Genomic DNA, 65,107 nt, shown 5'->3' with positions numbered 1-65,107 from the left:
ACGCACCCTTTCGAGAAAAGGCCCCCCTCTTTTATCGAATGGGTGCGTTGAGCACACCACACCGCACCGCACCGCACCCTTTCGATGAAAGCCCATATTTGTTGTATTGACCTACAGCGTATTATATTGGAGTAGGCCCTAGATTAAAAAGAAAAAAACCTCGAGGACGCCCTCTGTTGTCCTTTGAGGGTCACTTCGTAGCTGAGCTGATGTCCTTTTGAGTTTGTCCTTTCTCGTTTTCGTGCTTGATGTCTATTTGCTTACCGTAAACCAAAACGCCCTCTGTTGTCCTTTGAGGGTCACTTCGTAGCTGAGCTGATGTCCTTTTGAGTTTGTCCTTTCTCGTTTTCGTGCTTGATGTCTATTTGCTTACCGTAAACCAAAACGCCCTCTGTTGTCCTTTGAGGGTCACTTCGTAGCTGAGCTGATGTCCTTTTGAGTTTGTCCTTTCTCGTTTTCGTGCTTGATGTCTATTTGCTTACCGTAAACCAAAACGCCCTCTGTTTCTTCTGACCTGTACTTTGTCTATTTTGCTCTGACCTTTGATTTATTCTTTGTTAATTGGTCCTTTCTTCTGGGTACTTTGTCTATTTTGCTCTGTCCTTTGTTTGTTTGTATGCTTCTTTGTTTGTTTGTATGCATCTTTGTTTGTTTTTGTGACTGTTGATATTGGCCCGTTTGGCCGCCCATAGATGAGCGGCTATATATGAGCATGGCAGGCGCGGATCCAGGGGGGGGGAGGCCCCCCCCCCCGCAAAAAAGAGAGAAAAGAAAGGAAAGAAGGGAAAGGGAAAGATGAGAGAAAGGGAAAGAAAGAAGAGGAGGAAGAAAAGGGGGAAGAAGGAGATCGGGGGACGAAAGGGCCTTGCCTCCCAGGCTGTTGCCCCCCCCCCCCATACAAAACAAATAAGAGAGAAGGAAGGAAAGGGAAAGAAAAAGGAAAAAAGATACTGGCTTACTTGATAGGGGGGGGGGGTGGGGGGAAATCAACTTCAAACGTAGTTTATTTCTAATTCCATAACGGTAGATAACAAATAATCCTGAAATGACATAATTTCCGAGATTTTTCCTCACTTCTTAGTAGATTATACTTTTTTATGCATCGGGAATCTCGAGCTCCCCCGGCCCCCCCCCCACTTAAAAAAAAGTATATTTAAGAGAAATAAAAAAGAAAGAGAGCAAGAAAGAAAAAATAGTTAACTGCCAGTTTCAACAAAATAATGAGGCAACAAAATATACTCATCCGACCGTGATCAAATGCCTAAAAACCCTTAAAGCTTCTCTGCCCCTGGATTCCACCTAGGGCCCTAAGGTGGGCCCGTAGATGCTCATCTGATAGTAATTTAATGCCTAAAACCCCTGATTTAGGGGTTCTCCGCCCCCTGGACCCCACGCCTAATAGTGTCCTGCCAGTGTCACAAAATAATAAGGTATACAAAAAATGCTCATCTGACCGTAATTAAACGCCTAAAACCCCTGAGCTTCCGGGGGCTCCACCGACTCTAAGGCGGGCCCCTGAATGCTTTTCTGACCGTAATTTATTGCCTTAAACCCCTGAGCTTCGGGGGGGGGGGGCGGACAAGGTATCAGAATGTGTTAATCTGACCGCAGGCGCGTAGCCAGGGGGGCGGTGGGGGCGGTCCCCCAAAAATCACCTGCAAAAAAAAAAAAAAAGAGGAGAGAAAAGGACGGGGACGTAGGAAGAAAAAGGAGCAGACAAAGAACATCTTTGAAATTCAGACAAGGATTAAGAGTACTAGAGAACGGTACAACGCATCGTCTTCTTTTTCTAATAATTTAATGAAACGTCAAAGCTTCCGCGCTTCGCGCAGGAGAAGGAGGGAAAGGGGACTGAATTCAGACAAGGATTAAGAGTACTAGAGAACGGTACAACGCATCGTATTCTTTCTCCAATAATTTAATGAAACGTCAAAGCTTCCGCGCTTCGCGCAGGAGGGGAGAAACTGAATTCAGACGAGGATTTATAGTCGAGAATGGAAATACGAATCGTCTTTTTTCTTTAATGAAACGTAAAAAGCTTCCGCGCTTCGAGCGGGAAGGGGGGGGGGGACTGAATTTAGACAAGGATTAATAGTCGAGAACGGTACCACGAATCGTCTTCTTTCTATAATGATTTAATAAAACGTAAAAGCTTCCGCGCTTCGCGCAGGAGGGGGGGGGGGCTGAATAAAGACAAGGATTAATAGTCGAGAACGGTACAACGAATCGTCTTCTTTCTCTAATAATTTCATGAAACATTAAAGCTTCCGCGCTTCGCGCAGGAGGGGGGGGGGGGGCTGAATTTAGACAAGGATTAATAGTCGAGAACGGTACAACGAATCGTCTTCTTTCTCTAATAATTTAATGAAAGGTCAAAGCTTCCGCGCTTCGCGCAAGAGGGGTGGGGGCTGAATTCAGACAAGGATTAAAAGTCGAGAACGGTACAACGAATCGTCTTCTTTCTCTTATGATTTCATAAAACGTTAAAGCTTCCACGCTTCGCGCAGGAGGGGGGGGGGGGTGGGGCTGAATTTAGACAGGGATTAATAGTCGAGAACGGTACGAATCGTCTTCTTTCTCTAATGATTTAATGAAACGTAGAAGTTTCCGCGCTTTGCGCGGGAGGGGGGAAAACTTAATTCAGACGAGGATTAAGAGTCGAGAACTGTACAACGAATCGTCTTGTTTCTCTAATGATTAAATGAAACGTAAAAGCTTCCGCGCTTCGCGCAAGAGGGGGTGGGGGGGGGGGGAGGGGACTGAATTCAGACAAGGATTAAAGTCGAGAACGGTACAACGAATTGTCTTCTTTCTCTAAAAAATTAATGAATAGGTCAAAGCTTCCGCGCTTCGCGCAAGAGGGAGAGGGCTGAATTCAGACGTAAGAGCTTCCGCGCTTTGCGCGGGAGGGGGGAACTAAATTCAGACGTGGATTATTTTCGAGAACGGTACAACGAATCGTCTTCTTTCTCTAATGAGTTAATGAAACTTAAAAGCTTCAGCGCTTCGCGCGGGAGGGGGGGGGGGGGTGCGACACTGGCCCCCACCTGTCATGATAATATTGTCGGTAAAATTGGGCTGCCGTCGCCGGAAAAATGAGAAAAAGGGAAGGGAAAAAATGCGAGGGAAGGGGAAAGAAAAGGAAAACAGAAAAGGAAAAGGAAATAAAATAAAAGAAAGGAAAAAAAGGAAAAGAAAGAAAAAGAGAAAAACGTGAAAACTGTGAAAAATGGATGGTTGTTTTGGTTCGATACAGAGGTTTCTGAAAAATCAGCGCTAGTGGCTGGAATATTAATAAGTAGAGGTGTATTCATGTTTTAAAAGGCTGTGTTAGTTGGGTTAGAGTGGCCCTTTAAGAGAGCTAGGAGAGAGAGAGGGGGGGGGGGGGGGGAGGTAAGAGCCTGAGGAGGAGGGGTGGGAGTATAAGAGAGAGGGGGGGGGGGGGTTAGTGGGTGGTCTCGTCTCGTCGATCGAGGGAGCAAGAAAGATACGCAAAGAAGATTTGCTGTGTCGGTATTCTTGCTCTAGCCTTTTATCCGCTGTGACGACTTTGAGAGAGACCTCATCTTCCTATTGTAACCCCCCCCCCCACTGACCGAATTCCGGCGCGATTTTTAAATATTCGAGAGCAAAAAAAACAACAAATGGAACCCCTCCCCTGCCGCAGGCTAGATCCGCCCCTGCTATATTATACTATAAAACTTGTATTTTCTCAAAGTTTCACCTTCCTTAATATCAGCAAAAGAATTCAGATGTTTCAAATTTTCGGGAAAACTGAATTCAGACAAGGATTAACAGCTCTACAACGGTACAACGAATCGTCTTCTTCCTCTAATAATTAAATGAAACGTCCGCGCTTCGCGCCGGAGGGGGAAACTAACTTCAAACAAGAATTAATTAGAGTCGAGAACGGTACAGTATTAAAGTGAATCGTCTTCTTTCTCTAATAATTAAAGGTAACGTCAAAGCTTCCGCGCGGGAGAGGGGAAACTGAATTCAGACAAGGATTATGAGTGCTATATATAGTACACAGGAAAAATAATTTATCCCTCGGCCCGGGTTTAAAGGGTTAAGTTTGTAGAAATTGGGACATATTTTGTCGGTACTCGGTGGCCTCTACACCCCCCCCTTCCCCCACTGAAAAGGGTTTAGCGACGCCCCTGCATGGAATTTCAAAGCCAAGTGGAATGTTATACGCATTACATTGTTAGGGGCGGAAACGAATAAACGCCTTTCGCCTTTGAGCATCCTTTCACACTGTAATGATGACGAGAGTTATCAAAATTGATATCTCTCTTAATCTTTTCGGCCCGAATTCATAAAGGAGGTTTGTCGACAAACCTAGGTTTATGTGCGTCATAATTATGACGCGTTTCGACGCGTTTTTACAAACCTTGCTCTGTAAAAACGCGTCGAAATGCGTCATAAGACGCACATAAACCTAGGTTTGTCGACAAACCTCCGTTGTGAATTCGGGTCTTCGAGTTTTGTCACTTCGTTGCCAATATGGTCTTCTCCTACACTGACTCTCTCTCTCTCTCCCCCTCTCTCTCTCTCTGGCTTTCCTGTAGCAAAAGGAGGCGGCCCCAAAAAAGGAAGCGGGCGGGGACGCTAAAAAAAAAAAGTTGTTTTGAAAATGGCCTAATTACCCCAACCAATCAAAGTTTTCTGTAACATCTTTTATATTACTTTGATAAATAAACAAAGATCAACATCGTATGCCGGTAATAATTTATTTCAACCATGTCATTTAATGCACATATTTTCATCGTATCGATATATATACATGTATATTCAATATCATTATAACAAAAGTACCGTAGATGTAACATAAATGGAAGACATCTTTCTCTTGGCGAGACTGGAATGGTAGACCAATGGCTAGATCTCATCAACATTAACATTAACATTAAAAGGCAAAGATGGAAAATGTTGGATAATCAATCGAAATGTATAGCAATACAATAAGAATAATTTACACTCATTATAGAGCAATACATGAAGGTACATAAAACTTGCCCTTTACAATGCTATTACCCCAGTCACTGGATTTAAACCCATACACTAATGTGCACCATCTCCACTTCCTGGGATTATTCCTAACGAGCATGCAAGCAGTGCACGCAATAGCAAACATAATCATAATGGCAAAGGCAATCCTCTCATTAAGATTCCCATTTGGCCATTTTCTTAGTGTAAATAAGACCTAAATATATATACGGTATACATCTTGCCAAATACGTTTACTCTGTTTTGGGAATGGAACCCAAAACCCCTGGCTCTTAATTAAGTTTATGTTACAATATATATCAATCTTTTAGGATACTCATGATTGTTTGGTTTCTGAAGTACTTTAATATAATTTTACATAAAACTTTAACATTTTCAGTAAAACCAATCCATCACTTTCCTAAAGATGCCTTTGATTATATATTTGACATATTATTTATAAGATATTTAATCTTTTTGAACTGAACTTCATAGTACTTAGCATGTACTGTCATTTTCATTTTATTTGGAGGTACACGTTGAGGCAGTGGGTGGCTTTTCTCATAAACATAATTTTCTGTGGCAATGATAATCAGCAAGTATTTTACCTTAAAGTTGGAGTGCTAAAGTAAAATGCTCACACGTGATCTGAATATGAGTTAAGACATACCTAAAATACTGACTAAATCAATATACTGAATTGAATGCAACTCTTAATTAAGGTCATATACAATGTACACATTTATATAAATATTTTAAGATTTAAGAGTGCTAAATGCAGATTAATGCCTTGCCAAAGGACAGCACTGTTTTCTCCGGGATTGAACCCACAACCTTCACATCTCGGGCCGTGTGTTCAAAGGACTTGACTTTTACAACTAGGAAACATGTTCATCTGTCTATATGAATGCCAATCACAAAACAACAACAACCCTGTTTTTCCTCCCTAAGCCCTGGGGGTCTTTTGAATTATTGCTGGGCTCTATCAAACAGTTTTTTGTTTCTATTTTCGGTGTCCATTTTATACCTGCTTCTCACAAGTCAATTTGAGAATAACCTTGATATGTTTATGTCTGGACCCGACTAACCGATCACTCATTGCATCGTAGATGCCTTAAACTCTCTGCATAGAGAAGCAAATCGAGCAGGATCTTTTTCAAAGGCCCTTCTGCCAGATTTTTTTCAAAGCCTTTTATCTTGCCCATCATTCGCTCACTAAAAAGAAATTGGTAAGCATCAAAGTAAGTCTTTATATTTGTGCATCTCTTTGCTTATTTTGTTTTATATTGGCCATTTTTTCTCAACATGATTGTAAATCAAATTTTATATCACATTTTATTTTACTCTGTATCTCTATGTACAATGTATACATTCCATGTAATTCAAAGCTTGGGCTGCGATATGGTTTCTTAACCCTTACTGTACTGGGCTATTTGAGAACTCTCTGACTGGGGGGGGGGGGGGCCTCCCAGGACCCCCCCCCCCATGATCTCGGCCGTCGAATGTCCAATGAACGCGAAAATTTGTGTGTTTGTAGATATTTACGTAAGGAACAAGATAGTATAATTAGTTTTTTCCTAATATGCAAATTTCTGTCGTTATAGCCTAATTAAATATGCAAAATGCTAATTTTATGCATTTTACAGAAAACTCTACATATTTGTCTGTAGACATGTGAAGAATGTTGAAAATGTATTGAATAAATGTTTCCTTCATCTCAAATTCATGAGGTTACATTATCTTTATGATATTTGAGAATGCATAGGTTAATTTGCATAAATTATGAATATGCAAATTACGCATTTATGAATATCAATCTGGAAATATACAGGGAACTAGATTCATTACAAAAATTGTCAGACTCCACTTTTTGAATGTTAATTGAAATTCATTATTCATATGAAACTTCTTTTCTAACACAAAATAGTTATTTTGATGTAATTAATAATGATAATTTATGCAAATTTTATGCAATTTTCAAAAATTTATTTTCTTTTGTATTTTATTGTTTTTTATTTCTTATTATATCTATTGTTTTATTTCTAATGTATTCTTTTGTTCTGGAATACATCAAGTTACTTTGAGAAACATATAAAAGCAATTTGATATCAATTCATAGGAAGAAATACATCTAAATCTGTATTCACATTTCTGCTTGTACATTTTACAGCACATTTTTGATGACATGCGCATACTAATTGTTATGTAACACCTTACAGGTATATCCGATTTCGACGAAAATGGTATCGAAATGTGCGTAAGACTCGAGGGAAAAAAGTCATGAAACGACAATTCAAAATTCCAGCGGTTGCGGCGCAATCTCCGAAAATGTCGAGGGGGGGGGGGGCCTCCCAGGCCCCCCCCCCCAGTACAGTAAGGGTTAATACCTTTTCAAAAAATTCAATATGAAAGGAAAAAAATTCATACATGAACAGCACAGATTATTCTTACACATTTGACAATCACAGATCAAAACGTTTGCCACTAGAATATATTCAGACTTTCATTGAATTTACATATATATTATATTTCATTATATATATTTCAAACAAATATTCCTTCAAATATTATTTCCTTCCGAAATCACTAACACACTGGAATTATTTACCACCATCCATAGTTAACATTACAAATCCTGAAATATTCAAGGCTCAAGTGCAAAAGCATTTTCAATAGTGTTATTTTATCATTTTATATGCGCATACCAAGTCCGACTCGTTTTCCTACACTAGGTGTGTTAAATTGAGCAATTCAGATCCAGAGTGTTATGGAATGTTTTTTTACTTGCAGATGTCTCTTGAAACATTATTCCTGAGGAAACATCAGCATGAAGATCAACCTGAAATCTGTACACATTTGAAACTCTTAACTATTTTAAGACAATTATTCTACATTTAAATGGTTTGGCTCAATAACTTTTGGTTCAGGGCCCTAAAAAATATACCAGATACACAAACAGAAAGGGCAAAAAGTTCTATCCTCACTGCATCCATTTTAGTTTCATGATCATATTGCATTTGGTGTTAGGAATTTTAGAAAGGAAAATAAGTTTTAAAATCCTTACATTGGTAACACCTTGAGAGATCAAAAATAATTGTTTCTGATAAAAACTGGCTTTCTGAAACATTTCCAGCAATATTCTCGCCCATGTATATTGTATTAAGAGACATTATATCTTATTCTATCATTGTAGCGATAAAACAAAAATATTATTTTTGCCAATTTGAAGAACATTATGTGATCAATTTAGCCCTAAAAATAAATCCTTTCCCGAGACGATTAATCAAAACAATATTTTCTCAAGCACCCATGATCTGTCTCAAATACAACCTGCGCATTCCTGCACTTGACCTGGACAAATCTTTGGCTGAATGATGTATTTTGTAATATACACCTTCCAGTATCTAGACATTATTCAGACTGTATAGGCATATGAATATAAACATAATAGTAATACTACTAATAATAGTGTCGCGTGGTCACGTTACCCAATCTTTTGTGAAAACATTCCTCTTTATTTATGAAATATCTGGGGTGATGTTTATGAAATAAACCCTTTCATCTACAAATGCGTATCCAGACGCCTACCCCCTGGACATCCACCCGCCAGACAACTACCCCCTCGGACAACTAGGGGGGGGGTAGTTGTCTCTGGGGTGATTGTCCGGGGGGGGGGGGTAGTTGTCCCGGGGTGATTGTCCGGGGGGGGGGGGGTGTAGATGTCCTAGGGGGTAGTTGTCTTAAGGGGTAGATGTCTGGGGGTTGTTTTCCGGGGGGAATTGTCCGAGGGGGGGGGGGGTAGATGTCCTAGGGGGTAGTTGTCCTAGGGGGTAGTTGTCTGGGGGTTGTTGTCCAGGGGGTAGTTGCATGTCCCAGGAGTATTCGTCCTAGAGGGTGGTTAACCTAGGGGATAGTTGTCCTAGAGGGTAGTTGACTGGGGGTGGATGTCCAGGGGGTAGGTGTCCTAGAACCCTACAAATGGCCTTGTCCAGTTTACCAGACGCTTTGTAAAAACCCTACAGCAAATCTACAAAAATTGCATATTCTTCTGCTTTCGTTATATTAAAGGTCGTGTAATGCGACCACACGGCCAGACGCAATAACCCTGTGATTCGAAGTAAGCCCAAGAGGCCTATCCCTGCCATATTTAATTCTTATCAATGCGGCTTCTCGGAAAAACCAGTTTCAAGTTCAAGGAGTTTTCAAGCTGTCCTGTTTTACAATGTCCAATGAATGTGGAATTTAGCTGATTCCTGCGGCTTCTTTGACATCCCCTGCAAGATCTCTCCTATCACAGCTGCTCAAGGCCTTGCAAAGCTCCTCCACCATCTTCCTCTTATCCGTACATGAGGATCGTTTCTTCCATAGTTGCAGCAAAGAAAGGATGCGATCCACTGCTGTTAGTTTGTCCTCTGTGATGTGCTCAATATCTGCTTGGTTCAATCCCAGTCTGATTCCAAGCCGATGCCATTCTGATCCTATCTGCTCTGCAAGATTACTAAAGTAAAGATCGCACAGTACGTTGCTTTCCTTGAAAGCTGTAAGATAAGGATAATACACTAGTGGTGAACTGTGAACTTTGTAATAAATCTGCTCAGATTCTATCTGCTGTGCAAGACCACTAAAGTAACGGTAGCACAATACTTTGCTTTCATTGCAAGCTGTAAGATAAGGATAATAAACTAGTACATGTAGTAAACGTTAAAGTTTATAATAATCTGCTCAGATCCTATCTGTTCTGCAAGATCACTGTAGTGACAGTCACAAAGTGCCTTTCTTGTATTGCACGATGTAAGATATGGATACTGAATTAGTGGTAATCTGTGCAACTAATACTAATAACAACTAACACGACATCATTCTGTCTGTAGAGGATTATACATTCATTGACAGTGTGTATCTAATACCACTCCTGACACCAAATAGAATAACTGATCTCTTGATTGACACAAGACATGATATTTTATACTAACTTAGATAGAATGGTAAGATACTTGTAAGCTTATTGAAAAGACACTCCAGACTCAAACTAAGAAAACTAAATCCTACTCCTTACAAGATTCTAGACGAAAATGATGAGATTAAAGGGAGTGTGTTATGAGGAGACTGTGTCTTTCCCATAGCCCTACCCAGGGCCAATCGAGCAACATAGGTCAACCCGCAGCATGCACGTGCGTGCGAAACCGAAGCGTGAGGAGCACTTCGGTCTGTTTCGCGAACGCTAGCGCACGCTCACCCCGTTAAGCGCTCGCTGACCCAGTTAATCAAGTCCATTCGCTTATGTGCAGTTGTCCAAAAGAAGACGTAGATGGTGTTAACCAGTATTTCCCACGACACACTCCCTTTAAGTTATTGCATACTTACTTGATCTTCTACAAATCATTGGACTCTCGTTCCCTGACTCCACTCCTTCCTCACTCATACCTGCATGAAAATACATGAAGAAATAAATTCAAATTGAAAAGAGTTGAGGTCTGGAGGCGTGCTGTGGTAGAGTAGTGGACTCGTAATTGGGAGTACCCGGGTTCGAAACCAAATATGTGTAAGTGCCCTTCTTGGTAAGGCATTAATCCTTGTTACCAAGTCCCTCAAAGAGGACTTAAAGCCCAGGTTGCTTACTTACAAGCGCACACAAGATAAAACTAACCAACCAAGGTCTAGTGGGTAACTAAGAGGTTTGTGGATCACAAGGTATTGGGTTCAAATCCCTGCCACAGCAATACTATCCACTGGCAAGGTATAAATCTACATTGTGGGGGTTTGTGAGTTTGGAGTTTCTTTTTCACCAATCTAAAGATGTTTGAAAATGTCAAGAACATTATTGTTTATCAATGAACGTTTAAGGTACAATTAGTGTGTACCTAATCCTACTCCTGACAACAAGTAAAACAAAAGTAAGCCCTCTTTTGATTGACACAAGACATAATATTCTATATTATAAGATGATGACATGGATCCTAATCAAATGATTGGTTAAAAGCGTACACATGTTCTGCCATTTATTTTGGCTAACAATGACCAGTCATTATCCAATTCTAATGACCGGTCATTAGTAAAATCATATTTTAAAAAATCATTTTATATTACAAATAAAACATAATCTTATAAAACAAATAATACACGTAATTTTTTTCGGGCATTAGTAAAATTACCCACACTCGGTACCTTCCAAACACCCTTGGCTATCGCCTCGGGCGTGTTCGACTGTTCCAAAGGTACCTTGGTTGGGTAATTTTTTTCTAATGCCCTCACTGCTGTGTATTATTTGTATATTATCTCATATAGAAAGGTAAGACATTTGTGAGCTTATTGAACAGACACTCCAGATTGAAACTAACAAATTTGTATAGACCTACCAAACTTTGACTTGACTGCAGCCGTACGAATCCTATGCAGTCCACACTGGAGTGACTTTCGCTTGAAGCAGTCTTGGAACAGTTTCTTCTTACTGCACTTCGGGCACAGAAAGCAGACATCGTATTGGATCCTTTTAGCCCAGTGCTGCCTAAGGCTATCAAGGGTGCTCGTTACAAAATCCATAACCTGACATAAACACACAAACAACATCAAAATGGATATTTTATTTCAATTTTATTTATTTATTTTATTTTTTTTTTTTTTTGGGGGGGAAGGCTACAAGCTACTAAACTTAAAGTTGCACAAGCTTGGGTATATAGAGGGCAGCATACTGAGCCAACGATTATTACGCTCCTGTGCGTACTAGTGTCCCTAATAAGCGTACGTCCATACAGAGCGTAAAACCTGTTAGCTCAATGTTCGACAAGTTGCCTACTTCACGAACGACTATATACCGACGCATGAACATCTTTGATTAATTTAGATTTGAAATTCACATCTCAAAATGAGAATGTCATTAGGATAGTGCACTGGCTTATTGTCTCTAAACCCATTGACTCCTGGAATATCACATTCCCATATGCTAAATACAGGTACCACCCTGTTTCAGTAGGCAACGGGGTAATAGCATAACAAAGTCTGAGACGCATGGACATGCATTAATTGCATTTGCCAATTTGGGTGGAGAAATGAAATGGTCTATCTTCCTGATCCATAAACAGTACATTTATTTTGCTTTTTTTCTCCAATATATATATAGACCTAAATTGATAATGAACTATTAATGTTCTCCTGGAAGTTCATTAACAATTGTGCATTAACAAGTTAACACAGAAAGGTTTAAGAAAGGTGTACCATTTTGATGAAGCACAAAAGTTCATATTTTTCGTAGCTAAATTGTGTTGCAACATAAACTGGATGTTGAATATGGCTTAACTTAACCAGACTTTCAGAAATAGAACTGCAGTTAGACCTGCCATTAACTGTAGTTGATTTCTAAGTCAAGTTTTAGTGTCCTTTGGTCTAACTTTATTATCATCTACTCGAACTGGACTCAAAGTCCCACCACACTTAAGAACAGGAGACCGTTAGTGTGAAATCAACTACAGTTAACTCTGCATATAAAGACAAGTACACATCAAATTTTCTTAAAGTTAAATTTTTGTAACCAACCTATGCAAATCATGTGTTATTCACACTTCCTAAGTCAAACTCTTTGTGTGCGGTCCCAACTGATTCTCCTTATGCATAGTTAACTGTACTTCTTTCTATTAGACATATGTTCTTTGACACATCAAAATATGTTTACCTGTGACAGTTTACCTGCGACATATTTGTACTAATTGAAACCATCCTGTTGAGGTACCTACCTCTTTGACAGCACTTTGGGCTGGAGGTTGATGACTATCACCATCATCATCAGAATCAGCAACCGCTCCTTGGAATACAGTGACCTGACATGTTAAGCAACAAAAGGTCGAGGGAAAAAGATTGAGAAATCTATTATATGATGGTGTGTAAATGTGTACAATTTCCTTAAATTTAAGAGGTTTATTACAGAGTACGCTCTTAAGTAAACAAACACTGATTTACAAAAAAAGAACATATTACATTTATAATTAAAATACAATGTAAAACAAAACAATCATAGAAATATAAGAATGTATGTGTATTTAAAACTAATATAAAACAAACACAAAGGGTGAGTTTTTATGAGGTTCCGTTTTTCCAGGTTCGACCATTAAGAACCAGACCTTGATACTGAATAGTAGGTAAAGTATCAGGGTTACACAATGTAATTCTTTCAAAAGAATAAGAGCCCTGAAGAGCTATTGGTTCTCTTCGTATCAACAGGACGATCTAATCGTCTTCGAGAGAATGACTATAACATTGCCTGGTGGAGGCTACTTATTGCCTATGAACAGATTCGATGTGCAGCCTCAATAACTTTAACTACAATTCAGTATCTCCGCCATGAAAAAAAAGGCATCGCTAACACTTGACTCAGACCTTGATAGTTGCTTCATGACAAGGTAACATCTCCAGTAAGGCATGATGCTCTTCATCAACCATTAGACTGATCTGACGATAGAAGAGAATGACTGGTTCTCCATCTCTTTCACCCATCCATCTGACTGCTCTCGTCATCAACCGATGAAACAGCCCATCTGTGAAAATGACAAACAAGAGAGATGAGCAACAGGTTATGTCTAGTGATATTTTTTAAGCCAGCTCAAAAAGATATATTAACTGCAATAATTCTTCAAGACAGTTGAATATTTATGAGAAACAACACATGAGCTTCTAACAAGATGGACTAAACTCCGACAATCAACAAAGTGATGACTATGTCTAGTGGTTTGTATACCTGACCGCCCTGATGCGTCCTTCGGCAAGACTTAATCTACATTTGCCACTCTCCGCCCAGGTGTTTAAATGGATATCAGTAGGAAGAATTTCCTTGAACACTGTTGGCAACCCAACGATCAGTAGCCCAGCAGAGCCGGGGTTATATTGAGGCACCTTGCACGGTGGATATGTTTGCTATGAATTTATCCAATTTATCCAACATTAATATCATATCATGAAAGCAAATAAAAAGAATATTAATGACTAATCAAATATTAAAAGAAAATCATAAATACTCTGTAGCTTTATACCATCTTTCTTCACAAGGTTGAAGACAATCCTAGAATTTTCAAATCAATACATGTGTTGGACATATAACTTCTTGTTTACTTTGGATGCATGGGTCAGCCATGGCAAGTACCTATTAAGGTCAGTCAAACTTGTCTATTGAGGCCACTCAAGGAAATAGAGTGAGTGGCCACTGAAGACAGGTGGTCTTTCTAGACAACCATTGCATGGCTCTTCTAGACAGGTGGCTTTTATAGAAAAGTGGTCACTAAGATGGGTTTGACTATATACAAACCTTGTTGCAATTTAAATACCATATAGTCTCTTTGGAGCAAGAAGGGCATTATTCTCTATGGTGCATTACACAACTTAAACCATTGCCTGCAGGAACAGCCTATCCTGTATTAAACCTATGAGAATGTAGTCAACGGGTAAACACCCTTCTGGCTCTAGACAGATGATGAATTCATCCTCACCTGGTAAGAAGCCCCTGAAGTCCACATAAAAGTCTGTAGAAGATTTGATCTGTCCAATCTCTTCTAGAGAGCAATGTGATGTTAGCCTGGAAGGCACATAGTAGCGCTTCTTTACAACCTCTGTCTCATTTGATACCTAAAATATCCAAAAAATATATCAAGATACAACAATTTTTTTTCCTGAGAAATCAAAGCAAAAAACAAGGCAATTCATATTTCACTTATCGTATTATTTCAAACATCCCACTCCTGCCACTAAATTGTTGCAAGTTTCAAGACAACGTCAACCTATCAAAAATAATATCCCTAGTGACATTCGTTTGTCTCGCAATGTATGGTCAACAAGGGATCTCAAAGATCACGACGTTTTGTGTGCCGCTGCTACACTTCGTCAGGTGATAAAATATATTGTAAGCAAGCGTCTTTTATACTCTACGGATGGACCGGGTGGACTGGCGGTCAAAGAATTAAAACAATAAAGGACAAAGCCTATTGGTCGAAGCACACGAGTGCTTATTGTTCTAATTATTTGACCGCCAGTCCACCCGGTCCATCCGTAGAGTATAAAAGACGCTTGCTTACAATATATTTTATCACCTGACGAAGTGTAGCAGCGGCGCACGAAACGTCGTGATCTTTTAGATCCCTTGTTAACCATACATTGCAAGACAAACTAATGTCACTAGTGATATTATTTTCTATACTATATCCGCAATGAGTAATACATATCGTCCTTGTTTTCACGAAGTGACGGTAGTGAGGGAAATCGTAACGCAAAGTGAATGCAATTTTTTTTCACTACCGTCACTTCGTGAAAACAGCGACGATATTTAGCATTAACATCAACCTATTGAGCAATTTTGATTCCAAATTTCAGAAATAGACATTTTTTAACCACTTGTAAAGGCTTTCAAAACTCTACTTAATTTCTACATTTCACAGCACAAAACAATTTTGTTTTAAAGGAACATGTTTGCAAAGATTTAAAAAAAATGATGGTATCCAAAATTAAGCACATTTAAAATTTGGATATATATTATGAGTCAGTATTTGCAATATATACATACCGGTATATATAATACCTGGTACATGTCCCTTGTTTTACTCCTTTATTATCTGTTTATTTCTAGTCACACTTATTTTGAGGTAACCATGAAACACTGAGGTTAATGTAAAACAAGATGTTTAACTCCTGTGATAATTGCTTCAAGGTAATTTCCTACCCTAACCGAATTCCTAACTTCAGCACTCGACTAAACAATATACCCTTACCCTAAACTGAAAACCCAATGACAATCATAACCCTAACCCTATACTTTTGATGAAATAAAACCTAGGGCATTGCTGCGGGAGCATGGGTCAGCTAGAGCACTGTTTAGCACGAGCTTTACCTCAGCGTCTAGTCCATCCTGTTGCTCTTGCTGGAGTTGTTCTACCGGAGCCTCACAGATGAGATCAAACTTGGCCATGAGCTTGACTAAGGCCTCCTTCTGCTCCAAGAAACCTTGCCACATATGCTGAATCAACCTATCCTCTAAGATACCATCCTCCTCAAGAGTAGTCCAGGCATCGCTCACAATCCCATCCTGGAATTAAAAACACACAAAAGTGGGCTCTCATTAGGGAATTTAACACTGTTCAGGTGTTGCCAATCAACAGGATCAGCCTTCATGTTTTATCAGGAACAAGCTTTATGTATGCCCTCTCTTTTCCCAATATGGTAAAGTCCATATCTGACATTTGCATATCCCAAAGGCTCTCAGAGAGACCCAGAATGGTAATGACCTGCTTGAAGACATCAATCAGTCACATCTACTATGATGTCTTGTAGGAGAGACTGCATAGGACCTATGTTGTATGCAACAACTTTACGTGCTACAGCTTATCGCAGCATATTTGAATGAGGTTGTAATAGAGGAGGAGGATTCTCACCCTCTCTGCGGGATCCAGAATGGTAATGACCTGCTTGAAGACATCAATTAGCCACTGAGGATTCAGGATCACCATGTCTCGTAGGAGAGACTGCTGGTCTTCAATGCCTCCATAGTAGACTACGTAACCCAGGTCGTGGTAGAAGGTCAGCATCGTGAGTAGTTCACGCTCAGATTCCATCCCAACTGGCTGCGTCAGTTCCTTCATCTGGGAGAATACAAATCAAAAGGCTTCAAAATCATCATATGATATGATTAAATTACACAGGGCATATACAGTATATAGACAATGATAAAACAATACTTTTACAAAAGGCAACATGTAGCCTGAATGTTGTGCCAAGATTTTCAAAGGCAATACATCCTATAAATTATCCCCCCAAAAATATTACAATGAAATAAAACCAATCTAGATTTTAAAACTTGAAGTTCAATATGAACTACATTTATAGACAATTTGTCACAAAATTTCATAAACACAAATTATTTGAAAATGGCCAAGAATATATGATACAGTCCTACCTGATCTAATGACATGTAATTGATTTTATCTGCAGCTAGAGCTTCCTCAAATAACAGCCATCTGAGTGGAATCTCTTCTCCTATGTAAGGCTCTTCCATCGCTACTTTCTCAATATGTCTCCTCAACTCGACCAGCTACAAAGGAAAGTTAGTATTGGTTGGGTTATTAATTAAAAACTCAACAACGTGACTTGCAGCTCTAGGGTGATATTGTCATCATATTAAAAACATAAAAATACAAAACCAATATCACAAAATAACAAAGGTAACATCAAACAGCAATAAAAAATAAACAAATTAACAAAACATGTGGAGCAATTTGTGTAGCTCTTTGTAACTGCAAGGAAAGGCCACTTTACCGTTTGGAATGGCCGGATTTAACTGGATGGGATAGATAATAATAATAGATAATAATCGACTACAGGGTTAATGGTACAAACTATCATCGCCGAGGTGATCTTGGGGATACTATCATCCCGAGCCGCAATAGTTTGTATCCATTGCCCGAGTAAAGGAGGTTAATATTTGTTTTATATCCCACATCGGCAATAAGGTCTATTTAAATGGAATTTTACATAATTAAAACAACTAATTTTGCAGACAGTCTAGCTTCATGTAATGAAGTCGATGTGCGCTCATTTGACATTGACATTGACATTGACAATTTTGCGTTACCTACTTTGCTATGCTTATTCAATGGGCAAGTGGGACAGCAGCAAAAAAATACTGTACAAAAGTCCTATCGCAGGGAGATAGTACTTATCTATCATTGATCATGTGACCTCGTTTAGACCAATCAGATTGCAAGATTCTTAGTATGCGGTATATAATTAGTATTATATTCCACATACTAAGAATCTTGCTACGATTGGTCAAAAGTAAATCATGTGATGAAAGATAGTTCGTTGATCATTGGTTGGAGAAGAAAAGTTTGTTACACTGTGTAGATAGTACTACTATCTTCAGTGAAAGTGCATTGCACTCGGTAGATAGTAGTAATATCTACACAGTGCAACGCACTTTAATTGTATACGTTGCGTATTGGTCTCCTCTTTAAGAGCATTCAGGGTTAGTGCACGAACTTTGGACATGGGCGAACTATGGTCACACCACCATACTGCATGCACTGTACATATCGTACACCGTTTGCTAGCTGTTAATTGATGATTGTTGCCAATGTGGAATATACAGCAAATAATCAAATTGGTTTCAGGCTATGGCAAACTATCACTTCCTTGGTGATCTGAATGTATACGCTATCTTTCCTCAGCTCCGTTTCAAAAAGATAGCTACATCCCGAACGCCTCGGAAGTGATAGTTTGTCCCATCACCTTCACCAACAGTAATTATTTGCTTAATACTCTTATGCCACAGCGTTACTATAAATTGTGATAGTTGATGATTATGTACCTCTTCATCTTTGTCCTCTAAGCTGTTTTCAATGGCATAATACTTGGGGACTACATGGCATTCAAACGGCTTCTTCTTGATAGATTTCCGGATCTTCCCAAAGGCAGAGTCAATCTAGAAGACAGAAAGAGCGAAATGAACAGAAAATACACAAATTAGTCATAATTTTAAACATGCATGCATACCACACTTTAGTTGAGATCATGATATGGAAACAAAAAGAATGCTGATATGAGATAGCATAATGCAATTAAATTCTACCATGATATCTCACTGTTTTTAATACAAGGGAAGAAAAGAGAGGAACATATCAGTGAAGCATTGAACAAAATCTGTATAGAAATAAGAAATTTATTATGTTGAAGTTGTAATTAGTAAAGCACAAATTGGCAACTCTATGATTTAATTATCTCCCGTTTGCTTGGTAGTAAAATTCATGGATTTTAGTTTTCTAGCTTATGATGAAAGAATGGGCTGTGTAAAAACATGTTTGTACTAATTACATCTAGGGTGCACAATGGCCGAAAATTGTATTCAGATATTTTAAATATTTGTTTAAATCTACTACTTTTTAATCATATATTACTCAACATTTCATTGATTTGTTTCTTTACTTTTCTGTCCTACAACCAATATAATATCAAGGTAAACTTTTCCTTTGAAATTTCCATTCACAAGAAAGTAAAAATCTAAATGTAGCAAAGTTATATATAGTCTACATCCAAAAGGCGCACATCTCAGCATTTGGGGTATTGGCGATATCAAGAATTACAGACTTTCAGGAAGAACAGCAAATGCTGAAGGACCTTCCTGGGGTTAACAAAATTATTATTTCACTATCAACACTATACAAAGTCATGTATATCATAAACCATTACCTTTTTCTTTTTCTCTTTGGCATCTCCTTTCACACTTTCTCGATGAGTTCCAACAATGAATATTGGCGGAGATTTCTGGGCTGTTTTAGACGTATTCTTACTCCTGACCGAAGAGGGTGCCACAGCATGGGCGAAGATGGAACACAACCAGAAATTGATGAACTCTAGACATGTCAGTTCTGATTTGGCACCTCCTTTAGCCTGTGTTTTAATTGTAAAAAAAGTATGTATGATAAGGCGATGCTAAAAACACACAGAAACACTATGCTTTGTAATCATTCTAACAGGGTAACACATACATATCCCACTCCTCACATCCAACATAATTTTCAATTTTGTTGTTGTTGAATGATTTATTGATTTATTTATCTTCATTGTCTTTCAAAATAACAAACCGATTACAGTATGATAATCAACTAATATAATTAATACATTATCACAATTATTTACTTACATTGTAATATTACCACCCTAAATCATGAAGAAGGATTGCAACATGAACTAAGCTTGAAGCTTGGTAATCCTTTATAAAACTTCATAATCACTGTATACAAAAAAGGAATATTGTGGAAAAATACTTTCTGCTACACTAACAGAAATAGAAATTATTAAAGGATAGGAGTGAAATGGGATGTATGAGAAGATGACAGGGGGGATGGTAAATTAATCATCAAGAAAAATAGCAGTACTCCTTGATTTTTAATTAGTAAACTATTACCAGCTATTATGATTGGTAATTTTTTCTCAAAATTTGATCACTTAATGACATGCCCAAGTGTGGAAGCCATTGGCACAGATGACCTTGTAGGCCTCCATGTATTTTCGAGCAGAGATGCACTTTCAAAGAGATAGAAATTTCATCTATTTAATCTCACACCATGCTCTTAAAAGAAGAAGAAAGAAAGGCTAATATATCACTGATTTAATTGAACCAACAATTTACACATATATTAATCCTGAAGGAAACAGGTAGTTTGATCTATATTTAAAAATAGTCAAAAAGAACAAGAGCTATCATAATATCTATACTTTAAAATTACATTATACACAAATAATGAACAATGATAATATGTAAAACTTTACAAATTAAAATTTGGCGAGTAACTAATTTTTGGCAAAGAAAACACACCACTATTTAACATTTATCTATCCCCTGTAAGGCATTATTTATTTTTTACAAAGTAGTATAGAATGATATTAAGACATACCATTTCGTAATACTCGTCTCTGGATTCAGGGGGAACAACAGAATCCAAACTTCTACTAAGATCAAAGACAATCACATAAATGGCTCGCCATGTTAGAAACACCTGCAGGAAAAGGGAATAATAAACATGATACATAAGTATTTACTAACTACCATGCTATGTTGTTTCTATATGCTCTATTATTTTTATAATAATATGGGACCTCAGGCACTGTTTATATACGGTTATCAACTTAATCATTCATACCGCTTGTAAATTTGATGTTTTGGCATGTTTTGGTAACCCATGAATAAGTGGACTGGTTGAATTTGAGCCTTTTTTGAATATATTTAGATTTAGATGTCACATTCTCAAGAAACATAGATCTGAAGAAATTTTTTTTTTTTCACATACTAAACAAATTAGAAAAGTTGATAAGGGTATGAATAATTTAGTTTTTAACTGTATAGAGAGTATAATACAGCAGTATAAGGGCAAAATGTCTCTCAATTTAAATATCTGTATTCAAACCGAAGACAAAGTATTAATTTCCAAAAATGTATGAAGTTCTTTGGATATAACTGACTGATGAAGACCCTTTGGGTCCACATTCATAGCCATTATAATTTGTGAGTATTTATGCTACAATACATAATGATAAACTGACCACTTGCATACATATTATCAATTCCTAGATAACACCATGAGAATGACATGTCAAAAGAAACTTCTGTTAAAAAACCAAAAAAATATTACAAAATTAAGACATATTTCCAGAGAAGTTGCAGTGTACAGCACTTTATTAGATAGCAAGAAGTCACCAATTCTAAACTAATGTTTACCACACGTTAATACACATGTATAAAACTGATGGTAATACCAAATTGTAGGCCAACAGCTGTGCATAAAGTACCCTGAACTGAAGCATTATATTGAGACAGTGGGGGAATAGTCTCAGTTTTGAGTTTCTTTGAGAATGAGAAATCTTTACTGAAACTGATCAGAAAAAAATCACAGGGTAAATATTAAATGTTTAAGACATGAATGCCATGACGGACGTATGGGAGACTGTAGTACATAATATTTATTCAATTTATCAAATACCAGAATCTAACAATACCATGGCAACGAGGTAGAATTTGCAAGCAATCTACATTTCTTTAAATGAAAATAAGTCTCTTTTACCTGATGGGTTGTGTAGTAGATGTCGTGTCCAGCAAAGTCCCATATACTAAGTGAGACTCCTTCTCTACCATTATCAGTTCTGGCTGTTCCTATCTCCTGAGGATTGAAGAAAATTAATACACATCTACATGAGCAATTATCAAAAACAAACTTGTAAATGCGCAAAAAAAATAATGGGAACATCAGTACTGATCCTGAAGATAATCACAAAACATTTTTGTCCGTACTTGTATCATGAAGAAATGTTCTATTACACATACTGTAGCATTATTTTTAAGCAGAGTACGAGCAAAAACATCTGGTAAGAATATATATGTTCACCCCAGTGCAGCAAACAAAAATGTATGAAGTCCAACATGCCTCTGAACTCTGAAGAAGCTGCAAGTCTACAGAAAAAAGTTCTTTGTTCCCTTACAATCTTCTTATCTCCATGAAAACCTGCTCCATAAAAGGTAACTTTTATATTTTTCAATTGATATATCTTTCTCACTCTAAAGTGCCTCAGGTTCTAACATAGATTTTTCATCCAATTCCCGACATGGTGACACAAAACAAGATTGAGATCAGCTGGGGGATGTTTCACAAAGATCCTAAGTTGAACTTAACTCTAAAGTTGGACTTGAAAATATGAAAATATTTTGTAAAAGTTAATTTAAAAGGCATATAATGTTGATTCAAATCATTCACATTTTCTATTATCAAGGAGATTTAAAGAATACATAATTTGGGTTTTCTGTTGTACACAAAATGAACAGTACCTTTAAGCGAACTTGTTCCTTAAGCATCTTCTCCACCAGGCTTGCTATTTGATTTGGCATATTGTCATCCTCTTCTTTAGCCTTGGGAGCCTCCACAGTGTCCAAGACAAAATCTTCTGCAATAAAGAAGAAACATATCTATATTTCAAGGATATATGCATTCTACATTTGGCACTCTCCACCCAGGTGTAAAATGGGTACCAAGGAGGATGCAATTGTTAATTTGGCTGGATTGGCATGTGTACGCTTGTAAAGTGGCGTAAGGCCAAAAATAGTCCACAGGGAATAGAGCATGTGCACTTTCATGGTATCAGCTATTGGCCTACAAATGTGACTCTTATTACCATTATTTCATGTAACTGACATTCAATAAGTCAGAATTGAATACAGTTTAAATTGTGCACTGAGTTATGACAAACATGTAAAAGGGCGTTTTAAGGAGTAATTACTAAATTGTCATCAACTTCCATTTATACTTTATGTATTACGGCCGACGAATCAAGATTTGATCTGTGTTAAGAAGACAAACACACAAAAAAACTAAAGATTTATTTCAAAGAAGACACAAACCTGCTTCTTCCGGATTTAGGCCTCTGCCATCAGTAGTATCGCTGAGTGGTTCTGAACTTTCTTGATTCTGTAGACAAAATTAATCGGTATCAAGATTGTCATCGTGCAGCTTGCACTAACCGCATCACTATTAGCAACTAGAAATACTTTTTTTAAGTGGTTGATGAGATGATCCCAATCTTTTTTTGTTTACACCGTCATTCTAGACTGGTTTAGAGCAATTTATTGCATCACTGCATGACTAAGTACTTGACATACTAGATGCAAACAAGCATATACTACATGCAGGATGTGCTGGAGTCACTTGAAACGTGAATGAATACTTGAATGGCTTGATAACCGGGCATGGTGGCTCAGTGGTTAGAGCGCCCGCCTCATGAACGGGAGGTCGTGGGTTCGAACCCTGGCCGAGTCATACTAAAGACTTATAACAATGGGACCTTCTGCCTTCTAGCTAGGCGCTCAGTATATTAGATTGGAGAAGGGTTAGTATGGTTATGCAGGCCCGCTGGAAGAGCAGTTTCATAACTGAAGTGGCTACCCTGGATAAATAAAACGTTATTATTATATTATTATTATCATTGGATTATTATATTATTATTATTATGATGGCTAATACATGTACCAAGATAAATGTAAACCCTGGATGTTACCTTGCGTTGCACTGATGAAATTGAAGCTCAAAACAACATGATAATAAGAATGCACTTCTAAAAAAATTTACATACTTTGTGGATGTTAGACTTGTGCATCAAAATTAAATATCATGAATCAAAGTAAACAGTGACTTTGGTATACTGCCGTTCGTTGTAGTGTCAGTGCAGATGTATTTATCATTCTTCACTTACTACACAGGTATATTGTTATCAGATTCATTGACAACGTTTGAGACATCATTGATTTGTTTGGACAGTCATCATAAACCTTTTTTCTTCTTCTTCAGACAGAATTTCACTTCTCCATCATAATCATAACTCACTACTACATTTACTTTTATAGAGATTTTTATTTGGAATAACAAAGTATGACAGCCATAATTCATTCTCTCTCAATGGTTTAACTCATATTAGAAGAAAAAAATAACTGTATGGTTATGATAATTACCTGTGGTGGGGCCACGATCAGCCTCTTTGCTATTTCATCCGCAAGAGCTTTACTATATTCATCTTTTGTGAAAGTAAATCATAATGTAACATATTATACTTTGTTATCATATAATATATTGTAATTTAAGATTATATGACTCTAGAGGAACTTAAATCTTATGATTTAAAGAAAACTGCCTTTATAGCAAGCTGAAAATTACCAGATAGCTAAAAATATGATGTCATTTCATGCAACTTCTTCATTTATTCTTATACACATCGTGACTAAATTGTTGTTTTCTTTAAAACGTACAGCTGAAAAAGGATATGTTTTGGGTGACTTCGAACAACATGATATCGATGATAAAAGCTCTGAAGGGAAAAGAAGCTTGTGAAAGAAAATGGACTTCGTGTAATCTGACTGTACATGAAATGGGAAAGTTGTTTCAAAATACTTTGCAGTCTATTAACAAATTTGCTAATTCGACATTAACAGATCGAGCAAGATAAAAACATTGATATTGCTAAGACATCATAAGGACCATTAAGTTCACTTCTTTTATCTATCTTACCACTACAAGATCTATAACTTAGTGTTTGCTATGTACGGGAATGTTTCAGACAGTAATAACAACAATCATGAAAAAAATAATAGTAATAGTAATAGAAACGTCAAAATTAGAGGTATACTATTGCGGAGAACTTCATATTTCTTTGCCGTGACAAGTAACATATTTGTTGAAGTTCTACTTACCTTTAGTATCTTCATTCTCATGTCCTTTCTTGTGAATTGACCACATTTTCCCGCCAGCCTTTGCAACTTCGATGCTAATTTCACAAGAGTTTGTTGTTTCTACACCGTCTGTTATTGCCTCGTTTTCATCAAATCTGTAGCATATAACAATAACCATATCAATGATGATAATAATAATAACAGTATAAATGATAAAAATAATGATTTCAGTGCGAGTCCAAAATAATTTACACCATGAAAATTGCTAATTTTAAAAAAATCATCTATGAACAGTAAATTATTATACATCTTATGAAAGAGTGTTTTATCCCAAATAATTTGGTATCATTTGTATGTGGTATGTGTTTACGCTTGGATGAACAGGAGAGATTGTTAAATAGAGTGCCAAAAACACTCTTTCAAAACATGTATGATGACCTTTCGTTCATAGCTGACTTTTCAAATAAATGACAATTTTCTGAGGTTGTTGGTACTAACACGGTATTATTCTGATATTTTTCAAGTAGGTGTCATATTTTCCTGATACTTCTTATAATCATTTGCACATTTATATTTTTAATTAAGATAATGTATTTTTTCTCTATTCAGCAACAATTATACCTATTAGACATTATTTTACCACTGTTTATTTCCATGCACCTTGCATTTTAATTGTTATTTTCATCTTATTTATACATGTGGGTAATAATCAGCTTATTGTTCTGAAACATGTCTACTAAACTACTAAATTATATTTCAGTCGCTTTCTATTTTAGAACATCGAGGAAGGATATTAGAACACTACATCACGGTGAAATTGCCGATTTGCTCAATTGAAATTTCTTCATATTATTTACATTGCATATACACACATTTTAAAAATGTATAACTTTTTCAGTTTATCGGATTTTGTTCAAACTTTCACAAATCGTTTGTCCGATATTTCTTCTATCCTTCAAAGCATCTTGCTCTAAAGATATGATAGCCTTTACAAAAAAAGATACTTGCAAATAGCTTTGGGACAAGTTATTACTTTTGTTTATAAGTTTTTCCGTATTGTCTGCAAACCACAGAAATAATTATGACGTCCATAAAATATAAACTGATATCCTCCAAAATACAAACATGAAAATGAAATGTAAGTTATGTAACATTTGAATAAAAGATTACAAATTGAATATATATATAGACATCACAGCACGATCAGAAAGGTATACAAATCATAGCTATCACATTATTGTAGACATAATTTGCACATTCACAAAATTGATCAAAAACGACCGAAGTGCACAATACATGTACATTTTCACTGATTTGAAATGATTCTATTTCCAACAAAAGAGAAAATAAGAGATATAAGTGATTTGAAACAAGGAAAAGAAATCACAATGGGAATTATTTCATTATCGATAAGACATAATAAACCAGATCAAAAACCTCTTGCTACCTCATCCTTTATTATTTTGGACGAAGATTTCATGCATCCAAACAGAAAATGTTAAGTCAACATGACTGGTAATAAAGTTGTCTTTATTTTTTTTTCTCAAGTGAATGTGAGAAATACATAATACAGAGACAAATAAACAAGAAACGATTAAGAGATATAGAGAGAGAATGAGTTACAGAGATAGAGAGAGAATGAGTTAAAGAATATTTTACTTACCCTTGTCCTGTAAGAGTTTTCTTTAGACTTGTCTTTCCAACACGTTCTTGTCCAACAAGCATCAGGCGAGTTCGGAATACTTTCTTCGTGCCAGCTTGAGCTGCTTCGGCATACGCTCGGCGTGCTCTCGGCCCCCTAGCCAGGATCTCAGGCGGTGCCGAAAGACCACCGAAGGAAATATCATCCCGATTGCTCCCCGAGTCTTGTTTTAGAGATGTGAGTGGGTCGTCGTTTCCCTCATTATTATCACTATCATCTTTAATAATTAAGATCAAGAAAAACACAACAAATACGTCAGAATAAAGACAAGAATTTTGCCTGCCACAGAAAGCGAAACCGGTTCTAAAGTATAAAAACGCGAGGAGAGCAAGAACAACCGACACGGTAAACATTAAAAAGGACGCGTTTTTTTTTTTGCTGTTTCAATTTGCCGCAAAAACCGACTCAACATCATGAGCGACTCCAAACTGACCGATTTGTGGCTCTTCGAGATAATGTGATTTTTGTTGTTTTGTCCGGACTGTTCTCGGTCTGGGGTCGGTCTTGTTGGTGTGACTGAGGTATTTTATTTAGATACACCACTACAAATTCCAAGCAAAGCCCACCCCCCTCACCCCTCTCCCAGAAATAGACATGGGGATGACCTGGGCGTATTCTCGTAAAGAGTTACGACTGATCCAGATTGATCGTAAGTCCTCTTAACAAATTAATCGCACACTTTTATTACGTACATGCAATCCGTTCTCATTAGTACAGAGTTACGATAGATATCAAATTGCGATGAATTTGAATCGTGAAAGGCCCCTGGTATTTTGAAGAAGAAAACAAATGTTGGTATTCAAAAGCAGCTGCTGAATAAGAAATAGACCTCATGAATAGAAGAAGAAGAAAAAAAAAAAAAACTCACAAAGCTATTACATGTATTTAGTAATACTCGAGGAACAGGCTGAAATATCCTCAAACTTTTTGCTGTTCTTACAAATGATGTTGCTACAGGATGCGGAAAACAATTCAACGTGCCTTGCCAATAAAATGTGAAAAGAAAGAAACACCGAGTGAAACATTCTTTGTCAGACACAAAAAAGTTTCTATTTAATTACATCTTACACAATTTCACATCCTTAGAAAACAAAGAACGAGTGCAACATTTTACTGCAATTTAATAAAGTGTCTTTTTCTAATATTTATACTATATCATTATACTCGGGTAACCAGTAGAATTTTAAGGCAACATTTTTCTTTTGATGTGGTAGGTTTAATTTTTATGAACCTATTTGGAGATTTCGCAGTACGTGCAGCGATACATTCATCGTTGACTCTCCAATCAAAGGGTTGAGGGATCAAATTCAAGCCTGGTATACTACGTCCTTTGGCAAGACATTACTCCACATTGGCCACCCTCAACCCAACCCATGGAGGTGTAGTAGTATAGCGGTACATTTACTTCAATAAAGGACTGGGGTTCGAATCCCAGCCTTGGAAAAACGTCCGTTTGCAAGATGTTAATCCACATTTGCCAATCTCCGGACAGGTGTAAATGGGTACCTGGCAATTGCTGAGGTCATTATATAATTGCAGGCCCTTCACGAGGAACAGCATTGGAGCTGATGCGGCTTGCCTGGGTAAGTGGGGGGGGGGGGGGGCTAAAGTATTTACGATCAGGTAGAGCAAAGCGAGCGAAGCAAGTGGAGCGTAAATTGGCGTGGGGTCCAGTAGCAAAGCCCCGGCGGGAGTCAAAGGGCTAGCCCTAAGAAGCTCAAGAGTTTTAGGCATTTAAAAACGGTCGGGTGAGCATCCAGGGGCCCGCCTTAGGGCACTCAGCGGGGCCTAGGGGGCAGAGCCCCCGGAAGCACAGGGAAAAGCCATGCCATAATTCAGCACCATTTCCAAATCTCTGGTATCGAATTTTAGAAATAAACCACGTTCGAATTTTATTAACGGATGAGAGGGCTGAAGATGATTGAAGTGACTACCCCCTCACAGGTTTTTGGAAGTTTGTTGTATTAAAAAATTACTCTCCTTAGCAAAACTATAGTATAAAAACAAGCAATACACTTTTCACACTTCTCTTTTCTACAATATTTACCGGAACCTGTGTGCACTTTCACATTTTCCGGGGACGGGACGACCCCCCCCCCAAAAAAAAAAATAAAAATAAATAAAAAAAATGAGGGGGCTCGTCCCCCGGGATCGCCGCCCCTGATTATCATCATCGTTATTATTACATTGTAGTATGATGATGATTGTTATTCTTAGGATTATTATTGTATACAATTTGTTAGTTATTTACCATAATCCAATGTCGTAGAGAGCTGCCGTACAACTGATGGCAATTTTGAAGGTTTTTCATCGTCGTTCTCCACCCTTTTTCCTTGCCCAGCTTTAAAAGAACTCTTTCCACTTTTCTTTGACAGGTTTCCATAAACATCGAGGCCGATCTGAGCTACGTTTTCTTTCCACAGTGCATGGTCTTTCTTTTTGAATGACGCTTCGCTTTCCTTCGTCGGGATAATAAAGTCCCTGCTACCGTCAACCTTTGCTTTCTTCTTGGTGCTACTCTTGTTTACTACAGGCTTTGGTTTTACTTTGGTTGCCGCAGTCTTACCCGATGTCTCCGACATCGGCTTACTCCAACTAACATCCACATTGTCCAAATTGTCATCAAGGAAAGCTGATTTAGCGTACTTTCCTCTTAGTCTGGTGGGACCCATGTCGGGCTCGTCCTCACCTTTAGGTTGAACTGGAACCTTGGTGCTGGTCTTTTTCCGAACAGCTGGTGCACTGGATACTTTCGCTGCTGCCTTCGTTCCCAGTGCCTTCGGCACGTCCAGCGTTTTACCGGGACCAGCTGATTTAGCCGACTTTCCTCGGAGTCTAGTGGGACCTATGTCTGATTCATCCTCACCTTCAGGTTGAGTGCTAGATTTTTCCCGAACAGCCGGTGAACTCGATTCGGGATATGATTTCAGTGTTTTCATCTCTCTACTTCTCCTTTTGCTTTCATCCCTTATCAAATTGGTTACCGGCAAAGACCCTTCACTCTTCCCAGGAATGTGCTCTCTTCGCGGCCCTCTTGGACTCTCCGATCTCTCGCGTCTTTGAAACCCTTCTGGAGTGGCATTCAAATGTGGTTTGGTCGGAATAGCGGGAACGTCACTAGCGGAACCTTGGAGTTCAGGATTATCACTTTTCTCCGGCATCTTTGCAGCGCCCTTGACGTGCGACGACGGGGATATCCTCTGACCGGATACAGACTGTGAAACATCGCTACTCAGAGACAAACCTGCCTTCTCCATGTTTTCGACTTCTGTCATTCGTAACAGAGTTTTCCACGCCGGTGTTTCCACTTGTTCAGGAGCACTGAGGCTTGGTGCGTTGATAGGCGTGGCTTCTGGCCCGTTTGGTCGGGGTGCCTTTTTTACCCTCATCGAGACAAGAATAATTCGTAAAGATCACCAGATTAGAATGTATTGAAAACTGATGCGTTAATACCCTCTTCAATTTTCTTTAAATTGTCCTTACATTCGTGTTCTCCTATTTACAACAAAACTATGGATCAAGACGTTGGTGGCTTGGTTTCGTAACTCCCTGCTGGTATGTCACACACTACTAGTATAAGGTCTATTCACTTATTAGTGACAAGGATATATATCACACAGATAGAACATGGCACATCTTCCAAGACTGTGGGCATTCCTTTGAAGAAGGACGTTAGCTAGCCAGCTCAGGACGACGTACTTCCTTTTCTACATATCAAACCAGAAGTGACAAACTGCAAATGACTAGTCTCCAATTCTCCTATCCCTTATGTTCTCCTTTGATTGTAATACAATCATTTGTTATCAATGAAAATGGAAATACACTGGTCGTTTGTGATCAATCAAAAATAAAATCTGGTAACGTCGTTATCAAATAAATCTGCAAATGTGCTGTATCTTTCTTTTCCTCTAAATGTCCAGTCCTATGGCCAAAAAAAATAACATTATTTGAGTCTTAACGTTTCAGACTTTGTTGTTTGTCGAAAATCAGTCCAACGGGACAGTCAAATCATTCAAAACATGACGACAAGTTGCTTTAGAATCCCGATCCGTACAGTAAGGAGTGGTTCATACTATTTATTTAATTTAAGTCTTTTGTTGACTATCCAAGTTAAATCCTGAAGCAAATGATTCTATAGAAGTCGCACAGTGAAGTTTCATCAGCAAACATGAAAAGTTGTCGGACGAGCTGAATTAAAATCCTCCTAGTCGCTTTATCAACATGATCTTTAGAATAGCATGGGGATAGTCCTCCTTCACTTTTGTACACATAGACGTGTTACACTGTAGACGGCAATCGTTGTAAAAATGACAGCCCTAGATGACTAGCGTGTGCACTTCCTGTCCAAACTATAACGACCATACGTCAATATATTTTCGAGAAGACTCTTCTCGCGCTCTGAGCTTGCGGGAAGAAACACAACCTTTCAGCAAAACGTCTGATAAAAGACCTGCTATGGAGACTTATCCATCGAAAGTTTTTACTGAGCTGGATAAGTTTCTTCCCTCAATGAGCTTGAAATAGTATGCAAACGAAAAGCAACTGCAGAGTACAGTTTGAGCTGCTCGGTAAACTCTCGTTGTAATCTTCGAGCTGGAAATAAACGCGATAATGAGTATATCCGGAGTGTGATGGCCTAAACAGCCTGGATGATCTGCAGCCAAATGCTGCTGCCTTGTATTACAAAGTCTACTTCCGGCCGCAAACAATTTCCCTTCGGTAACTTTTTCTTAACACAATTACTGGTAGTCTCTAGCCGTGTTTCTTTCACTTGTAAAAGGTTCAAACCTACCTCCCCGGACTATGTGAATGAAAATGCATCGACTGAGTCTGGTGAATAAAGACTGACCGTCCTAATCGCTTGACTCATGGGGGCATGGGGACTCCCAAAATCTTGAAAAAGGGGTTATATGTGTTTGAGAAGTGTTTCTAGCTCAGTCATTTATCTCATTAATGGTATGGTTGTTTTACCTAAAAGCTAAGAAAGCATGCAAGCAACAAGAGAACCGACCACTCTAAGTCCTCTCCCATGGACTTGGTAATAAGGATTAATGCTGGGGGAAGTTTTACATACCACTGTCTCTTTTTAGCTCACTAATGATTAACAGATGATGTCACAAGATAAATGAGATCTGTAGCATTTGTTTAGGGTGGAGCTTAGCAAGTCTGAGAAAATATATTTAGATGTTTGAATCACAAAATATGGGTTGTATGCAGTCCTACACATCAACAGGAATCGACCTATATATGGATGTCACCCGACTTTTAAAAGAGCAGGAACTTTGTCAGTCTACATGTGGAATTTAGAAGAGTTCAATTGCGACAAACAAAACAAATATTTAGAAATACATGCACATGTAGTGTATCTTTAGGCAAGACTAGTAAGGAAGTATTGATAATGGTTTGTTTCCGTCAAACTGTTGTTTTACAGGGAATGAAGATGACATGTTACCGGTATATGCATTATACTGAGCTTATTTGAATTTAAGCATGTTATGCCGTTGACTGATTATGGGTAAAACATTTATTTGAGTTTGAGTGTCTTAGAGAGATTCCAGAGTTTTAAGCAGAAAACTCCCATTTGTGTCTTGAGATTAGCTTAACCAGTTGTAAGAGAGAGAGAGAGAAAGAGAGAGAGTAAGAGATGCAGAGAGAGAGAGAGAGAGAAAGAGATGAAGAGATATATATATATAGAGAGAGAGAGAGAGAGAAAGGGAGGGGGCCGGGTAGTTCCTTGAAAATCTCGTAATATATGTGGATTTAGAACTAGGACCCCGTAAAACTGGTTCCCGGTATGAGCCCTATACCATATGAATACTACAAAGCCTATTAATTGATACTATAAAAGACGTTTGTACCGGGATGGGATTCGAACCCTAAACCTTTCGATTGAGAGTCGGTTGGAATCATGTTCACTATGCCGGTTCACCCACAACAAAAAGTGAGTCATTTGACACATTTAAGCATAATTTTCGTGAGTCAGGTGTAAATTGACTCATTAGTAACAACCAATGAGTCTCTATTGACTCATTTATATTTCACCAGTGTGTCAATCATGAGCTGACGCATTTGCAAAATGCTTCGACTGACTCACATGGTCGTAAAAAATGAGTCAAGATCGACATAAGAGCATTTTAGAAGAAAAAAGTGAGTCAACTTGAAAGTGAGGCTGTATGCATGCGCGGGCATGCTTTCGTTACGTCATCCAAAATGCGCATTCTCGAGCCATATTTGAATTCCCGATCGACGACGCGACGTCGCACAGTGGGCCAGGGAGGAACCAAAGTGCGCCAAAAGTAAGTTTGGGTGATTTTTTTTTTCCAATTTTTTTCTTGCCCAGTTGAAAGGTAATACATAGAGGAATACCTCAGTGAAATATTTAATTCCGGTATGCACAATAATGGTATAAACTTACTACTTCAAACAGCAAAATCCTACGTATTCACAGTGTTAGTACAAAAGTGACTTATTTTATAAATCTTTCAATTCAACATGAAGTTTTTAAGTTATTGATATGAAATTGCTCTCACATATTCCTGATTATTCATTTTGTTGAATGAATGGGTTAAAATTTATATAAATACAATCTTCATGATATATTATAGGGTAATTCACTGAAAAATGGACTAATTATCCATGTTTTTTATAAATCCAGAAGAAATGTTTAGATCTCCGCGGTGTACCGCTAAATTTTAATACCACCATTTCCTCTGATGTCTAAGCTTTAGGTTGATACCAAATTTGGTTGCCCGATCTTGCCCGTTGTTATGTTAGAGTCGATTTCCCTTGCCACATTGCCCCGAAAAATGTGGGTTTTGGGGGTCCGCGGCTGAATCATGAAGGATTCGTGGTCATAAATGACGGCGCGAGGGGGCGCGTGACACTTGTTCTGACATCGCGGACCAAAATAAACACATTTTTCGGGGCAATGTTGCAAGGAAAACGGATCTAACATATTAACGGGCAAAATCGGGCAGCCAAATCTGGTATCAACTTAAAGCTTAGACATCAGAAAAAATGTTGGTAATAAAATGTAAGCGAAAATCCCCGGAAATCCAAACATTTCCTCTGGATTTATAAAAAATAAATCCCCAAACATGAGTTTTGGCGCACTTTGGTTCCTTCCTGGCCCACTGTGCGTCGCCATCTTATATCTTGGATTCAGAAGAGTTTTGACTGCAGCTAGTGAAAAATTGGTACGCATAATTATTCATATGGTTTTAAACGATGCTTTTTATGACTGGATTCGTGGGCTTATTATACAAATGATGCATGCGTTCATTTTACGATATCCGCACTCGAGTTGATGAGGCTGTGTGTAACTTAACTATCACTATGAACATGACTGACAATGAGAGCGGACAAAATATACAGTTCCTCAGGTAGACAAAGGAACATCCCTTCACTGCTATTATGTAAAAATGTGTAGAACAGGTGTCACATGCATATTCACCTTTTTACATAATAGCTGTGAAGGGATGTTCCTTTGTCTACCTGAGGAACTGTATATTTTGTCCGCTCTCATTGTCAGTCATGTTCATAGTGTATAGATTCTACTGTATCGCACGAAGCCGTGTCGAATGAAAACATGCATGATCTTGCATCATTGTTTTATACAACGAAACTCCTAGATCCTTGTTATTTGATGTAAAACGAATTAATTCAAGATTGTTTCGTGACAGTATGGGTGACAAATAAATCTCAAGTTAAGGCTTAATTTAGTGCGTACAAAGTAGATTTTTCAGATTCGGGTAGCGGGACCACCGATTACATCGCTAAAATGTGATATTTTAGGATATATTTTCCATTGCAAATGTGGACAGTGACTCTGGCATGGTATGGTATGTGTGTGATAGGCCTAGGGAGTAGGGGGGTCTATGTCATGATGCACCCACAACAAAAAGTGAGTCACCCTTACTCAAATTGATGAGTCACTGGTTTGTCCGTACAGCGAAACACTTGAAGGATCATGTGAGTCACTATGACTCGATACAAATGAGTCTCTTAGATAAATAAGACTCATTTGTATCGAGTCATAGTGACTCACATGATCCTTCAAGTGTTTCGCTGTACGGACAAACCAGTGACTCATCAATTTGAGTAAGGGTGACTCACTTTTCGTTGTGGGTGTTGTTGTAAAAGAGACAGATTGATTATTGAAGGTAAAATGAATGTGGTAGGATAATACATACACGTATCTCAAACTAATTAAAAAGAAAAACGAAAAAAAAAGGAAAAAAAAAACTGGAACTTGGTTTGAAGGAAAATGATTATCGTTCATTATGTGCGAAGAAAAGTGTTTTTTGTGAGTCTTATCTTTCAGAGTGAGTTTCGTAAGAAATGCAAAGATACAAGAAAGAAAGTGACACACTAACCTAAACATGTCTTATTTTTTTTTAAAGGTTTTAGTCAAATTCTCATCGTTGTGAAAGTATTTATATATCCATATATATATACATCAAATAAAGGTGTTGTGGTATAATGGAAAAGTTTCCGAACGATGAACCACTAGGTACTGCATCTCTGACGCAACATTTACCTCCGTTGGCGAGACACATTCGACCCAAGTCTATAGTGAACGGGTACTACCTGGTACGATTTATTCCTAGAATGCACTGAGCGCTACGGTTGCCGAAGCTAAATCTGGGGTAATAAAATCCGAAGTAATTTAGAAATGCATATACATGATACATGTAAATATGTTATATTATGAAGATTATGCGCTTTACAAGAAATGTGTTATAATTAACAAATAACAAATAACAATGACGATGATGATGATGAATATTAAGATAATGATGGAAATGAAGATGTTGAAAATAGAAATGATGATGATGATGGTGATGGTGATGGTGGTGATGGTGATGATGATGATGATGATGCTGATGATGATGGTGATGATGATGATGGTGATGATGATAATAATGATAATGAATAATAGTAATAATAATAAAGTGGCAAATATAGATGAAATCTTGCCAAAGGACTTTAGTGCCACAGCGGGACCTAAACCCTGAAACACGGGATCCACAGTACAGCAAAGTATCCACTACAGTATTCTGTTTGACGATGATTGTTTTACCTGACTGCTAAGAAAACATTTTTATGAGTGTAAGTAAACAACTAGGGACCTGGTACTAAAAAGTGTACGAGCGCATTGACTCGGTTTCGAACTCGGGACTTGCCGGTTACTATCAAATAAACCTGAACTGTTTTAGAAATTTAAGACAAAGATAAACTTACCTGCGTATTTTATATCATCGGCGAATCCTAGATTGGACGAAGCTAAATAAGGGCTTTCTGCAAATATTGACTCTGACATGCCTCCATCGAAAGTGGTTGTAGCTTTATTTGCTGACGAAGGTACCTCCACATTCCTGTAACAATGTGGGCTCACTTGTTCAGGCAACCCTATGAAAAGGTATTTTTATAATAAAAATTAATAATAATAACAATACTAACAATAATAATAATATCAATAATAATAATGACAGTTTAAAATACAAATCCGATAAAGGATTTTTTTTGGTGAAAAACATTTTTGGGAGATCCGTACAGAAACTGTCAAGCTCCGCGATTTCTTTTACGATCTCCTCTCCATTTGTCTTTGTGCGTTTAGTCAATTTACTTTTTTTCTTCTTCTTCTTCTTTTTGTGTGGGGGGGGGGGTGTTTTATGAGGGTGGTTTATGAGTAAATCGTTTTTAAAATTAAACTTTACAATTCAATTTGGTTTTATTCAATTTTAAAAACGAGCAAACAATAATAGAGGTAGGAACAAGCTTACCTTTCGAGGAATGACTACGTATTTCTGCGAGTAATGCCTCAGGAGGTACGTTCGATGGTTGATCAATGTGTGTGGCGGTGGTTGGTAGGGGTGGGGGTGGTGGTGTTGGTGTGGGTGACGTTGTTGGGGGTGGTGGAGGAGATTCAGCAGGTGGTGGTGTATCATCTAACTGCGACCCGGTCGACGGGATCCATTTGGGTTTAGGTCCCCATGAAGGCTTTGTAGAAGGATATCGTGATGATCTTGATCGACGTTTTTCCCCACGAGTTATTGCTGGAATATGACAAGTGCCGAAAGGATGAAACGTGGAAGAGTGCATTATAATTATAAGACCTGGCCAGGTGTTTCATAAAGGCTAAGATCGACTTTATTTGGAATTAACTATGGCAGGCCGTTCATCCACTGGTTGCTCTCACCATTTACTGGCATTGGTCTATGAAGAGATGTACAAATTGTGGTCACAACACTACAGAATTGACATTGTTTGATAATTCATTATTGAAGAAAAAAAATATTATCTAACGATCATAATGGTGAGAGCAGCCAGTAACATGAAATGGCCTGTCATAGTTAAGTCCAACTTAAAGTCGATCTTAGTTTTTGTGAAACACTCCCCTGGTTTCTTATAAGTGCGTATGACTTGGTTTCTTTGAAACAGGCATGATATGACAATTACTAACACATCGGCTATCATCATCATAAGTCCCCATTTCACAACATCAAAAACCAAAACCAAAAACAGTGTTTAACATTATGGGGAAAATGTGTATGACTAAGTATCAATTGGTAAACCGTAAATTTATCCTCATTTTAATACCTATATTTTCAGTTCACTTCTGACTGCTCAGAGTTATACTCAGTCATACCGCCTAACTGACTCATAAAACTCCTTAAAGGGATCGTGTGATATGGTGTTATCTTGAAGCCCTAAACAAATTGCGCTTCAAAGTGATCAAGAAGTGCCTCAAAAAAGTAAAAACCTTTCGAGTGACCGGTTTTACCATACTCGTTTTTCTCAATAGACTGTTGTGTTATGAGAACCGTTTGGCAAACGCAAGATCTGATTTCGATTTTCAATCATAAATATCTTGATAATCAGACAGCGATCGGCTTGTAAAAGTCTTTAGGTTCCTGACTGACCTAAAGGTTTATCATTGCAGCATGAGCTAAATCAAGGATTTTTTTATAGGATCTAAGAGAAAGCTACCGGATCCCTTTAACGATCGATCGACTAGTGTTCAATAAAATCTTCATCATTCGGAGCGAAGATATATTTTCAATGGTTAATTTCAATTAATCTCGGTCTATTGTCGGTTTTGCCGGTTTGACTGGTCTATCTCATAAACATATCAACAGTTTTATCGTAGTTTTAAACTATAATCAGGGAGGTGCGAGTTAGTTAAACCTCGAAGTTTTAACCACCGACACCCTTTTGTTGTATGCACCTTCACCTGCTGTCACAACACATCCTATCCCAGTATAGTTTGGAAAAGCTGCTTCAGGGACTACCTCATCAAGTATCAAGTAACAAGGACGCAGGTTCACACAACACCGAAACAGCGACTGCTCATGATTTTAAAGGGATTGGGTAACTTTGTCTCAGATTCTGAAAACAAAATCCTGGATTTAGCTTATGCTGCAATGATAATTATAAACCTTTAGGTCAGTCAGAAATCCCATGATTTTTATAAGCCGATCGCCTATTTGATTATGAAATATTAATGATTGGAAACCGAAATCAAATTTGGCGTTTTTCTTACGGTTTTCATTGGGGAAATTAGTATGGTAAAACCGGTCACTCAAAGGTTTTTACTTTTTTGAGGCACTTCTTGATCATTTTGAAGCGCAATCTTTTTTAGGGCTTCAACATACACCATATCACAGACACTAATAACACGTAAGGCCGTGCATCTCAGATTAAACATTGTTAAACAATGACCGCGCAGTATATAAATAAATATTTAAAAATACATGTGTGCAAAGTGATGTCCTTTACGGAGCAGACTCTATCAAAAATAGCTTTCATTTCATTTCATTTCATTTATTTTTCTCATTCCAGTTTAAAAATACAAAACATACATATACAAATATAATGTAAATTATAAAATACAAAGGAATACATACATAACATGTAACAGAGGGGAGAAAAAGATGATAAACCAGTACGATTTTAGAGGGGAGGAACAAAAGCAATTTTGCTTGTCAGGTTTAATCTCCAAAATAATCATATCTCATTGCAAACATACTAAAACAAAAAAGGGGGCGGTCACTGGAGTACATGCATGTATTACCATTACTGAGCTACGAAGAGAATTGCATATTTAACAATAAGGTTTTTTTCTTTATCTTGAGTAAAGTCTTTATCAATTACTCAATAATCCAAACGAATCAGTGGGGGGGGGGGGGGGGGAGTAGAGCACAATTTATTTATTTATTTATTTTTTTTTTTTTGCTCCCGAAAATTTGAAAAACGCGCCGGCCAAAAATTCGCTCAGTGGGGGGGGGGGGGGGGGGGGGGGGGGGGGTGGGGGGGGGTGGGGGGGGGGGGGTAGTGAGCACTTTTTTTTTTTTTGATCCTCAAAAAAAATTCAATTTGCACCCCCTCCCCCCTTGAGCGCCAGGGGGGCCCAACCCCAAAAAAAGGTCAAAAGCACGTGATTTTACATGATTTTTTTTTCTCAAGGGGGGGGGGGGGGGCCAGTTTCGGCTCAAATTTGTTTTGAAAAGGCTCAGGGGTGTTAGGCAAAAGATTACGGTCAGATTAGCATCCAGGGGCCCGCCTTAGGACCATTGGTTGGGTTGGGTTGGGGGGGGGGGCAGAGCCCCGGAAGCTCAGTGCTTTAGGCATTTAATTACGTCAGATGAACATATTTAGATACCTTATTTGTGACACTGGCAGGATACTAATTGGCGTGTGGTCTAGGGGACCGAGACCCCAGAAGCTCAGGGGTTTTAAGCATTAAGTTACCGTCAGAAAAGCATCTAGCCGTCCGCCTTAGGGCCCTAGGTGGTCCAGAGCCACCGGAAGTCAAGGGGTTTTAGGCATTTAATTACGGTCAGATGAGCATATTTTGATACCTTTTCCCTTTTAGTTCCTTTTTTCCCTTCTTTTTCCCCCCTTTTTCCTTCCTTTTTTTGCCGGGGGTGGGGGCCGGCCCCCTGGATCCGCCACTGGAAATGGCATGGAATAAAATGATACGATTTCCTCGAGGTATAATGATCCATTAAAGTTTACATTCCAGTCATAACTTTCCTCTTTCAAAAATCCTGATTCCAGCTATAGTTTGTTTTGAAGTGTATATCGAAATCCGGAGAGGAAAAATGGATATCTCGAACGAAGCGCCACCCGGAAATCGGGGTCGGAAAGAGGTCAACATGCAGGATCTATTCCATCAAATATGTGCATTTAGTTATCATAACTTTCAAATTCACGTCTGACTCAATAGGTAGGCCTACAGAGGCACAGTACGGTACTAACGAAAAAAACATTTAAAAGACACGTACGTCTCCGAATCGATGAAAATTATTTAAAGCCCCACTGTCCTACTTGTAGCTACTTGCTCCCTCTATATACAAAACTTCCCCCAATCGGTGCCTGTTGGTCCCCCATGATCCTCTTTTTCTTATGTTAGTTGAGAGCTGTGTGGTCTAATCCCTTCTGGCCCAGTAGTATTGACGGTCTTTAAGATTTTTGAAAGGCTTTTTTGTATCTATATAATTATATAATTGGTAGTGTGGGTGGTGACTGTGGTGAGTGTGGGTGCGTGTTAATGTTTGCTATGACTATAAACATATCATAGCAAAATTATACACGCACCCACACTCAACAGTCCACCCTCCTTGTACACACACTCGCTTATCTATACATGTAGGGCTATAATTATGTAAAATATTAATACAAGTACACACACACACGCGCGCGCACACAATAATGTATTATATACACACATAAATATATGCATAAATATATATCCCTATCTAAATAATTTTACATACATGTAAATATGTGTATACATGGTGATATAGTTATTGGTTACTACATCTTCTAAAATAATGATAAAATCATTTTACTATATAATTAAGGCTCTATATAATAATAGCGTATTTACGTGAAGGTTCACGAATATGTGTGGCAGAGATAATAAGTCTCGTCACTCTGATCTCGTGTTATTATAATGATGTGAATTTATAAATTTGTTCACAGTTGTGTCTTATTAGACGAAGACGAAGGCCTTTATACATGCATAACCAGGACTGGCATATACTTAATAGTTTGATGCGGCCGTTCGAAACTGGTGTTAAGTTTGTGGTCTATCTAGACCTTCAAACTTGATATAAATTAACGCAAAGTATATTCGTCGCATGCAGAACTTACCTTCCTCACTCTTTCTCTCAGATTTATTTGGTTCTTCATTTAGTACAGGTCTTGGTCTATATCCCTCACTTTTGAACCTAGGCTCGTCATCGAAGAGACCAGAATCACGGTCATCCAGAGAGCCAGTCCGCAATGTCCTAACATCATCCAAAACGAAGAGTGGGTTACCCCATGAGTTACTAGCATCTCTTCCAGTCGCTCGTTGTTTCACCTTAGATTTCACCCCCTTGCTGCCAAGTCCGAATAAAGATGTTTTCGTGTTTTCCTTCTTGTGTGCTTTACTAGAAGTCTTTGAGAGCTGCGGCGGAGAAGAGACATCGCCTTCCACGTACGGGGCACTGCCTGCATATGATTTCACCCCTTTCGATTTTTTCGCCATTTCAAGTCGCGTAGATTCAGTATGACCGTCCCTGAAGTCGTACCGTAAATCACCTCCAGACTTCCCCGTGCCTAGCCGCGCCGATTCGAGAGGCGATGCATGGACTGCGAGTTCCGGTTTACGTGTACGTTTTGTATGGGCATCTACACTAATATCCACGCCTGCTATCCGTGTGTAATTTGCTTTGTATAAAGTTGAAATGTCATGCTTGAATTATTTACCGAATACACAGTTCACACTTGCTTGCTGATACATAATTGTATTCAACGCGTACTAGGTTTAAAAGAGTCGTATCCGTATGTACAAGCACAGGGCCGCTTATAGCATATTGGGCCGTCAAAGGTGACTCGACGCTCTGTTGGTATATATCTTTAAATAGTTTTGTCGCTGGAATATGGCGCTCTATATATCCGGTTCATTTATCCGGCACTGTCATGTTGCACGAGTTTCCGAGATTTATATATTTACAAAAGAGGTGCAAGACAGAATTTGTCAAAAATCTAGTAGGCCTATATACCTCTGGCGGGTTACCATAAACATGGAAGAGATTTGGAGCTATATACCATGGGTGTAATACTTATAGCTTCAAGCGTTTACAAATTCCAAGTTGAAAGTAATGCCAGTGAGGTAGTAACAGTAAATCCTTCCCTTCTCTCTCTCTCTCTCTGTCTCTCTCTATTTTACCCCTCTGCTTACCTTTCAGTTTTAAACCCTAAATTTCCTCTTTCGAATCTCTCACTTCTCTTCCCATTATTCCCTCTCTTTCTGCTGGATCTTTAGGCCCAAATCTGTTCAACCATTTGTGCAATCTGTGTAATTACCAGGCGCGGATCCAGGGGGGGGGGCAGCGGGCCCCGTCCCCCCCCCCCCCCCCCCCCCCCCCCCCCCCCGCCGCAAAAAAAGAGAAGGGAAAGGGAAAGAGGTGAGAAAGGGAAATAAAAAAGAGGAAGAAAAAAAGAAAAGGGGAAAAAGGAGATCGGGGGGACCGAAAGGGCCTTGCCTCCCAGCTGTTACCTAACCCCCCCCCCCCCGGTCAAAGAGGAAAAAAGGGGAAGAAGAAAAGAAAAGAAGGGGGATATCAGTTGTAATTTCACGCCAACAAGTTGCCCTTGCCTCCCCCCCCCCACCCCGCCCAAAAAGGAGGGGGGGGGGGGGAGAGGAGAGCTAAAAGGAATAATAACAGGAAGAGGAAAAGAAGGGGGAACAGTTGCGATTAATTTCGCCAAAAACGTGTGGATCAGAGGGAAGTCTAAAGGCCCTTGCCTCCTCCCCCCCCCCCCCCATCAAACTTAAAACAGAAAGAAAAGGAAAAGAGGAGAGAAAGGGAAAGAAAAAAAGAGAAAGAAGAAAGGTAGAGGGGATCAGTTGCGATTTTTCCCGCCAACAAGGTGTAGATCAGGGAGGGGGTGCACTGGCGTACTGATGGGGGAGGTGGAGACAGATACCCCAAAATATAATTCAAACGTGGTTTATTTGTAATTCGATACCGGGGATTTACAAATATTGATGAAATCACATAATTTTCCGAAATTTTTTCGAAATTTTTTAGTAAATCATACTTTTTTATGCGTTTGTTGGAAAATGGCAAGTAACCTGCCTTTTCCACAAAATAATGAGGTGACAAAAATATGCTCATTTGACCGTAATTTAATGTTTAAAACCCCTGAGCTTCTGTGGGCTCCGCCCCTGGGACCCCACACCCATTTGTGTCCTGCCAGTGTCACAATTAAATAAGGTATCAAAATATGCTCATCTGACCGTAATTTATTGCCCAAAACCCCTGAGCTTCCGGGGGCTCCGCCCCCTGGAACCCCACGCCTATTCGTGACCTGCCAGTGTCACAAATAAGCTATCAAAATATCGTCATCTGACGGTAATTTAATGTATAAAACCCCTGAGCTTCTGTGGGCTCCGCCCCTTGGACCCCACACCCATTTGTGTCCTGCCAGTGTCACAAATCAGTTATAAAAATATGCTCATCTGACCGTAATCTATTGCTCAAAACCCCTGAGCTTCCGGGGGCTCCGCCCCTGGACCCCACGCCAATTCGTTACCTGCCAGTGTTACAAATAAGGTTTAAAATTATGCTCATCTCACGATAATTTGATGTATAAAACCCCTGAGCTTCTGAGGGCTCCGCCCCCTGGACCCAACACCAATTTGTTTCCTGGCAGTGTCACAAATAAGGTATCAAAATATGCTCATCTGACTGTGTTTTATTGTTAAAAACCCCTGAGCTTCCGGGGGCTCTGCCCCCTGGAACCCCATGCCAATTCGTTGCCTGCCAGTGTCACAAGTAAGGTATAAAATTATGCTCATCTGACGATAATTTGATGTATAAAACCCAAGGCTGAGCTTCTGAGGGCTCCGCCCCCTCATTTGAGATCGGAGGCATAGCAAACTATACATTTTTGGAATCCTCATGACCAAACGAGTAATTTGATATGCATATTGACACGATTGGAACTATTTGAATTTCTATCCCTGTGTGACCTTTGTTGACCCCTCACGAAAATGCCTGGGATTTTCAAGGGGGCAGCCTAAGTCAAAATTGTTCGGTATTCATCAGGGAACACACAAACTCTTTCAAACCTTTGTTCCCAGAGATTGATCACGGGACCTACAGGCTGGTCTCCTACTACCGGGACATTTTTTTACCAGCCGTACGGGCGCCGTGGTGCTGAGTTGGCTGCTCCCAATCTTCTCGGCGTTTTCATCTAACCGTTAGGCCGCAGAAAGACCGTTAAGGCCCCGAGGGACATCGTACGGGTCCCATGTGGGCTCCGGACGGTGCCCCTCATGATTTTTTTTCTGTCAATTCTCAATGGCGGCGCAAATGTCAGAAGACTCATAGTTCAGTGCACCACACGGTACTCAGCCGGGCGTCTTGAGGGCCCCGGGAACCATGGGGTACACCTGTTCATCTGACGGAGCCCGTACGATTACCGGCTGGCACTCGGCCGGCGCACCCTGACGGCACCCTGACGAGCGCCTTGCACTTTCACTCGACCAATTTTCACCGGGCACCTCTCGGGCGCCGCGGAATATGTCACCACACATGCCGTAGAAAAGAAAATCAGGGACGGATCCGGGGGGGGGGGCACAGGGGGCACGTGCCCCCCCCCCCGACCAATAAAAATATGTTAAAATCAGCCCTAAATTCGCCTGAAATGTACTGAAAAACAGGGGCGTTCCCCCCCCCAGGCCAATTTTTTTAAATTTAAAATGTTATGAAAAAAAAAATGCCAATGGCTGACCTAAAAAGGTGACCTTACCCCCCCCCCCCCCCACAACGGAGCAAAATTTCAAATTTAAAAAATTTCGTGACCAAAGAAAAAAAAAGTGTCCTCTTTTTTAGGTCAGTCATGGGCATATTTTTTTTTTTTTTTTTTTTTTTTTATAATTTAAAAAAAAAAAAAAAGTCCAAATGGGGAGGGGGGGGGGGGTTTAGGTTTATTTTAGGGGGGTTTACACACATAAAAATACCAAAAGGGGGGTTCAACCCCCCATACCCCCCCCCCCCCCCCCCCCCCCCCCCCCGCTGCGTACGCGCCTGGTTATTATAAATACGCCAAAACCATGATAATTAGTGAGTACTAGAGCTTGATTGATCAGTTTCTATGAATGCGCAAACAATAATTACAACAATAATAATTATAGTAATACTACTACTACTACTACTACTACTATCAATAATACTAATATAGATTAAAATAAAAATAATAATATATTAGATATGTAAGGCGCCGAAACTACTTGACATTAAATGCTCAAGGTGCACTTGTGAAACAAAAACAAAAAGAGAGATTTCATAAAAGTATCTGTATTATAAACAAAGAAACATAAGTAAAATAGAACATACAAATGACAGAACAATTAATCATATGCAAAATTAAATAGATATGTTTTAAAGATTATTGGTAAACACTTCAACTGATCTGCTCATACGAATCGCATTTATACATCTATTTGGCGTGTTACTGGAGTTAAAAAATAATGTATGTGCTGCACGATAAGGGTCGATACAAGAATATTGTTATAATATTGTTATTTAATTGTTGTATTCATGAATGAACATGGGAATACGATTTCAGATGTAATTACAATGTTAATTGTGTGTACGTGTTCATACGTGGCAATTGAATTCATGATATATAATAATAATAACAATAATATTCGTGGCTACTTGCAAAGCGCACAGGGGTAACCTCGCTATTCACAAGGACCTCTATTCAAAATTTGAGAAAAGGGTCATTATTCGTAAGGACCGCTATTCATAATCAAAGAAGAGGGTCGCTATTCATAATTCGAGGACAGGGTCGCTATTCATAATACGAGAAGAGGGTCGCTATTCATAACAGGAGAAGAGGGCTCGAACCTATTCATAATATGAGTAGAGGTTCTCCAAATTTCTGAATTACTTAACCCAAAAATTATCCAGGAGATTAACCAAGCTTATGCAATACAGGTGACACAGAAATACAAGAATTATATCCTAAAACAACACCAAAATATGACAAAACTTAAGAGCACATAGTGGCAGGCGGTCATGCAGGGCGCTCACACACTCTTTGAGTTATGTATTCTTTTTGTTTTAATTAGGGGGAAGGGAAATTTTTTATTTCTCAAAAGGGTGCAGTGAATATGAAAACCCAGGTCGAAAAACCAGTTGAAACCAGTTGGCAACTGGTCAACTGGTACCAGTTAAAACCAGTAGTCAACTCGTACCAGTTGAAACCAGTACATTCAATTGGTTTTTAACATGGAAATTGAAACGACGCTATCGGGACTAGTTGAAAAACCAGTTGACATCTGAAGATTCTGAGACCAGTTGATATTTCTAGTTGATTTACCAGTTGAAAACCAGTTGAATACTATATGAGACCAGCAATCAACTAATAATAGATAATCAATATTGGCATCTGGCCACCAACTAGACCATATATAAACTCTTGCAATTACCCCCATCACAAAGATCATATGAAATGAATTAAAAATGAGTATCTTATTAAGTAAGCAGTTTGGAGCTCGTACGTTTATATTTATACAAAATTATAAATGTTTCCTTGGGTAGTAATTACATATATCAATATATATATATTAAAGTTAACGTCTTAAATTAGATGTAAAACATGATCAGACATATATAATATATTTGTCAACGATTGAGACTAAGAAAATATGAATCACAAAATGTATGTACATTGTCACATTTGCTTGACTTATAATAATAATTATATTTTCTGTGAAAACATGCAAATTAATCATGAACATGCATAAAATACATTGAAGTGGTTTTTCAGCTGGTAAATCAACTGGTATTCTACTGGTTTTAAACTGGTAAATCAACTTGTAATCATCTACTGGCTTTCAACTGATAATCATCTATTGGTTTTCAACTGGTAAATCAGCTGGTAATATCAACTTGTCTGGGATGTCAACTGGTAAATCGACTGGTAATCATTTACTGGTTTTCAACTGATAAATCAACTGTTTCAATGTCCATATTAAAAACTAGTTTAATATACTGCATGGTTTTAACTGGTACCAGTTGACTACTGGTTTTAACTGGTACCTGTTGGACACTGGCTTCAATTGGTACCAGTTAAACAGGTATTCTACTGGTCCTAGTTTAAACTTGTATTTTCTACTGGTTTCCAACTGGTACCAGTAGTCTACTGGTCAAAGTATCAACTTCCTCTATTATTTTTTTTTCTGAAAAAAATAAATTCCACGAAGACTGCACTATGGCTCAGTGGGAGAGCAGAGCAGGGTTTGAAACCAAGTTGATTTCTAGTGCTCTTTGATGAAGCATTTAATCCTCATTAAGTCCCTCGAAGAGCACTTAATGCCGTTGATCCCCTGGTTGCCTATTACAAGCAGTAGCATTCAAGTAAAACAACCCAGTAAACCACAATCCGTTACCATATAATAATAATAATAATCCGTTTTTTATATAGCGCTCAATACAACGATCCAACGATGTGCCTAAGTGCTTTACAGATATATTATTACTCCGGTCATCAGATTCAGGCTAACCCGCACACAATGTGTGCACATTTTCCATTCCCTGGGGAGCATTCCAGCCATGCGTACTAACCACGGAGTTACGAAGTTTTATCTTGCGATGCTAATTCGTTGGATGATGATGTAAGATGAAGGATCTTCCCATGTACTAGGCTAAGCGAAAGAACTACGACGCTGAAAAAATCTACACATCCGAGGAAAAGAAAAGCTGTGTCCATGGAACCCGTTATGTCAAATATTCGTCCTGTAGATTTGAATAAAAGAAAATGAAATGTGAGAGACTCGATCCGGCGTTGATTTTATATTACAGTACATTTTCAAATATGACTTAAAGCATTTTATCTTTCATTATTTCATGAGTTGAGACGTGTGCAATAATTTATTTATTAATCAACTAATGTACTACAACAACCACAACAACAACAACAACCTACTACTACGACTATTACTTCTACTACTACTATTATATTACTACTATTACTACTACTACTACTACCCCAAATTTACTGACTGACCTAAAGGTTTATAGTGATTGCAGCATGAGCTAAATCCAGGATTTTGTTTAGAATCTGAGGCAAAGATACCCAATCCCTTTAAGGTACGTGGCCATTCTTATTCTGTCATTTCCCTAGCATACCTGTCATCCATCCACCTGTTATTTCACCGAGCCCGGAACAAATCATGGCGAAAGGAAGAACCGTTGAAGACCAAGATGGCGGAACTACGTCTACCACCGTGGTATTCTTGACGAGTGTCTTCGCTCCTAAGGCTAGACCATTGAGCGTAGCAAAGACGCATAACGTTGAGAAACGAGACGCTATCTCATTCAAACAAAGCGGTAACGCACCGATGATACCGAAAAGTATGAATGAATTCCTTGAAGAAAATATATCTTTATTTAGACAGTTCAAGAGTCCTGGCATCAGGCGTCCTATGATGTTTCCTATTCCACCAACAAGAGAGAGCATGCTTCATCAAATCCTTTCTCTTCTGCATTCGAAATAACGAAGACGGTCCAACCAACATACGTTATCCCATGAAGATAAGAAGCTAGTAATGCGTACATGATTATAGGATGTTCACTGAAGACATCGAGACCCGCTCCTTGACGAGCAGCCCTGAATAGTCCCATAGCCCTGCGGGAACACCGAAATAGCCATGAATCGCTTTGTGAAGTGTGGTGTTGCACTCTGTCTGAGGCATCACGAGTCTGAGGTGTTTCTTGAAGACCACATTGAGAAGTTGGCGATTCTCTTTGCAATATGGCCTTTTCAAACAACGCTCCAGATAAAACCACGTGTCGGTTTATTGCCCCGATGATGAGGAGAGCACCTCGCCAAGTGTAGGCCTCCAGGAGTTTCTGGGTGAGCAGAGGTAATATCATCATTCCCACCCCGCCACCCGATGAGCCGACTGAGAAAGGCAACATGTATCTGTCCCCAAAGGCATACATCACTGACACCATGGCCGGGAAGAGGGCCATTGATAATCCAAGCCCTGCATAAAAAGGATGTTATCGTCAATCACTCACAGCGTTTGCACACGAGGCGTCGCACAGTGGGCCAGGGAGGAACCAAAGTGCGCCAAAAGTAATTTTTTTGTGATTTATTTATATTTCCTGATCCGAACACGATTTCAATGGACAGTAAAATAGGTATTGAATTGCCCTTCTGATAATTACTTGTAGGTTTTAGTATGTGATCTTTTTACTCATTTATTTTTGAATTTCACTTATTCATAAAGGATGATCCCTTTCAATAAAAATCGGTTTTCAATGGGATCCTTTACAAAGGTACATGAACATATTGATAAAGAGGTAAATCAAATTAAAAGAAAACAAGATGTAAACACACACACAAACAATAACAGGGTAATAATATACAAAATGAACGACAGAAATTAGGAAGTTTAGGAACATTATATAATATGAAAACAAATAATGAACGTATGTATACCAACAAAATGGCTGAGTAGTTAGTTCAAACCTTACGAAATTGATACAAATATAAAAATGATACATCTGGTTGAATTAATTCCAGAATATCAAATCCCTTGTTCAGTCTTTTGAAAATCATTTAGTCCGCGTTTAAATTCCGCCAATTACCCTGAAAATCTAATATCAAGTGGCAATTCGTCTCCCATATTAACTTCCGCATTCTTTTGTTTAAAGCAAAATCGTGTCTATTTAGCTTTGAAAGAATCTCTTACCTGAGAAGAAAAGACAGACTGCAAAGTAAATAGGTTTGGTAACTTCAGAGCATATCATAAGGCCTAGAGAGACTATCAATCCACCAAGCATAGATAGGGAGCGAGGGGAATACCGATCAAGAAGCGTCTTTACAACAATACCTGTAATAGAGATAAAAACTTCTTTTTTTAGCAGATGTTTCTGCATTTATTACTAAATCAAATATAAACTATTCAAATAACAATAATAGTATATAATATAATTGATTAACATAAAGAGTGACAACTTAATACACACAAATAAAAATGCATAATTGAAAGCTTGAAAGTATGGGGGTAAGTAAAAAATAATCAAGATAAATGCAGAGGCCAACTATCATAAGCAAAGATGCTTGAGTCGATAGCAGCCGGGAAAGGGGGGGGGGGGGGGTACATGGCGCTGTTATAGAAATATGTAGGTGAATAGAGAGTCACGTGTAAAGATTTTGTTCAGAAAGTATCTGAATAAAAAGTCGAAAGAAATTAAAGAAAGAAAGAAAAAATGTGCAAGTGTGTGCAAGTGGTTGTGTGCAGGTGAAGTAAGTGTTCAATTCGTATTGTTGATGAACTGGTCATCTAAAATTGATTTAAATAAACAATCAAAACCTCTGAGACCCTTATGATGTTTTTGAATATGTAGATATTAAATATTTTTTCATCGATGCTTTTAATGAATAAAGAGTTGCAGAGTGTTTAATATTGTCAGGTAAAGCATTCCAAGTGTCTGGACCATGATGTCTTATCGTTTTATAGGCCATAATAATTTTGGGGTTGTTTAACAGAGTGGAAATCGGATGAGTGTCGTGTGGGATAAGAATGTATATCACTATCGTAAACAAAAATATTTTGAAATGCCAAAGGTATAGTATTTATCCAAAATTTTAACATAAAGATTGCAGTTTAAAAACTGTGAATGTCAGCTATTTTTAATGTTTTTAGTTTACAAAATATGTAATGTATGTAATGTATAATAATTAAACTACAATGAAAAAGTCCCTACCAATTTGTTTTGGGCAGTCTCATTTGCATAATTTTCAATACTACACCAAAAAAATATCCCGCATTACATGTACATATTCAACTCAACCGGGCACTAGGTCAGAGGCACGAAAGTAACAATGGCCAAAAGCACAATTTAAGAATACATACCGAATAGGGCATTTATATCGCCATAATGCTCATTCAAGCATTTTTGTGTCTGTATTGACAAAAATTAATCAGCCATGCAGGTCAAAAATTGTTAAAAGGTCGAGTGTATGTAATGTATAATAATTAAACTACAATGAAACAGTCACTACCAATTTGTTTTGGGCAGTCTCATTTGCATAATTTTCAATACTACACCAAAAAAATATCCCGCATTACATGTACATATTCAACTCAACCGGGCACTAGGTCAGAGGCACGAAAGTAACAATGGCCAAAAGCACAATTTAAGAATACATACCAAAAAAGGGCATTTACATTGCCATAATGCTTATTCAAGCATTTATGTGTCTGTATTAATAAAAACTAAACCAGCCATGCAGGTCAAAAAATGTTAAAAAGTCGAGTACATGGAATGTATAATAAATAAACTACAATAAAACAGTCACTACCAATGTGTTTTGGGCAGTCTCATTTGCAGAGTTTTCAATGCTACACCAAAAAAATACCCCGCATTACATGATCAACTCAACCGGGCACTAGGTCAGAGGCACGAAAGTAACAATTAATGGCCAAAACATTTACATCGCCATAATGCTTATTCAAGCATTTTTGTGTCCATTCTATCACTTAAAATGAGATCATTGTTATCTAGAAACGTGATGTTTTATTTTACTTTGACGGGAATTTGGGGGGTATTGCATGGCACCCATGCTAAAACTCTGCAAAAAGATGACAATGGATGACTGGCGAATTTCCTTTTAATACTACAAATGCTAGTAAAGAAGTTTCGACGTTATTACCCCAGCTTTGGCTATGCCAGCCATAATCAGCGCAGAGTGCATTTCAAGTAACACATCCTGTGACTATTAAGTACCTTGGTGGAGAGTGAAAAATGTGGATTTATGTTTTGGCAAAAGGCGTGAGTGCCGGGCTGGGATTCGAACCCTCGACCCTTAGATTGAGAGTCAAGTGAACGTTTACCACTTTAATATACCACCATACCACACCACAGTTTCCTCCCACATACAATGATAGATGCGCGTGTCACAGCAACTATCTCTCTCAATACGCTATGGGTTAATATATTAAAGACAATTGAATCAATCAAATCCTGTCTGTTAATTACCCGACATCGCGGTGACTGCATGGTACAATCCAATGTACATCCCTATTCTTCCTGTGGAGGATTCGAGGTCTCTGACAATATGACTAAGAAGGACAGCGAAAGACTTAATCGTCCCAGTCATCATAAATTGTACCACCCAAGCACCAAGAACGATAAGGAATTTGTTTGCCATCTTTTCCTTCAATCCGTCTCTTTGCCTCCTCGACTGATCCGAAGCTTGATCCGAAGCAGTATGGTTGCAGAGCTGGGCTGTCAACTACTCACTTGTTGATGTCATCAATTTCCTTGCAAAGAAGGCTGAAACCACAACCTGCATTTATCTACTGTGATCTACACTGATTTAAACAAAATTATCACGACACTCGATCAGCATTGCAGCGCATCGAGGCCCGGAGTGCAGAAGGCATGAAGGGCACCCCACTGATTTTTCTCGGTTGACCGATGATCTCATGCGGAATCAATTGGTGAATCAATGGAAATATGTTGATAAAATCGTCCCCATTTTCACGAAGTGACGGATGAGCGCGCTATTAAAAGAAACTTAGTTTTGAATAAATCGCTTTCAGACTTTCAAACCATAATCTCAATAACCTCTTTAATGTATCAAGTTCAAATAAATGTTATATCCTGGGATAGAACATATCTCAATGTTAAGTTCTATGTTTAATTATTTCCATAATTCATTAAGTTCATTTTATTTCTTCTTTAACAAATATTTGTACATAGAATTTCAAATAAAGTTACTAGAACGGCAGATTATCAATATAACAAACATAATTTGAAGCGTAATATTAACGTTCAGCATACAACTCTTGTTATTAATTAAAGAAATTCTCACTTATGTCAGATCATGTTCTGTACATGAAAGAAAGAGGAGACCTTATAGAAGCTGGGCTAGTTAGAGCAAGGTCTCCAAACAAAATATAATACATGAATGCCTTAATTTCTTCGAAGAAAAAAATTCTTAACAACTAAACTACCTTAACAGACTAGAAGCAATTACATATGGGAATTATTTACAAAAGAGATAGATTGATGTAGGTTATGAAAAGGAGAAAATGGGGAAATATATACCTAAGGATGGAGAGTGAAAGCGCAAACCAGAACAAAACAACAACAGAAAAAATTTGAGAAGGAAGAAATGGCGATGGGGAAGAAAAAGAAGAGAGAGAGAAAAGAAAAACTACAATAGATCAAAACAGAACAAAACGAGTTTGCTAATAAATGAAGAAATGTTGGTAAGGTAAGGTAAGGGGCAGCCTAGAAAAGAGGGTGGGGGGGGGGGGGAGAAGGAGACAATGAAGCAAGAAAAAAATACATACTATATCATATGTGATGACATAGTTTTTACATTAAATACTTTCAGCATAATTACTCAATAAATGTAATTTCAGTTTGCGTTTAAAAACAGAGACACTGATAGAGCGAGTTACATCAATAGAAAGTGAGTTCCAAAACTTGGGACCAGTACAAGCTATGTATTCAAAGCAAAGGCAGTTCTAATTACACTCGGTATATGGAGTGCAGTTGCCTGTCTTAAATTATAATTGTGAATTTGACTGTTCTTTTTAAATAGCTGTACTAACGCATTTGGGAGAGTACCATTTTCAAAATCATACCTGATTGAGCCTAACTGCAAGAGATTGATATATTCTACCTTTAATAGTTTATTACTATGAAACAAAACACTAGTATGAGCACGATAGTTTACATTAAAAACAATTCTAATAACCCCTTTTTGAGCAACAAGTATCTTATTTAGTTGCGTTTTTAGTGACTTCCCCATGCCAACACTCCGTCATTAAGATAAAGGCAAAATCAGAGTAGAGTATAAAATAAGCAAAATTGTTTGTGGCACAGAAGAACGTAATTTATAAATTACACCAGTATTTTTAGAAATAACTTTACAAATATTACTACAATATGATGCCCAAGTCAGCTTCTCATTAATGTGTAACCCAAGGAACTTGGTGGAAGTTACCCTCACAATAATAGCATCATCAAAAAGTACGCTTCCGGGTAAGTCTCTTAGGGAATTATTAAAAAGCATATAGTTTGTTTTTTGAAGGTTCAAAGACAACTTATTTGCACGGATCCACAAAGTTCTTTAATTCACTATTGACTGTTTCTAATAAAATTTAAGGATTTGTATGAGAAAAAAATACACCTGAATCATCTGCAAAAAAAATAAATGATAGGACGTCAGATGAATAATGAAAATCAGTAATATATAATAATTAAAAAAAGGAGGGGCCAAAAAGGGATCCCTGAGGGACTCCACAGGATATAATTTCTTATATTTTGGGGGAAGGGGGAAATGAGCTGTAAACATATCCGTCACTTCGTGAAAACACGAAATTCTAGGACGCGCTGTGATTTTGTTTTCACGAAGTGACGGCTCGTAGCCGCGCGCGTAAATCGTACGGGATTTTTCTCTCGTGGATGGAATTCCCGAAATGGACACTAAATACGGCAAAACGTTATGTTTAATTGATGTACAGATAAAATAACTCGAACTGCGAGATAGAGTACATTTTCCTCTTTCTGTAGCTGCCTTTTTTTATTCTTCTGTTTGAACCTTCAAACTAATTAGTACATGGGCATACTAAATTTGGCTTTTTAAGTTTTGGCCTACATAATACATTAGATGTTTGATTTACTCATTATTCCTAAGTATCATTTGAGGTGTTCACAATTGTACAAGCATTGCTTTTTAGCGGACCACTCTGTTTCCAAAATGTGTATTTCTACATTTGTTGTAAATGATTAGAATTGATTTGTAAAATAAATTGAAATTGAAGTTGATTTTTTTTTGGTGTATATTTTGTTTTTAATTTCATTTATATAATTTCACCTAAAAGGAAAAAAGATAAAAATATGTGTGTGTGTTTGATATTGAATGATTTTTACTAGCCAAGCTTCAAACATACAAAATATACAAGAATAACAGACTAATATTAAGTCGTCTTGAACAGGATAGCCCACGAAAGCTCGAGAGCTTATTTCCAGTGGGGTCCCCGACATACATTTACAAAGTTAAAAGTTAAAATAGTGATATTTATAGACAGATAAGAAAAGAAACGTATTAAAGATGACGATGATGATAATAATAATAAAAAATAACATTAAACTGATGATAGAAATGGTAATAAGTATACAAGAAGAGAAAAAGAATGAGAAGAAGAATAAGAGGAGGAGGAGGAGGCAAATAAGGATAATGTTGAATTTCTATAACGTACAAAATTAAAAATTATGAAGCGGCAGAAGTAATACAATTCTGTATTCAAGCTATTTTAATCGTATATCGTGTCATTTGCTTCTCTCCTCTGACTCTCAAGTGTTAGGTATTCCTTTAATTTCCTTCTAAAATGAGTTTTCTCTTTCCTTTATATCATTAGGAAGGGAATCCCAATGTTTTATGGCAATGTAATAAAACGATTTCCCAATACTACCTACTCTTTCTGGTAAGTTGAATCGGCTATTTCTTGTATCATGGTCATGTAAGTCAGTAACAAGATAGAATTTGGATCAAATATAATGATTCGACCTAGTATGAAATATTTTTGTGCACGTGGTGCAATACGAGTTGTTTTGATGTTTGGTTTACTTCAAGAAAACCAGCTGTAGCCAACATGAGTTCTAGTTAGACCAGAACAGTTGATGAATCTCAACATTTTGTTCTGTATAATTTTCAACATCTTTTGATCTGACTTGTTTATGTTACTATACCATGCAGGATCAGCATGTAGTCAAATAAACATTGATTAAGAGCAAAACAAGGTAAAGGTCCTGCTTTTAAATCCATACAACTTTGATATCTGTACACAAATTTCAGACGAGAATTTGCCTTTTTTTCTTTACAACTGATGAAAATGAAATGAAGTGAAATGAAATTGCGCTAGCCAACTCAATGCCTAAATACTTCACATATTCTTTTCTCTTGATTACTTGATTAGTATGTGTCACTTTGAATTCAGATTACTTTTTAGAACTAATTTTTAGAACAAAACAAAATGCTTTCTGTTTTCCCAAGTGTAAAGAAAGCTTATTATCAGTCATCCAATCGACACACGTAGACAGCTGTTCACTGAGCTTTACCTACAAATACACATATTGTGACGAGATCTGGTTCCATGAACTTGGTAGCAATTCCGAACGACACGAACCAGGTCTCGTCTTATAAATCAGTCAACTCTCCCAGACAGTCGACTCTCACAACTCACAACTATTCAACGAGGATCTCAATCATGCATTCATCAATCACTTCAATCAAAGTAATATCCGAGACAAATAACGACAACTTACAATGATGTTTGATCTTTCAGCTTACTTTACTGCATTCCTTACTGCATCAATACAAAACACGGACTGCCCGTTCGCAGCGTTATCAAATCACTTATATCAATCTGACCAAAATGTCGCCCTCTTCAGGTTAAACACTGTAACATTCCGTCACACAACCCCCCACTTAGACTAGAACGTCCTCGTTCTAAACCTACCGAAACGACATTTTAAACATAGCTCAACAATATAGGCATTAAAAACATGTAAAACGGTTTTTACTATTAATTCTTGTTTTCCTAACCAATCTATAAGAAAGTCCAAGCAAATCAACGTAATAAGCTACACATTTGCCTTTTTCTCTTCTTCCTGTTATTTTTATAGATATATAATTATATAACACAAGTAATCACAAATACAAAGACATTGATCAACAATGTCCAAAATACGTTTGGAAATGTAAAGAATATCAAAACACTTTTCTCGTAAGATCACTAGTAATACTTAAGTTACAACAACAACAAAAAACCTGACCTCTAGTAGGCCTACCTGATTTAAGCAAATTGTAAACTGAGGCCTATAGTTGTAATCAAAACAGATCAAGTAAACCAGTAAGACTTAGTGTTAACTTAAACAAGTATGAAGCGGTCGAAGAACTCCTTCGTCTTTCTCGTACGAACTATGCGTCCTTCAATAGTAAAGGTCGTCGTAATCCTCTTCTCAACTCTCGCTTTCTTGAAAACCGGTCTGTCTGTACGCGCATTTCCAGTGGCACCCTCTCCTCCACTCTCAGCTTCTTCCGACGAAGATGATGCTGATGACGATGACGAAACCACCTCATCCTGGGATGCGGCTCTCTTAAGCATGGCAAGAGGCTTGCCTCTGGCATCTCTGGAAGAATCAATACTAGGCACTGGAGTTGGATGTACACTTATAATGGCTGTGTTGTTTTCCTGTGGCTGGTCTCTGTCGTCTCTCTTCGTCTCCGGACAACGTCGATCTGGGGATTTTGCCCTTTCACCGCCCCGGCCCACCGGTTCTCTTTCTTTGCTCGACTCTCTTCTGGAAACCGTGCGCTGTTCGTCCTTTCGGTGTCCGTCCACGTGCCTTTCATAATTCCCCCGCCTGGTAGAGGAATAATCGCAGGTCTTGCAGTTCCACTTCCGGGATCCATCCCGATGGTTCTCCCCGATATGGCGCATCAGGCTGCGGTGGTACAAGAACGTGGAAAGACATTCTCGGCACTTTTAAAGCCGGTCCCCATCCAAGTCCTCTGGTTTCTTCCACTCCTCAGACATTATCCTGCAATTGTGAAGAACAAAACACAAATAATTATTTATGTCGATAATTCTTATTTAATAAAAGAAATCTGGTGGTTTTCGTTTTCTTCTGGGATAGCGACTCTCAATCACGGGAGTCTGAGGTAGATCAGTGGGAAGATCGAACCCGGGTTGATGATCATATCAGGCAAGTTCTCATCAAGCTGGGGTTGGTCATCAGCAGGGGTCTCATCAAGCTGGGGTTGATGATCATCTGACAAAGTTTCATCACTGGCAGGGCTGATCTCTTCTGGTATGACCTCAGGGGAAAGATTAGGAGAATCAGCAAAGGGAAATTCCTCCTCAGGAACTCTAAGGCGATACTCCCATGCAAGAAGATCTTCACCAGTGTACAGCTTGAGCCTATCTACATGTACTACCTTTGCTTTCGATCGGCGACTCAGCTGAATCCGAAACGTAACATCTGAGATCTTCGTAACCACTAGGTAAGGACCCATCCATCGCAGCTGTAATTTCGGGGAAACCCCCTTCTTCTTGCTGTGATCATATAACCAAACAAACTGTCCTTCCTTGAGATTAGTGGTGGTAGCTTTCCTGTCATAATTGCGTTTCTGACGCCTGGCACTCTTCCTATGACACTCGCTAGCCCGTTCGTGAGCTTGTTGTAGATTCTGGCGTAGCTTTTCAGCGTAGTCTGTTTTTGGTTCATCACAGCTAGGATACTTTGGATTCTCCATAGTCAGGTCTATTGGAAGCGTCACTTCTCTCCCGAGCATGAGCATGTTGGGTGACTCTCCCGTGGATTCTTGTGCAGTACAGCGATATGCGCTAGTTGCATATGGCAAGCACTCATCCCATTCCCTAGACTTCTTTGACTGCTCGATGAGCATGGCGGTGATATTGATGAGGGTTTTGTTGAACCTCTCAATGAGCCCATCTGATTTCGGGTTGTAAGCTGTTGTTCTTGTCTTTCGAATGCCCAACAGGGAACACATCTCTGCAAACACCTGCGATTCAAAATTAGTTCCTTGATCGGTATGTAGTTCACGAGGGACACCAAAACGGCACACAAATTCTTCGACAAACTTTTGGGCCACTGTTGTAGCTCGAGCATCCGGAAGCGCATACGCTTCCATCCATTTGCTCTTATAATCCCCTACTACAAGGATCCACTGATTCCCATGGATGGTCTTGGGTAAAGGCCCGACAAGGTCCATTGCTACTCTTTCCATTGGCTCTCCCACCTCGTACTGTTGAAGTCGAGCACGTGCCCTCTTTGAGGGGGATTTTCTTCTGGCGCACAGGTCACACGACCGGATGAATGACCTCACGTCTCCTGACATGCCTGACCAATGAACCCTCTGTTTTACGTTTGACAATGTCTTGGTAACGCCTAGATGACCTCCTATTGTACCCCCATGGATTGCTTCTAGGTATTCTTTTCGGTACTTCCGTGGCAGGATAACCTTCCATTTCACGCATGCCCCATCCGACGTCTCCCATTTTCTGCATAGTACTCCTTGCTTGCAATCCAATTGGTCCCACTGAGCCCAGTACGTTTTCTTTGCAGCTGTCGAGTTGGCTATTGTTTCCCAATCTGGTCTACAGCTTCTTCCTTCCTTGGCCTTCAATACCCAGCTCATACTATCATCTTCCAACTGGCCTTCTCTTAAGGCCTCTCGAGTGACCCCAGGTAAGGCAATAATTGCCCTACAATGGAACTGGACTTGCTCGGAGGGAGTATCTGTCTCTGTAGATGTGTCTTCGCCGTCACTTGTGTCATCAACAAGGCCACACTGAGAACATGGTTTTCTGGACAGACTGTCGGCATTCACATGTTTCTTTCCTGGACGATGGTGTATTGTCAGTTTGTATGCTGCGATAACCTCGATCCAACGTGCCAATTGGCCCTCTGGATTTTTGAAGTTGAGGAGCCACTGCAAAGAAGCGTGGTCTGTTCTAACGGTCAGCTTCCTACCGTAGAGATACTGCTTGAAGTATTTCAAATAGAACACAACTGCTAGCAGCTCGCGACGGGTCACACAGTAGTTCCTCTCAGCCCTCGATAGCTTCTTGCTTGCGTAAGCGACTACTTTTTCCTCGCCTTCCTGGATTTGGGACAACACAGCCCCTATACCATTCTGACTGGCATCAGTGTCAAGCAGGAAATCCCCCTCTGGTAAGGGACATACTAGGATCGGAGCCTGGATAAGGCACTCCTTCAACTCTTCGAAAGCTCTTTGACATTCGTCATTCCACTCGAAACGCCTAGCCTTCTCAGTCAGTTCATGAAGTGGTGATGCGATGGATGCGAACCCGCGAATGAACTTGCGGTAATAGGATGCAAGCCCCAAGAAGCTTCGAACATCCTTGCTGCATGTGGGATTGGGCCAATTCCGAATGGTCTCGACCTTGGCAGGGTCGGTTGTGATTCCTTCTGAAGACACGATGTGACCTAGGTATTTCACCGACTGTTGAAACAAATTGCACTTGGATGGTTTCAATTTCAAATTGGCTTCCCGGAGCCGCGCCAATGTTGTGCGAAGTCGTACGATTTGCTCATCAACTGTCCGACCGAACACTATTACATCATCCAAATAGATGAGCAATATGTCCCATTGTAGACCAGCCATCACTTTCTCCATCAACCTCTCGAAAGTTGCGGGGGCATTACACAGCCCAAATGGCATTACCTTCCACTTGTATAGGCCACCGCGAACCACAAAAGATGATTTGTCTTGAGCTTCATTATCAAGGGCAACTTGCCAATAGCCTGCAGCTAGATCTAAGGTTGAAAACCACTTGGCCCCGCCTAGTGCATCCAAGGTCTCATCTATTCGGGGGACAGGGTAGGCGTCTTTTACAGTTGCTACATTCAGGCCGCGGTAATCTACACACAACCGTTTTGTACCGTCCTTCTTAGTCACAAGCACTACATTGGCTGCCCAGGGGCTATCGGAAGGTTCGATGAGACCTTCTTGCACTAATGATTTGACTTGGCGATCAATCTCTTGCTGATTGACGATAGGGTGACGTCGAAAGCGTTGTCTTATAGGTCTTGAATTGCCGGTTTCGATGTGGTGTCTGACAGCATTGGTCCGGCCCAAATCGTGACTTCCAGAAGAAAATACATCTTGAAAATCCACGAGGCACTGTTTGATAGCTTGGTGATATTTCGGATCGATGTTGCTCAGGCTTCGTTGCAACAAGTCTTGTAGGTATGAAGGAACTTCATCGTTTCCACTATTCTCTGTCCTTTCCCCACTTTCATGCACTTCCGCTGGTGAGATCATCCCGACCATTGTTCCCCGGCGAAGTGTTATCTTGTTGTTCCCCGGGTTAAACAACCTCAGTGGCAAAACATCTGCCTCTGCAGTGACAAGGGACCTTGCCAACACCAGCCCATGGCGAGCCAATTCGCCTCCGCCTGCAACTGGTTCGATTATGGCAGTACCCGTCATCTCGTCCACACAGTTGGCGATCTCACCTTGCGCGAGCGTTTCTTGACCTGGTTGCACCTCAATAGTTTCTTTCACTAAAATCCTTCTTAGGAATGATCTCCCTATCTGGTTAAGGCATCGAATGTGTTCCCCGTTCAAGATGAGTTCCAGCCGGAAGAAGTCTAGAACCCCAGCGGTTGGAATCAAAAAGTCCATTCCAAGTATTACCTGGTTCCTAATATTAGCAAAGATGACCTTTAATGGAAAGATTGTCTTTCCAACTTTGACTTCTGTCCAGGCAACTCCTAGCACATCAAGTGGCGTTCCATCTACCTGCTGAACCCTGACGTTGTCTTGTTCAAGAACCGGTCTCTGCTCTTTCGCAATACTGTAGTACATGTCAGTTCTAACAATTGTGTCAGTTGAACCTGTATCGATGAGGAATCTACATTTTATAGACCTGATGGTACCCTCTACAAATAAGCCTTGCTTGGGTTCTTCGTTAGGTGTAAGTGTTACAATCCTTCCATCATCAAGTCGACTAGGTCCGTTACTTCTTACAGCCTTCCCGTGGACCTTCCGGTCAGCTGTTCGTCGTTTCCCGACCTCTCCTTTTCAGGAAGAGGACATTCCCTTGCGAAATGTCCATTTTCGTTGCAGTTGAAGCATATCAAATCTTCTTTTCTCCGCCATTTCTTGCCGGAATTTCCAGGAGTTGGTGGTTTGGGAACTCTCTCAGAAGAAAGAAATCTTTCATTCATGAGCCTTGTCATTGTCTCGAATTGTGTTGCCTGCCTTTCACACAAATGCTCCAATTTCTGGATGAGTTGCTCAGATTCCTTTTCTGAACCCCTCACCAATTTGTGCGGACGTCTCTCCGATCTTCGTTCTTCTTCGATTCTTTCATAGTTCTCTGTCTCTATGGCCGCACGAATAGCTTCGTCAATGTCCTTTGGCCTAGCTCTGTGCACTCCTTCTCGGATAGTCCGGTCTTCTATTGCCTCAATAAAATGGTTCTTCTCGAGCCTTTTTCTCCCAACCTCTGGAATGTCTGGGTAGGCTTTGATTGCCAATTCACATATGACTTGGCCAAGTTCCTTCAGTGTTTCTGTTTGGCCTTGACGGCGATGACGCAATTCAAACAGAAAATTTTCTGCCTGTTGACTTGGGCCAAATCGCTGCTCTAGGAGCTTGGTCAGTCCCCTATACGTAAGTTTGCGATCGTGCTGATGGTCCAACAGACGGAGTGCTTCACCTTGAAGGCTTACAGTCAGAAAAGCACTTGCCTGCTCCTCTGTCCAACCATTTATATCTTTGCATGCTTCAAAGTGCTTCAAGTACTGATGCCACGATGTTTGTCCATTGAACCGATCAGGTGTTATGCAAGGCCTTTGGCTCTGTTTTGTTCCTATTGAACAATCTCTAGAAACTTCTTCTTTTATTTCCACATCACCCTGCTTGTTGTCAGGCTTCTTCGTAAGAGCCGATTTCGTTCTTCCACTGGCCTTTTCCCATGGAAAATTGGGATCGAATCCTTCAAGGAAAGGGGACCCAATGTCCCCAGCCAACTCTTGAGAAAACATGGTATCCGGCACAGGAGTCGAACAATCGGTTCCAACCTTCCGGTCTGGGGTCAATAGCTCAGGATACAAGCCCTTCTTCTCTCCACATTCGGGCGTGTTTTCACCCTTGTTTCTCTCAGTGTACGGTCCATTGAAAACTATGTCCGTATCTACTCTCCTTCTCACAGATGGTTCTTCGAACTGTCCAAGCTTGACGGTACTTTGTGAAGACAATCCCTGTTGTCTTGCTTTTATCAGATTAATTTTTGACCGTGCATTGTCACGTTCCAACTGTAAAATTTGATTCTCCATTCGTAGACGTTCCAGCTCTGTGTTCAATTGAGTTAGGTCACATTCATTAACTGAGGACCTTTGATGCTCCTTTTTATCCATGGTGAATTTATTAAGAGCTGTAGCACAAAGAACTTCCACCTCAAGTAGAACCTCAATTGGCACCTCAACTGACACCTCAACTTGGCACCTCAACTTGGCACCTCACCTGGCACCTCAACTTGGCACCTCACCTGGCACCTCAACTTGGCACCTCAACTTGGCACCTCAACTTGGCACCTCAACTTGGCACCTCACCTTGCACCTCAACTTGGCACCTCAACTTGGGACCTCACCTGGCACCTCAACTTGGCACCTCAACTTGCACCTCAACTTGGCACCTCAACTTGGCACCTCACCTGGCTGCACTTCTCGATAGTTCGCAGCTCACGTTAGCACCTAAAAAGGTGGCGTGTTTTGAGTCCGTGTCTTAAAGTATGTAGTTTCACGCTGGAAGCATGACCCACGCTGTTTTAGTTGTCCCGCCGCTGCCACCAGTGTGACGAGATCTGGTTCCATGAACTTGGTAGCAATTCCGAACGACACGAACCAGGTCTCGTCTTATAAATCAGTCAACTCTCCCAGACAGTCGACTCTCACAACTCACAACTATTCAACGAGGATCTCAATCATGCATTCATCAATCACTTCAATCAAAGTAATATCCGAGACAAATAACGACAACTTACAATGATGTTTGATCTTTCAGCTTACTTTACTGCATTCCTTACTGCATCAATACAAAACACGGACTGCCCGTTCGCAGCGTTATCAAATCACTTATATCAATCTGACCAAAATGTCGCCCTCTTCAGGTTAAACACTGTAACATTCCGTCACAATATTATTGATATATCTTTAAAATAGAATAGGGCCTAAAATGCTTCCCTGTGGAACACCGCATGTAATAGGCATTAGTTTAGAACGAATATTATGAATGGCCACTTTTTGGTGTCGATTAGGCAAGTAGGATCTGAACCACTCTAAACTTGCCACATTAAAACCCATTAGTTGTAACTTCTTCAATAACACGCAATGATTAATTGTATCAAAAGCTTTTTGCAGATCAAGGAGCACCATACCAACAAAGTTTCTGTCCTTAAATAATCATTCAAATGAAAGTAGGTATGTTTCATGTAGAAATGTAGAAATCTCATGAATCATATTTCTTGCCTGGCTGTAAATTTAGGAATTTGTCATTTTCCAACAAACACATAAAAATGTGTAATTTACTAAAAGGTGAGGAAAAATCTCGGAAATTATGTCATTTCAACACTATTTGTAATCCACCGTTATGGAATTAGAAATACACCACGTTTGAACTTGATTTCCTCCAAGCCCCCCTCCCCCCTTATCATTACGCCAGTATCTCCTCTTTTCCTTTTTTCTTTCCCTTTCCTTCCTTCTCTCTAATTTTGTTGATGGGAGGGGGGGGGCAACAGCCTTCGAGGCAAGGCCCTTTCGGCCCCCCGATCTCCTTCTTCCCCCTTTTCTTTTCTTCTTCCTCTTCTTTCTTTCCCTTCTCTCCTCTTTCCCTTTCCATTCTTTTCCTTTCTTCTCTCCTTTTTTTTTGCGCGGGGGGGGGGGGGGGGGCAAGGCCCGCTCCCCCCCCCGGATCCGCGCCTGGTTGTAGCCACCCCTCCTCCCCCTATTTAAGGCTCTCCGACTTGCCGAAAATGGGCTCGAGTCTGTTTTTCGCGGATTGGCCCTATTTAGCCATTCTAAATATTGCCAGAAAAGATCTAAAATGAATTTTCATTGATCATCGTATACTCGATGAAACGGCCAGCATGTCGCACACCAATATCACACAATTCACTAAAATAGTACGATACCAGAGAAGCAAGCCTCACTGTGGTTTTATAAGCTCCATCGACAGTTACCCTGGTTACTATACAGCACACGGTACATATTGGGTAAGCCTAATATGTTCGAGGAATAAATGTACCAGGCAGGCAGGTAGTTGTACCATGGTCCATGGTTGTACACATTTAGTTACTGCGGGACTGCAGGCCTGCAGGCAGCGTAGATCCAACTCATCGCTGAACTCTTACACCACACACAGTGATGAGTGATCCCAATACACTCTTACCGGAGGAGAGCGTAGTTCTCTGATTAGCTAAAAGTTTATAAACTTTTAACCAATCAAAGAACGCTGTAAATATTAGCTATATGGCATGTATGCATGCATTGGCTACAACAAAGTGCAGGCCTACTGCGCGCGTAATGCATCGTTATCTCACCCCCTCTCTCTCTCTCTCTCTCTCTCTCTCTTTCTATCTCACTCTCCCTCCCTCCTCTGTCTGTCTGTCTCTCTATCCCTCTCAGTTCCACACACCAGAGTCATCTTTAGTTCTTTCTCCATCCCTCTGCATATTTTGGCTTCTTATTTGTATGTCAAGATCTGTCAAGTGTCAAAATCTCACATTGGAATTCGGGAAATCATCGTAAGTAAGCCCTCATATTCATTATAGACCCCTCCCCACTCCCCATCCCATTTCCCGCATAGATAAACTGACCTACAAATAGATCTTTACAATGTAGCTAATTTTACCTTTAAAAGAAAAGAAAAGAAGAGAAAAACCCCGGCCACCCTCCCCCGGCCCCTGAAGAAGAAGAAAAAAAACCCTCTATGCAGGTTTTTGGTTTGATTTGCAGTTGAAGAGGGTTGATCTGTGAGGGCACAGGGAAACCCAAGTACGGGGGGGGGGGGGGGGGGGGGTACCG

General features: G+C 39.3%; 1 protein-coding gene across 2 annotated transcripts; it reads right to left on the bottom strand.

Annotated features, from left to right (window-relative positions):
* Positions 1-8,727: 8,727 nt before the first annotated feature.
* LOC752124 lies at positions 8,728-41,330 on the bottom strand. 2 transcript variants are annotated; one of them, XM_030989298.1, is made up of 21 exons: positions 40,581-41,330; positions 36,206-36,478; positions 35,664-35,831; positions 26,382-26,637; positions 24,740-24,873; positions 24,005-24,066; positions 22,901-22,967; positions 22,331-22,446; positions 21,573-21,668; positions 20,409-20,510; positions 19,201-19,401; positions 18,323-18,436; positions 16,913-17,047; positions 16,392-16,598; positions 15,851-16,045; positions 14,460-14,595; positions 13,357-13,514; positions 12,717-12,800; positions 11,346-11,532; positions 10,354-10,413; positions 8,731-9,527 (listed from the first exon to the last, which is right to left on the bottom strand). In XM_030989298.1, exons 1-21 carry the CDS (start codon positions 40,957-40,959, stop codon positions 9,232-9,234), a joined length of 3,426 nt encoding a protein of 1,141 aa, XP_030845158.1. In that variant the 5' UTR covers positions 40,960-41,330; the 3' UTR covers positions 8,731-9,231. The 2 variants fall into 2 exon arrangements, with proteins under 2 accessions (XP_001176471.3, XP_030845158.1); XM_001176471.4 differs by lacking the exons at positions 35,664-35,831; positions 36,206-36,478; positions 40,581-41,330 and adding an exon at positions 28,672-31,073 and having other exon boundaries at positions 8,728-9,527.
* Between the last annotated feature and the right edge of the window lie 23,777 nt (positions 41,331-65,107).

Source organism: Strongylocentrotus purpuratus, unplaced genomic scaffold (genome assembly GCF_000002235.5).
Source record: "Strongylocentrotus purpuratus isolate Spur 01 unplaced genomic scaffold, Spur_5.0 spur5_scaffold_18, whole genome shotgun sequence".
Lineage (NCBI taxonomy): Eukaryota > Metazoa > Echinodermata > Echinoidea > Camarodonta > Strongylocentrotidae > Strongylocentrotus > Strongylocentrotus purpuratus.
Note: the sequence above shows the minus strand (reverse complement) of the source record. Positions and strands in the feature narration are given on the sequence as shown.

Bases quoted from the DNA above. Each gene is read 5' to 3' on its own strand.
- LOC752124 (XM_001176471.4), bottom strand. From the start codon at position 29,809: ATGAGGGTAAAAAAGGCACCCCGACCAAACGGGCCAGAAGCCACGCCT. The intron at 18,437-19,200 runs GTAATGGTTTAT...TCTGTCTTCTAG, and splicing joins CCAAAGAGAAAAAGAAAAAG to ATTGACTCTGCCTTTGGGAA. The intron at 17,048-18,322 runs GTACATAATCAT...TTTCCTTTGTAG, and splicing joins TAGAGGACAAAGATGAAGAG to CTGGTCGAGTTGAGGAGACA.